We start from the raw sequence: 72089 nt of genomic DNA, 5'->3' as shown, positions 1-72089 counted from the left end.
TCTCGACAGAGAAGAATACTTTTTAGGTGGGGGGAACATTTCTGTGACCGGTTGAGTTCAAAGCGATGTATTCCACTTTCGTTTCCGCCACTGGCCTTCGACGTCAGTTCGGCTCGGGTTGTGAATACCGTAAATAAGGAGAGCTGCTGCGTGACTGCATTTAAACCCGCCTCTTGGACATTCACACTCAGTTGATTTTATTTCATGTTCTTCATCCAAATAAATCCGCAAGATGTCAAGATTAATAACATTTAGTTCGGCAATTAGAAACGGTTTTTTCAGCAAAATGCAGCAACGTCTTCCTTGTAAAAGATCGATCATGCAAAGAATAACAACTCACCGTCACTTTATAAACAATTTGTTTCATGCTTGCGTGTACTTCTCCTCGTAAAACACCCTGCTGGTAAGTAAATGCTTCAATCTGATCTGACTTAAAGTGGTTTTCCCCCTTTTTTATAGATTCTTTTATTCTAAGAAGAAAGAAAGAAGCGAGGCGACGGATAATGTCGCCATTTTGAATCAAATGCGGGTTTTGTTTGGAACTGAGATTTTTAGCACCATGGAAACGAGACGTCACCGCTTAAGGACTCTATTCCTCATTCATCGTTTAAGTTTATGACTGAGGACTCAGATGTTGGATGGCGTTAACAAAAGAAGTAACAGCGATAACTATTGCATCCGAAAGTCCGTCTTTTTTTCTCATTTAATCGTTTTCGTCTTTCTCCTTGGCTTAATAATTGTCATTTTCTCGGCATTACGAATTTTTTTTTTTCACTTTCCAGTTCCAATACGGTAAAATCTAAAACCTTATGTGAATGTTTTTTCTTTCTGTTTTTTTTTTTTTAACATCCTTCGGCTGTTATTTCGCTTCCTGTCAATAAATTATTGTGACAAACCTCATCCGCTATCAGCTTAGCTAATTGCAGATCTCTCCTGTGGGTCTGTATTTGTAAAACGCTAATTCGATAGTGTTAGAAAGAGTTAAGATCTGTATTTGTTTAAATTTTCGAAGTAAAAATTCCTTTTTCAAAGTATAAGTTATGAGCACTAACAAAAAGAATGAAAATATATTGTATCCAGAGGCAGATATTATAAAATATTCATTCCAAAATTTGCACTTTTAACAATTAAAACGTGGTCAGTCTCATGCTAGTTATTTATGCAAATTCGGCTGTGTTTTTATGTAGGAAATCAACTGGGATGAAAACTCATCAGTTTGTTTTAATCTCCATTATATATATCTGTCGTGGCAATATATATATCATTATAATATATCTGTCGTGGCAATGCCATCGACGCGAAGACACCAGCAATTAAAAAAATAGTGTGCCTAAAAACAATAGTGTGACTGTATGAATGGTCATCCATCATTTCATGTTAAGAAAAAAAAAAAGAGTAAATTTTAAAACCGTTATGTCGGGGAAATGTGTCTGGAGTGTGAAAAAATGGCGGCTCTACCAGAATGAAGCGATTAAAACGTCCGCTTTAAGCAATTTTTAACTCAACTGCCACGTGCTGATGCCCGATGGTTTCCATGACATTTTTGTAGTAAAGAAATACGTTTTCATCTCATGTCTTTCTATTGTCTCAATTCATAAAGTAAATACGGACTCAGCTATTCCATGTTTTTCCATAAACCTAAAGGAATAATGTGCTAAAAAACTCACGCCGAACTTGGTCACGCAGTATGCCTTGTTTTCTTAGGATATAGACTGGGCCTAACGTTTCCCTGGAACCACTAGACAAAGACCAATACCTTAATCACATCGAAACGTTTTACGAAACGTGAAAGGCATAAAAAGAACGAACTCATACTTAAAAGTTTGAAGGGATCTCATTCAAAATGTTCTGGAAGATGTTCTTCCTGGCACTTATGATTGGTGAGCACAAAAAAAAACAAAATCAACGATAACCTCTTTGTTAACTTTTAGAAAAATCCTTTTAATAAGCAAGGAGACATGATGTACCACGCATTTTATTTCTATATCTCATTCGATTTTGGACGAAGATCTTCATTGCCTCTTTATCTTATTCAACTTTTTTTCAATTTAATTATCATGGAAGAATGGTGTGGATGTTTTTGAAAATGTAGGACTTAATAGTACAGTTACAATCACATCTGTTTTAGTATGCTTTAGCCATGAATATACATACAGACATGGAGGTTGGTTTACGTATCAAAGTATAGTTGTGTGATAATTGCCGCTGAAAATATTCGTTCTGAAGCTAGGAATACTAAAAGATAACGTTAACGATACTTGGAGAAGGCTGTCGCAATTGACATATGTTTTGAGGAAATATATTATACTTTTCTTTCTTTGCTATTTTTAATAACTGTCGCACCGTCCTAATTGAGCAAGTGACTGACATGAACGATGGAAATCGTTACAGTCACCAAAACAAGTATTTTACTCTCTAGTAACGATCTGGCTGGATATTTACTCTGAAAAATAGAAAAAAATTGGCCTAATTATCATTGAAATTTGGTTAAAGTAAAGTATTTTCTTTGAAATTTAAGTTTTTAGTCGATTTTTTTTTTCAGGTCATAGTAACCAGTGCAGCAGAGACTACACAGAAATGAAACTTTCTCGGATACAAGACACGTGTCAGCAAATTGTTTACGAAACTAAAGAGCGTTTGTTAACAATCAAATGCCATTGGTTTTTTCAGAGATTTTGTGATATGTCGAGCAGAGACTTCGCTTACTGTCTCAAGCAATCCTATGGATGGCAGTAAGAATGCGTTCTTCAAGGTGGAGGCTGTAGAAAATGGCACGTCCTGTAAGATACCGTCATCAAATGGCATCATGCAAGGAAATGGTATGTAAAAAGTCCACTTTGTTTCCAATTTGAAATCATTTTTAAATTATTATTTTATCTTTTGTCTATTCATAAACTCATGCGTTGACCCGATCACTTGATCGCTGATTCGTTCTTTCGATTTCAATTGCTCATTCGTATATTTCGTTTTCTCCTTGCTTCTCATATAACTCATTATTTCCATTGTTCTTTCATTTACTCAAACTTTTAAAGCTTATTTTTAGAGTAAAATAAGTGTTACTTGTGTGTCCTTTCAACACAGATGAGCAGCAAAATGGGAAGGGCTTATGTAAAGAGGTATTATGTTTATATTATTGTAAATACATTACTTTTAAATAGAGGCTTCGAAGTTAGTCCTCGCCTCTCATTTTTAATCATGAATATTCTTTGGACAAAGCCTTTTGAATCCTCACAATCTAGAGTATGTTGCCTTGTTAATAACGTTCGATAAGGTTTTTGATGGCTCAATGACATGCTGACCGTAACAGATATGATAATTGATAAAAGAACTATTAGCAGATCAATGTAGTTCATCACTGCTTTTTGAAAACTAAACGATGTTACCGTTTCTTTAGGACTTTCTCAATTCTTTGAGGTCCATTACTGACCATTTTTCAAGCGAGATACGCAGCAGAAGTGAACATAAGAAAAAAAAGATCGAAGAAGTGTTTTTTGAATTGACAACTTTAGAGACATCCGTGTAGAAAAGGCGCACCTCAGCCTCAATCTTACAAGAAGAGCATTTAATATGAGCAGCAAACACGTAGGTAAGGCATTTTTCTAACTATGAATAATGTGTCTAACAGCCTTGCAGTAACACTGAAGGGCGACGTATATGTAATGCGATATTTTAGTTCTTACTGTTCTATATATTACGATTATAACGTGACTATTTCGTATTCCTTGAGAAGCTTTGGCTAAGCTTTTTCACTCATTAATAGTACGTACATTTTTTTTGAGGTAATCTTTTATTATTATTAGAAGTAGTAGTTATATTTTAATCATTATTATCGTTAACATTGATATTATTATCATGCTTTAAACATTTTCCCTAGATGTTCTGGTCAGAAAAAAACTTCTATCAAAATGAAAGTCACTACTTTTATCTGGAGGAACTTATAGGAGTAAATTCCCTAAGCATTCCATCGAGGAACTTGGACAATGGTTTGAAAATTTATTTTGTGTTCTGATATGGGTTTTCTAGTTAGTTAATTTAAGTGTTCCATAAGAATTTTTTAAGCTAATAAAACACGATTTTCCCAGAACTCATTAAATTGTTATATTTTCATCTTTTTCCCAGGTTCAGTAGTAGTTGAAATGATTTACAGAGATATCCATCAGTTTTTTTATCACTAACCATACAGAGAACAGTACCCCAAACGATTCCAGGTCTCCCAGTGATTTAAATTATACATAAATGTTCCATGAAGGTTAATTTAAATATATAAAACTAAAAATTGAAGAGGTTTTTTTAGTTAAGTCCTTTTAATCTAGTTTTTTTTTTTTTTTTTTAAGTGAACTTGTAGTAAGGATGCATTTTAAGTTTACTAATCCTGAGATCTATTTCTCGAAATAGGGAAGTGAACTCTATTATTATGGCTGCCACGATAACTCCTCAACCCACGATACCACAGGAAAATATAACTTTGAAGTTAAAAAACATTAAGGTAGCATGACTTACGATTTTCTTTTCGTGACAAATTGCATCATACTTTTTCTTTTTTAAAGTGATACTGAGTCACACTATCAACTTACTAAAATGAAACTCGCCTATTTCAGTCTGGCTGCGTTGTTTATAAAGTCCATAAGGATTATAAAGTTCATACAGTCTAATTTCGTCAAAATGCTTGTTCTTAGTATACAGTTTTTCTTCCATTGTTGTCGTTATAGTTTTTGTCTTGTTTTATTTTGCTTTTTTGTTTTGTTTTCATTATTTTAGAATGCAAATTACAAGAAAAAGTGTATACTCTGGAACATTTTCGATAAAAGGTACATAAGCTTCGAATATCTCTTCAGTCTTTAATTCAACACTTATCATGGGGCAAGCATTGGTCTAACAAACTGAGTATAATGTATTACTTATGCTCAGCGGTGTCGCCTCGCTTTGATAGACACCCCAATGTCTAAATTAAATCAAGACCAGAGGAAGTTTCCATAAACTAAATTTCGTTTCCCTTTTATTCACATTTCGCGCATGAAGCTTTCCATTCATACAGAATATAATTTTAAGAACAGGTGAATGCATGCAACTACTTAGCAATCATCATCTAACGGCCAAAACTGTTCGCTTTTTACATGTGGGGTTCCGCCTGCATTACTTTATCTATCTTAACCCACAGCTCCATTGGCTGGTCAGGACAAGGGTGCTATGTCAAATCTACTAATGCACACCAAACAGAGTGCACCTGCAGTCATTTGACTCATTTTGCTGTTCTCCTGAACACATCATCTGGTCAAGAGAGTGCCGGTATATCAGAGGTAGGTTTTACCATAACGTCTACGGCTGCTTTGTACAAAATAGGACATACTCGAATATCCAAGCAAATGCATATTACAATATTATATCAGATGGTGAAGAAGCTAAAAACTTGACGAATCCGATGTATTCAGATTTTTTAATATTTTCTAAAATAATTGTTATTATCGTTCTTGAGTTGTTTTGTTTCTTTTTTTTCGTTAAAGAAAGACGAAAAGGCCTTGAAAATTCTCACATACATCGGGCTGACTCTCTCTGTTATTGGGATCTCATTTACCATAATCAGCTATGTTACTCTCACGTGAGCTCAGTGGTTAGACATAATACAGTATTAGTCAAAATAGTGGAGACATGATCGAATACGGTTTCCAAGTATACTGGGTTCTGTCAAAGTGCAGTTACCGGTGATACCCGTGCTATACTAACCGCGTTACTCCTTGTTCGCTTCTTTCTTTGAGTTCTTTGGTGAAGAAAAGATCCGGCATCATTTTTGTACTACTCTACAGAAAAATTGCGGAAAAAAAAAAACAAAATGTATCATTAACGGGATACTTTAATTTTTACATATAAAAGATAAAAAAGGGAGTAAAACTTGCAAAATAAATGGATATAACCACCATCATAGGAGCACACTTATGATACACTGCTACTTCTGTTCAACTTCTCCTGTGCATGGTGTCGCAATTTTCTTAGTTGACTGTTACTGTTTTATAAGATCTTTCTTTTAATTTTATTTATTGATGCAAGAGACATAAGGGAACCTTTATCTCAGATTCGATTGAGTCTCGTCGCTTCTCTTGGTGTAGGACAAGTCATATTTCTTGCTGGGATTGGAGCAACTGAGAACGAGGCAAGAATTTTGAAAAAATCAAAGTGTTTACAGCCAAATAAAGGAAAGGACCAACCAGCACAGAGACAAATGAAGCGATACACTAAATAAGAAAAAAATAAACAATAGAAAATTGCCTGAACGAAAATATATAGTAGTTACGTAGGACACGAAGCTGACGGGATTGATGGGTCTTTGAACAGTTTCAAGTCATTTTTTTTTTTTTTTGGAATATTAGTTTTCTTTCCTCTCTAGTTAAAAAAAAAAAAAAAAAGAGAATTTTATGGTGAGCTTTCCATCATCTGCCAATAAATTGAACGATCTTTAGATGCTATTCGATTTAACAATTCCCAAATAGAGTCAAGGTGGAACGCATGCAAATCAATCATTGCGTGTTATTATTCAGGCGAATTACACACAAACTGTCCTCTTTCGCTTTCCATTTTCCCAGGGAGGATGCGTTACAGTGGCAGCCCTTGTGCAGTATTTCTTGATGGCCGTCTTCTGCTGGATGCTAATCGAGGGAGTTTACCTCTACTTGTTTTTTTGTGAAAGTTTACAACGTTGGTAACAAGTTAAACATTTGCCATGGAATCTCTTGGGGTAAAGTACTCTTTGACCATTAGAATATTTCATGGATAAACAGTTTTAACTGCCGTTCACTCAGTTACCCATAACTCCTAAGTCCAACTAATTTTGCGAAACAACTTCTCCGAACAACTTTTCTCTGGTCCTAGTTCACCCCTACTCTTGTGTGTCACTGTTCCTTAATGATTCACGGGAAGAATTCTTCTCCGAGTTCAAGAGCATGGGACCAGGAACATCCGATATCAATTATATTGCAAGTTATATTCCTGAATAGCTCTGAATAGCAGTGCAAAAGGTAATTATCCGGTGTAAAACAAAATTATACTTTGGGCAGTTAAGAACAAGTTTCGAATTTCAATTTTGTAGGATTTCCTGCGCTCATTGTTGCCATATCTCTGAGCATTGCAGCCGGAAAAGATGGGATCAGAGAGCAGATCATGTGAAGAGAGAAATTCGTTAACAGAAGTGTGAACATGGCGCTCGAGAATTTTAGAAAAAATGGGAAGAATTGAGATCGGACGATAGTTTGAACAATCAAAGAGTGAACCGTTTTTAAAAAGAGGAGAAACTTTAGCCATTTTCCAGATATCTGGAAATGTGTTCAGCGAAATGCTGAGATTGAAAATGGCAGCGAGAGAAGGAGTAATGGATGGAGCCGTCATCTTTAAACAATAGCAACTAAGACCATCAAGACCAACAGCCTTTCCAATAGAGAGATGAGACAGACTGTCAAGTACAAAAGAAGACCTAACAGGTGGAATAACAAAAGACTTGTCAATAGGTAGTTTAGACCGGATTAATTCATGGATAAAATTCCAATCAGGAGGAGAATCGAGAGGGTGTAACTGAACAGTTGAGGCAATATTTGCAAAGTGAGAATTGAACAAGTTGGCAATATCAATGCTCTTGTGGTAAGTTATGCCATTGACAATCAGGTGATTAGGGAGCTATATCACGAATTATACTCCATAGATGTCTAGGATTATCAAGATTAGACTTAGTAGATTCCTGAAAAAAAAGCACGCTTTGAATGCCGAATAAGATGTACAACGCGATTAAGGACTGAACGATATTCACACCAGTGTATCTCAGTATTGTGTCTGACAGCTGGAGCATGAAGACAATTACGCTGTTTAATATTGTCATAAATACAATTAGAGAACCAATCAGGCTGAAACTGCCTTTTAACACGGCGTGTTTTAATTGGCAGATGGGTGTTAAGAACACTATTGAAAAGATAATACCAGTGTTCTAATGCCTCATTAATATCAGAAAACAAGTCTAATGTATTCCATGGAATACTGTCCAAGTCAGACAAAAGATTATCAACACTGAGGTTTTTTGAAGAGCGATAAGAAATAGTGATGTAAACTCCACGTTTAATTCCCTTTTTCTTCAGAGTTCTACAGCGTCGTAAATCAGCCTCTCTACCTATGTCGCTCCACGTCGCTTCGAAATTCTATTAAGTCTTTTTCAAAAACCCTTCGCGAACTTTGCGAACTAACTTAGATACTAATTCATAAAAAAGAAACGAAAAAGGTCACGTGCACGTGAACTTGCTGGAACTCGCATTGCTGGAATTCACTTCCTACGTTCTTAAAATATTTTAGTGGGCAGATAAAAATAAGACACGACAAGTGAAATGAGACGAAGATTTGGAAATAACAGGTATAGACCTCTAAGCTGTATACACTGGGAAGTGGTCACTTAAAGAGAGTGGTAGAGAACCAGACTTCAGGATGTTTTCTCTGCTATTGGAGTAAATGTGGTCAAGCAAGTAACCCCAAATCAGCCTCGTCATTGTATCAATCATTTGATCATAGAGAAAGCTCAAAATAAGATCAGTAAATCTTTTGCTAGCAGCAGTATTATCTAATGAATTGAAATTAAAGTCACCCAAAGATAACAGATTGAAATTTAGTGCAGTCAATTCGAGTCAGTAATGAATCCAACAGGTCCAGATAGCTTGATTCAGATGATGGAGGTCTGTAAACAAAGGTGAACAAGCATAGTTTGCCATTCCTAAAATCTAGTCCTAGGCAAATACATTGAACGCCTTTAACTTCAAGATCTGATCTTCTTGTGACGGGTAAATGCGATGTAACATATATCAGTAAACCATCTCCTGTTTTGTTTGCTCGATCTTGGCGATGAGTGTCGTAATTATTTACTTGTAACAATGCGTCAGGTCAAAAGTCATCAAGATGGATTTCGGTTAGGCCAAATATCAGGTTGGATCTGTTATTTGTCCGCAATGATGCAGATTTCAAGATCAATTTGATTTCATCAAGCTTATTTACAAGTGAACAAATGTTATAGTGGCAAACGTTTAGCGCCTTACGAGAAAGGCCAAGCGAAGAGTAAACAGAAGCCATGCTCGAAGTGATTTCAGGTCCAGGATTTTTTGCAATGTCCATGAAGATAGTTATATCAGTTGGAGGATTGTGCCCAGGTATGTATATGCTAGTTAGACCACGGCGTATCCAACGAACGACTGTAAATCTTGATCGATAGAAGCCATGCTTAGATAGCTTAAATTTTCCCGCCGACAATCGGAATGGAAAAGCTTTGAGATGATCTTTAGAGACATCTCTTCGCATCAGTTTGAATCCAGAGATAAAGCAATTGACCCTGCCAAGTTGCTGATGTTTACCATCATGAGAGGAAACGCCCCAAAAAGCGATCAAGTAAAAAACGATAAGAGCTCGATTCAGCGTGACCGCCATCTTGAATTTCTGAATAATTGTTTTTAACAAAAGCACCCTTGTCTTTCCTACAATGCATAGGTATCATCAAAGCACAGTATTTACAGAATACTCCATCTAATGAAGGGCTGTAGACCATCCACAAGTACTCAGTGAGGTATCATGACTGATACCCTCTTCGGCATTGATGAAGAAATCGCGTTGGAAACTTGTAGTTAATCGGTGGCAACAAATTACTTTTAATCAAGTGATACTTCTGACCAATTGGCAGCTTATTTGCGGAAGAAGCAAATTTCTCAGACGTCGAAAACTTCCCGAAGTCATTTATTTCTTGTTGCATCATTGGTTCTAAAGGGTGCCGCGTTAGATTGTCATAAGTATTCTCAGGTACTGGAGCTTGCGAAGTCTCCAAAATTTTATAAACAGTGCAGAATTCTTAAGAAAGTAGACATCGGCTTTTCATAGAATATTGTCATGACATCAGGAAATGACGATAAGAGATCAAGAGAAAAATGAAACGCATTTTCCCTCTTTTGTGTCAGCTGGGCTGTCATAGCAGACTGCACTGTCATTGTCAGCGTCTGATGGCTCTTGACAGGGTACTTTACTGACCCATGTATAGAGAGACTGGCAAGATTTACCTGCAGCGTTCCTCTTTCTATTTTCCTGTTCTCTCCTACCCATAACGTATGACACAAAAAACGAATTTTGCATCTTCGGGCGTTCATGCGCTCGTACAAATAGAGAATACTACCCGACGCGTTAGCAGACTTGTTTGACAAGAGTCGTGAGATCGCTCCCTTGTCATTGGCTCGCTCGTCTTATCTCCCGTGCAAAGGGTGCGCACGTTAATTTAATTATTCATTTAGATAAGCTGTGCCATTTGCATGCTCATTGAAACTTTCTGAATGGCTCAGGCTACTAGAGTGCAGCTGGTTTTAGTTTCCCAGTGAATACATTACTGCTTTTTCCATTCTTTGATTGTGTTTAAGTATCACTATTAAGTTTTAAACTTCAGTTTAACCGACTGCACTCCTTAACTTGGATATTGAGTATCAAAATGCGGACCTTTGGGGCCTGTGGAAGGGGGGGGGTGTGCGAACGCACCCCGTGCACCCCCCCCCTGTTTACGGGTCTGCCTCGTAGTCTTTAATAGCAGCTCGTCTTTATCGTTAATTATCTTTCTTTTCCTATGCTATTTGTCTAGGTATAAGTTCTTAGATCTTGTTAATTTCAGTCCCGTTTTATTCTGCTTGTTTCTTCGTAGCTCGCTGCTCGCTAGCTCGTCATTGTTAAACTATGCTTGGAATGTGTACAGGCTTTTTAGACTGTATGACTCTTGTTATTTTGGTAACCACCAATATTTTAGTAATTAGTTTGTATTACGTATTGTACTTCAGTTTACGTTCGATCACAGTCAATTAAATAACCAACGATCAGTGACAACTCGTGATTTCTGACTTTACTCGATCAGTAAAGCATTCCCGCTCCCTCGTTCATTGCTACAAGTTGTTTAGCTTGTGACAAGTTTGGCTCCTCAACAGTCGCGGTGAGCGTGTCGTTACAGTAAGTAACGAGAAAGATAAACTCTTGGTAAAATAGTTTATTAGTGATCTAAAGAGAAATCTGCCACCTCAAAGTAACGAATTATAGAAAGATGCAGCACACTTTCTTTCCGCTGACCCCATGAACAAATTAAACTATCACGCAAGCTCGTTTAGCCTCTATGCATTTCTTCTATAAATTCTAGCGTAAACAGTTTGCATACAGTCTGTCAAACAACAGATAAATGATGAACAGGATCGACGATAGAAAACTCCGAACATAAGCTTTGAATAGTCGGCTCGATCAGTGTTTTAATGGATTTTGGGAAAGATTTCCGTATAACCCCATTCCAATCCGAGACAAAGCCGTAGTCCCAAAGGAATTATGTCGTTTTTCCTCGGCTTTCCTTTATCCAAGAATTTAATGGATAATTCAAGTATCGGGCTATACAGAATTCTTACCTAATTTTGTCGCAAAAAAACACCAACACGTCGTATAGGCGCACAGGGAACACAAATTGCAAATTTTAGACGTTTTAAGAAGCAGCCGTTTTGATCGAGCCGCGACATAAAGCGACGGTGCAGATTTCGAACTTACGGAGACCGCAGAATGAAGAAAACGGGAAAACAGAAAAAAGTTTGGACTCTTACGAACAGCTAAGAATATGATATTTGAGGTCAAAGTTGTTACATTTACTGTGCTATCTGCATCGGAGTCGTGTCAATTTATTTCATGTCAATGTCGTGATGGTCACATGTACACAAGAGAATGGCGTGATTTTATGTATTTCTTCACGATTTTCAAAAAATTGCTAAAAATCCCCAATTCATTTCCCCGAAGTCACATGCTCAAAAGGCACATGCTCAAAATTATCGTTGTTTTTCGCCTACCGTTTTACGCAACACAGGAGAGCAATAAGCTTTTGACTTCTCTTGAATACTGGGATTAATCTACGCTTTATGACATCACGGTGTTTAGACTATAAAAAGTTGTACAGCAATTTGGAACTATGACAGCTTTTTCTCACGCAGTTGTTTAGATGCGCGAGTCGAGTAAATCATGACCTTTTTTTTAGACCTGTTCGATGTCGCTAAATCGATCCCGGGACTCAAAACGAAACGTTTTCACTTTTTCGGAAACAAATAATCTTTTCAAGGAAAAAACTATTCAACAGTTGTATGCTTTCTAAAGGCTACCTGTATGCAAAAGAACAGCGAATTTTAGTTTTTTAACTTTGCCATGCAATGCTTAATTTCTGCACGGATCTGCTCTTAAAGCCTTAGAGAAATTTAAACATTCTTTTGCAGACTTGGTATTGGAGGATGCACGGTATTGATTCATGACACAAAGCTTTTGCTTATATATTCACGATTTTCAACTCAACTAAGGTAAGTTTGGAACTAAATTTATATTCAGTTTCTGTTTTTGTTAAGTACGGTGACGAGAAAAAAACAATTATATCACCGAGATCAGTGTTGATTTCTCAACAGGGCTTTATGATTTCCCTCGTGCACTGCGCGAGAAACATAGATGTGCATTTTTTTTTTTACTGTTTCGTTGCATGCCTTTAGCGTCGCTAGGTTACCTTAATTTTAATTTTTCCCCTCGATAGACAGGCCTTCATTTATTTTCAATTCATTTAATGGTCAGAGCCCGTCTCTGGCAATAACAATGATTATTACTCAGGAGTTTTAAAATTCCCAATCCTCGGTGTTGAACTTAAAAGAAAACAGTTCCCCGATGATCAATTTCCATCATCCAACTTCACTCAGCTCTTTACTTTTAAAATCTTTTAGGGAAAAAAAAAAAAAAAAAAAAAAAAAAAAAAAAAAAAAAAAAAAAAAAAAAAAAACTGAAGTTTGTTTGTAACCTTATGGTTTGGTTTTTGTTTTTGTTTTGGTTTTGTTTTGTTTTTCATCCTACAGATAAGAAGTCGATTCAAATGAAAGCTCCATTCCATTTTCCCATCCGCAAACGATGGAACCAATATCAAAAGAAGCTCTGAAGACAACAAAAATGCAACCGGAAATACTCGATAGAGAAGACTAAAGCTAAACATAGTGTTGCGATAGAAAGGAGAAATGACGGTTAAGGGGAAACTTTTTGTTTATAACTGGTTCGATGTCGATGCTAAAATATGACACTGGTTAGTTGTAACTGGGTAGGGTTTGTTGTAGGCTGGAAAGGAGTATTTAATGGCAAATTAATATAAGGCGAAAAAGTTGCACCTTAGGAAAGGAAATACGACTTGCTTATTTCCCGATAGGCTGATGTCGACCGTGTGTAATTGGTAGCCAACTGCAGCGTTAATTATTTCCTTTACATAATCAAGGAGCAACGTATGCCTACATTATATGGACGAAAACCCTGAATGCGACACTGTGGAGTCTCGATGAGAATAACCACTTTATAAAACTATTGGCGGATCGTATTCTGCTAAAAAATAATTTCAAAAAACAAGGGGCCAAGGTGCTTCGTTTCCACAATCAAATATGCGAGAATTCCTCATTCATTGTATGAATTTATGATTGAAGGCTTCGTAGATGTTGGATGATGTTGGCAAAAGAAGTTGCAAAGATGACTGTTGCGTCCGATGGTCTGTCTTTATTTCTGTTTTTTTTTTTTTTCCTTTTCGTCTTTCTCCTGGTCGAAATAGCTATCATTTTCTCTGCATTAAGAAATTATTTTCTAAATATCATACCAATAAAATGTGAAATCCTTATTTGGGTGTTTTTTCTTACATTCATCCGCTGTTTTTTCACTTTTTTGTCGGTAAAATAATAAAGCATCGTGACAAACAGCATCCGCTTTCAGCTCAGCTAATTGCAAATCTCTCTAAGTGGTCTATATTTGTAAAACCCCAATTCAATAGTTTTAGAGAGAGTTAAGAGCTGTATTTATTTTAAATTTTCGATAAAAAAAATATGTTTTTTTGAAGTATCTGCTATAAATGTTAACAAAACGAATGAAAATATATCGTAGCCTGATGTAGATATTATAAAATATTCATTCGAAAATTTGCACTTCTTACAAGTAAAACGTGCTCAAGCTCATGTTAGTTATTTATGCAAACTACAAAGTTCGGCTTAGTTTTTAATAAAGAAAATCAACTGAGATGACAACCCATCGTTCTGTTTTAATCTCCATTCATTATACATCTTTCGGTGGCGATGTCATTAACACAAAAAACACCAGCAATTAGAAAAATAGTGTGCCTAACTTACAGGTGAATTTAAAATTTTGAAACATACCAGAAAAGCAATCGCTTGACTGAATGACTTGTCATCCGGTTATTTCATGTTAATAAAAGAGTTAATTTGAAAATCATTAGGTCGGTGTTAAGGGGAAGTTGCAAGGGAAAATGTGCCCGGGGTGAGAAAATTGTCGGCTCTTCTATAATGAAGAGAAAAAAAACGTCCGCTGTAAGCAATTGTTTAACTCAAATACCACCTGCTGCTTTCTATGGTTTCCATGGCACTTTCGTTTATAACAAAAATTAGTCATGTCACGCCTTGGCATTGCCTCATTTTAAAATTTAATACGGGTAACAATGAGTAATGCAAAAAAACTTCTTGCCCAGCTTGGTCACCGCTTTCCTCCTTGTTCTCTAAAGATCTAGTCTATAAAAGGATCTAGCTTCCACCCAAAGCTATTGTACAAAGACCAGTACCTTCACCAGATCGACACATTTGAAAAGACGGCGACACAAAATGGCGAAATTCATACTTAAAAGTCCGACGGGATCTCAAGCAAAAATGTTGCAGAGGATGTTCTTACTTGCACTAGTTATGATTTGTGAGTAATCAAAAGCAATTTGTTAACTTTCTGAGTTTTTAACGTTTGGAAAACTCGATATATCAAGTCAAACATTGCCGGGATGATATTCTAAGCATTTTATTTCTATATTTCGCTAGTTTTTTCGGACAAAATTCTTCTTATTCCATTTTTTTTTCTTTTTTAATAAGCGACTTTGCTAATACTGTGTCTAAATGAATGCTGGGATTGGCCGAGCCAGTTCCAGGTCATTCAAGAGGCATGTTGTTTCGCGCGGCTTGATCTTTGATATGTGTAATGTGAAAATGACCGTAGACATTCCGAAAGGTACAACATTTGGGCGGAAATCTTCTACTTCCAAGTAATAAGTCCTTAATAAGTTGTTACGTCTTCTGTTCCATCCCGATCAAGGTACAATGTAGATCTTTTGGAGCTCAAACGAAAGCTACATATTCCACGAATGATCGGAATTTAAGACCAAAAGCGTATCAATTAGCGTGGGAGTAACGAAAAATTTAATTCTTAAAAGCGCAAAGATTACTACGGCCGGAAAAAGTAAATAGAGCTTGCTGACTTCTAGTGAGGCTTTGCGACATTGTAACTATAATCATTTGGACTGGTAAATTTCATTTCAAGTACCTATATGTTCAATCGAAGATTTTGTCTTCAAGCAATATTACGCGATGTAATGGCCATGGAGTTATGTAAACAATGACGATGAATATATCGCCCAGGTCTCGTAAATGCAAGAAATTCGTTCAGTTTTTGCTTCAGAACAGTCTGTTTTAACACCTTTTTGATTAAAGAGATATTTCTTGGTTATTTTTTCTCGCATTTTATTAAAAGTATTTTGGTCAAGAGGATGTATTATACAGTTTGTATTCTCATGAATTACCCTTGCTTTGGTAACACGAGATTGGCTGGTAATCCCAACAAGTCGGCATTCTGACATCTTAAATGTTTATTGCTGGGGAAAACCATTGGATTAAAGCTAACAATGGACTTCCGAAAAAAGCAGGCGGGATTGTATGTCGCAACCGAAATGGAAACTTTTTTGAAATGGTAAATTGGCCACCGTAACGATTACAAAAGCTGACGTTTCGAGTGTTAGCCCTTCATCGGAGCGAAGGGCTAACGCTCGAAACGTCGGCTTTTGTAATTGTTACGGTGGCCAATTTACCATTTCAACTTTGTTGATATATCTAAATGATTTCGTTACCCCCACCGACGCAGCCCCAAACAGTTTCTTTCGAAACTATCAGCCTTGAAATGGAAACTGCAGACGTCAGTGAGCGAAACTTTGCCGCGAAATGTAAATAACAGATTTCTTCATTGTACGTAACTTAGAGGACATCTTTGGTTAGCATGTTCGCCTCAGCCCATCATAGAGCGAGAGAATGCTACAAACATAAGACTTTTAAAAACAGTTTTGAAGCTTTTTGAGACTACAACAGAAAGGATCAAGGCTGCGTGAAACGGAATGGAGCGGAAGGTGTAAGAATTTATTACAGACTTCAGCACGATCCCACACATTGGAAGTACAAGGCTTTAGTTACATTTTTGTACCTTTCGGGATGTCTCCGGTCATTATCACATTCCCGCATAAATAGATGATCACCTCGACCCATCAAATAAGGCAAAAAGGTTTGTAAGCAGACAAATCCAAAGGAATTTTCGAAGGTTTTGGACTCTGCATCTCATACAACAACAGTAAAGAGAGAGGCCGCGCGAGGCAACATGTCTCTTGAGCGACCTGGTACTGGCTCGGCCAATCCCACCGTTCATTCTGACCAGAGTATTAGCAAAGTCGTTAAATATCGAGAAAGAAAGCTCTATATTTTATTGTTGACCATGAAAAACTTAATGATGCATCATTTTTCATGGTTGCATGGCCAATTTAACCATATCGCTACACACAGTATCGAAACCAAATCTTACCAAACTGTTAATTTTATTTAACAAAGCCTAAAATAAAAGCACAATGAGTTAGTTTGCAATTTATGTAAATCTTATTTTTGATCTTTTACGAGTAAATGCAACCTATTTATCGTCTCATTCGTCCATCCATCCAGCTAGTATGAATTAGTGCTTGTCTTTTTCTTTACTTGTTTTCTCGGTGAGAGGAGGAAAGGGTACATTATCTTATTTGTCTTTGTTTGCCAGCTGCAACACGCAGGAATTAAGGATCCATTTCAACAAAGTATTTCTCTCAATCGCTGAAGGTCTGCTTTATTCGATGCCCACACCAATACGCATGTACACAGTTTTATTACTTATAGTTTAACTTTCGGATATTTGGATAGGGATTGAAATAAGGTATCAGTCATTACTTCTCACCTTTGGTAGGGTGGAGAATGTTTTGTCTTGTTTTGTTTTGTTTCGTTTTTTAGAGGGGGGTCACTTGGTTGTCAGGAGGGAACGGAAGGGAGAATTAGCAGTCGAGGGGGGGAAGTAACAAAATAACACAGAGCCTTATGGGGGATCAAGTAAGTCTTATCGCGACACAGCTAAAACCTCCACATCCTTTCCGGCTCCCACTCTGAACCCTTACAAGCGATAAATATTGATTTGTTCCTGACGGATCTTTATTCGAATTTGGGTGAAGTCAAGCATTTTCCTAAGAAAATCTGTTTTTATATACGCACTTTTAACAGGTCATGGTGAACAGTGCCGCCATTACGAAGATATGAAACTTAAAGGGGTAAACGACACCTGTCAGCGAATTAAATACGGAACTGAGCAGACTTGGCTGAGCATCGAATGCCCTTTCTTACTTCGAAAGTGCTGTATATGGATGTGGTGCAGAGACTTCGCTTATTGTCTCGATAAATCCTTTACTTGGCAGAAACAATGCTCTGAAGAGTTTAGAAAAGTCAGTTGGAATTATCTACTTTCGACCAATTTCGTGGCGGACGCTGAAAAAAATGGCTCATCATATAAATTTGAAGTCAAAAGTTGTTACAAGGGGAGGAGTTTCAGACGTTACCCCATTTTAAAGATAACTTTATTTGACAGCGCAACAAAAGAAACAGGTTTGCATAATATTCCTTTCGTTCTCACTATGAAATTTTCATATCGAGTTTATTGATTAACCAACTTCTACAAATATCCACAGTAATTTTTACTTATCATTTTACCGAACAATCCGTGTGTCCGTTCTATTCTCTCTTCGTTCCTTCGTTCGTTTGTTCCTTTAAGCACTCATTATTTATTCCTCTTATTCACCAAATTTGTGTTGTCCTTACTCAAAAATTCTTTCATTTATTAATCAGTGACCTTTTTTGGGATTCTAGAAAGTGATAATTATTGACTGAGTGGGAGGGCCGGACGGTAAAATATTTAGTTCTAACTTGTTCTGCGCTGCGCTTGGTCCGTAAAGTGCTCTGCAAAAGTAATGTACAAGTTAATCACCATATATATTGGCGATATATCGCAGTTTTGGCGATATATCGCAATTTTGGCGATATATAGGCAATATTTGAGCGATATTTCAGTTGGAACGATAGATCGTGATATATCGCGGGGCTGTTGTTTTAATATCTGTGGTATATCGTTCAGCTCCCCGTGAATTATCGTTTTCCTTGAGCGATATATCGTTTGAGCTCAGCGATATATCGAGACGCGAGATATTGCTGCCGCTTAACGATATATCGTTTACACGGAGCGATGTTTCGTTAGCGTTCGGCGAGGTATCGCTACCGCGAGGCGTTAGATCGGAGAGGCAACATTAGGCCGCTCAGCGAATTCTCCATCGCATAGCAATCGCATAGCAAAAAGGTTAAACAAACTTCGTTGTTCGATCGAAATACGTTTGTTTGATTACATGTTGTTGATAATTCCCTTGTTGCACTCACATAACAAGAAATTCAAGCAAAGTCCGTTGATCGATCAATGGCTGCTCGTGTTTGAAAAACGTTGGAAACTACGCATAAAACTTATTATTAGTATTATTATTATTGTTATTATTATTATTATTATTATTATTATTATTATTATTATTATTATTATTATCATTATTATTATTTAGCCTATGTGAGGTTAGAGTCATTAAGTCTAAATGTATCTGTTTGGTTGCCCACGTGTGTAAGTGTTATTGACTATTCACCTGTTGCACTCGCGCAACAAAGTCAAACAAAGTCCGTCGATCGATCGATAACCGATCGTGTATGAAAAAACTTGAGAACAATGTGTAAAACCACTCTATACTGCCTAGTCGAGCTCCTGGATAGAGAAGCGAGACTTGAACGATGTATCGCTGGACGATATATCACAATGGCTCAACGATAAATCGCTGAACTGTACTGTGCGTCATGACTTCGAGCCAAATATTTTCCCGTCCGCCCCTCCTACTCAGTCAATAAGTACATAGTACGCATTTTTTTCCACATAGGTACCCATAAAAAAAGGGCAAGAGTTACGCAAAGAGGTATTTTTTTTATTATTATTTTTAATACATCACTTTTGTGGCTACGAAGTTAGCTCTCGCTTCATGATTTCCACGCATAGATTATGTAAGTTTTGATCATGGAAGGATTTCCTCAAGCTGAAGTTGCGAAACATGTGTATCTCTACACCTAAAACAAAGTATGTTACTGTATTGATGACATCGGAACATGGCATTAATCGCTTCTTTCTGCGACTTAAAAAGTTGTATCGTTTATATAGGAAATCTTCGACTCTTTTAACGCCACACGTCAGCAATTTTCAAATGCGATACTCCACAAAAGTGAACAAAAGAGGGAAAAGGAAACGGAAATGCTTCTCGCATTCACTGCTTTGGAGACATCCGTGTTGGAAAAAGCACAGCATCACCTCAATAATACAACAAGTGAATTTAGTATGAGCAGCATACATATGGGTAAGGCACTTTCTAAAAATAATGAGTTCAACATCATCATCTTTTAGTCCAATCCACAACTAAACGGCCAACAAAATCCAAGAAAAGGGCCTTTGAACGACCAATTAGTAGCGTTTAATTTAAGATGGAAAATTAATGTCGGCCCTTTAGGTGTGGATTTTGTCGGCTCTTTAGGTGTGGATTGGACTCAGAGGCCCTGCCAAGGGATCTTTTTATGATTAATATCATCTAAGGGCCCCTCCAGGGATTTTGTTGCTGATTTGCCCTTTCGGGCTCCAAAGGCCTTGTTTTGGGATTTAGTTACGGTATACAGTTGTAGTAAAAAGTGGGCCTTCCCTTTTTTAATGCTCGCCGCATTGCTTCTTTGTAATTAATTACGCCACTTATATTAACACATTTAATATTCAATGAAATATATGAAGTTCATATATTTTGAACTGCGGTATTAGATACATATGATACACGATCCAATCCTAAGATCGTGTATCATATGTATATTTAATATTCTTATCTCTTAGTTTTAGGGCTTTTTCCTTCTTTTTAATTAGTTTTTTTGTTTATTAGCACCAGTTCATTAGTCGTTATCAGTAATTACGTAATCAGCACTTCGATCCTATTTAGAGGGTCTCCATGGCGTGCTGGCTTTTACGGTTATTGGTTAAAATATTGGCTCTTTTACGGCTATCGGTTATTTTTTTACAGTTACGGTTAACAAAAAAGTTAAAATCAATTTCTTTGGTTCCAAAAGATTAAATATTAATAAATCTGTGTTTTTTTTCATCTTTAAAGCAAAATAAAGTGTTATGGTCATCTCAGGCTTAAATGAGTTATTCTTTTGAAAAAATTTAATATTTGATAAATCATACCACTTCTAATATTATTTTACGCATAGAATTGTGAACTACGAAAAAGGATTCAATAAAAGGCCATACCCAACTTAACTTACGTCATGCATTCTTACATTTACTTGTAGGAGTGGTGACGTGTTTGTCCTTATATGGTGTTATATGCCTGTTAAATTGTCTCAAAATATAGCCATGCTTGACGCCTCAAAATCCTTCAATGTACAGTCTAGCTTGTCTCGGGTACCTTTTTTTGCCTAGACGTCAAACCGTGTCCACACCTTGAATTGCCTTCCGGACCTTGTTACTACTGGATTACTGATGATAAGATCTTCTGAGTCACTATCCGTATCAACATCGCTAACTTCAGAATCGCTCTCGTACTCTTCCACCTGGTTGAAATCAGCAGCAGACGCGAGCTTCACTTGTGGAATGTTAGAATCGCTTATGAAACTTAATGACAGATCGGAGACTAGAGGGTTGACCTCAGAGGAGGCAGGGAGAGTTCTGTCGTCTTGGTAATCGGGAAATCGTACCTTTGGAGTAACATCCGGCTTTGGCTTAGCGTACGCTGCCGGGGGCAATGCTCCTGCCTGGTCTTTCGTCGTTTCAGTCCTCATAGTTCTTTGCCTCACTGGACGGTAATTCTCCAACCATTCATTCATTACTTCTTCATCCTTTTCCGATAGCCCCACAGAAAGAAGTGGAGTCATAAACTGCACGTCCTTGAATGACATTCCCGTTTGGGGCACTGTGTAGTAGGAAGATGGATGAGTATAGTATTTAGCCCCCCATTTAGTTATTCGCTTTAAAGATTCCTTCGATGTCGTACCAAACTCCATCGCATATTGAAGGGTGCTAAATGTCTCATGTTTAAAATGCGATACCGCATGTAGGTTCTCTTCTTGAGTTGTTAGTAAAGTTTGCCAGTCAGTGCTATCTTTGTACTCTGGGCTGACATTTGTGATATTTCTTATGAGGTTGTTTACACCATTCAACAAGAGCTCGACAGAATCTTCCGTCTTTTTATACACAATTCCCTGAGGACCATTCGTTGCTGAACCTTCTTTGAGGTCATTAGTTTCTTTTACATTTCTTACCGTAGATTTGATGTAGTCGTTCACCTTCTCAACATTCTTACTTACCTCCTCGGGCGTAATTGTCTGATAAGTACTACCTTTACAACTTATGCCAAAGCTGTCAAATAAAATGCCCAGGTGACTTAAAAAGTTTGTTGTCCCCGAAAAACCAGTAATCAGCTTGACTTTCCCTGCTGCCGCATCCGTTGTGAAAAGCGTATCTGCAACACTACATATTCCGTACACTTGGACAAAGCTGCAACTTTTCTCAGCTCCGTCCTGTTCTCCTTCACGTCTACCTCCGGCAAGAGTATCAACTTTTTTGGTCAACGAATTGTAACGCTTGACTTGACGAGCCTCAATGTCTGTGAAAACTAGTGTGTCACTAAATTTTGCTACTTTCTTGATCTTCTTGCAACTGTTTGTCATGTTCTCAAGAATAGTCATGACCTCGCCGGTTTCCATGCTAAAACAATAGAGGCCACCGTTACATTGCCCGCTTTTTGCCGCTGTGAAGTAAACATGTGGAGCGTTAGAGACTGTCATGGATTCCATGCGATTAGCACCCTCTGGATATCTTACGAGTTTCCTCGATTTTCTTTTTATGGTGACTCCATCTCTTTCTAGCTAAATCTGATAGATAGCTCGGTGACCATCAGCGCACAATAGTATGTCATCACTAACCATACATAAAGCTGCAGGCTTTGAAAGCAGCACATTTGTTTGCAAAAAAACTTTCGTCACCTTGGCTTCTAGCTGGTCTAGGTGCTGAGAAAGGCGCTTGCGTAAGGTAGGAACGGTTCCATCCAGGGAGAGGTTGTAGTTTCCCAGTATTCTCTCCAGATCAGCACGTGAACGTAGAGAGTTGGGGTCTAGTCTAACGTTCCCTTCAATGTCTTTAAATCTTACGCACGCGTTACCACGCTCTGCCATAAAGGCTACACCTCTACTGAAGCATAGATCTCTCGCATCTCTCAGCCCATTTTGAAGCTTTGTTACATCGGCTGGTTGGTAAAGTCTTATCTTGAGTAATCGAGAGCAACAGGAAACAAAATCGTAATCAAGTGCCAAAACACTACCAAGAGGTCCAGGAGAGATAGCAACAGGATGACAACAAAGACCTTGTTGATTTGAGGTCCAAAATCTATACTTCTCCGGAACAAGTGTGTGTATCACAAGTGCCACCTTTCTTAACACTTTTACCACCTCAGGTCTGGTTAGTCGTACTATTGGCTCGACTGCCATCCTATCTTTATTTCTGACGCATTCTAAGGTCAGAAATTTTCTCTAAGGTTTGCGGACATCACAATCTGTTGAGTCTCTCAACGTGCGGATTAATACGAGATTAGACATTTGAAAAAAAATGTCAGTGATGACACTTTGATAAACCAGACACGCGTTTATCGACGTGCTATGGGGAGAGAGCAGTGAGCTGAAAAAGTAAAACAAACGTTGAAAAAATGCGTCCCGTTGAAGCATTGTTAAAAACGATTACGGTTATACTTATTCTTCTTATTCAGTTAAATCACGACCACTTTTTTTGTCTTTCGTATGATATATGAAAGATGGGTTAACGCCTGTTTAACTGTTTTGACTGCCGCTATGATGAGAGCGAGAAATCGACGTCAGCGAAGAATACTTCGAACGCCATATGGCTGGTCAGTTCCGCGACCAGTCGAGTCGTTTGCTGTTTACTGACAAGCGATGATAGTGACCGCTGTAATAGCTACTGGTTAGCCCGAGTTTTCCGAAATCTACCTGCCCCACCCAAGCACTACGGCGTCTTTGATGTCTTGGCCGGTTTTCAAAGTTTTTGCGAACTGGAAAAGTTAGGGTCGCATTAGGCAATGTGCCCCGATGACAGATTTTTACACCAAAGTGACCACATTCACACCAAACTTTGCCAAGTGCGACCCATGCCTTAGTGATCAACAGCAAGCGTTTTCCAAACAGTGACATCTCTGCTAGTTGCTTTACTCAGGTATTTCAAGTTCGCGATCTCCTGAAAATAACAGATATTAATCCTCAGTAAGAAAACCAGTCTTTCGCTATCGAGACAATTAGCTCCCAAACTTGTGGGGAGCTAATTTAGTTTCTGCAATCCGCAAGATAAAAGACCCGAACAAATTTCTTGCCACGCGGCAAGTCACGTACAAAATTCATAACTGTAAGAGTACTTACTGTTCAGCTCGCTTTCACTATCTGAGTCAAGCAACAGGGGTAGTTCCAGATCTAGCTGCTTCTGGGTCGATAAGAATAATTTTCTATCTTGCCGCTGATTTTGGCGAGGCGGTAAAGTTTAAGGTCAAATTTCCCAAGACCGAACTTCCTGGCTTGCTCGTTAAGACCAAGAAAGTCAATAACGTTTTTCTTGAAGGCTGAAAGTGTCCGATGCTCTTCTTGGACTTTGAGTCTTGCCTTGTATCTTTCGCTTGGCTTTTCCTCACCCGTTCGATAAAAACTAAAAACAGCTTTCAATACCGACATCATTCAACCCACATGCACACTGGGTGAAGAAATTGGAGATCTTAAAACAAAAAGCTGTCAACTTGTCTTACAAAACGCAGGCGAAGTGAGGTCAAGGGAGACTACCAGGGGTCCTTGAAACGAGCTTGGCCTATAAACGTATGAGCCACATGCACGACATGTACGGAGTCAAAGTCAGCAAAATAAGAAATGAAACAGGTCATAAGTAAGTTTAGCACCTTCCTTAAAATTAAGAAATTTAGTGAATAATTTTTTTTTACGGTTACCTCTTTTGACCCATTTACGGCTAACGGTTTAAATTTTTCAATTTTTACGGTTATCGACTAAATTTTTGGCCATTTTACGCCTATCGGTTGACCCATTGAGACCCTCTATTTAATGCTCATTTTCTATCTCAAAAGTTGTAAATAACTGAAGAAGGTCTCTGACCGAAACGTTTTTTATTCAATCTTTTTTATATTTTTTACGTCAGAAGTTGTCCATCCTCGCAATTTTTTAAACTTTCTATATTTAACAATTATTCTACGAGTGCGCGTTGGATATGAGATGATAGATAGCCAACGAAGTGCGTAGCGCCGAGTTGGCTATAATCATCTCATATCCGACAAGCGCGAGTGGAATAATTGTTTTATTAAAAACGTTAAATTAAATTATTAAATTTTATTAAATTCTTAGCTCCCTTTTAATTTTAAGTTGACACGTATGCTTACCATATTTGTAGATTATGGTATATTGGCTGATATACCATAATGGCTAAGCCAATAAAAAGTCTTGAATTGCATTATCCAATGATCTAGCTTTTAATAAATATATATATATATATATATATATATATATATATATATATATATATATATATATATAGATATAGATATAGATATAATCCCCTGATGAGTGGGCGACCACGAAACAGGCTTGTAGAGATGAACTTGTAGTTTACTTGTCTTTTTCCTCCCACAACATATACATATATATATATATATATATATATATATATATATATATATATATATATATAATACCTCAAGGTTTAGGTTACTTGAACTTTTACTGCAACTCTGAGTTTCATGCCTCTTGCGAAGCAATCGTCAGGCAACTGCCAGAAATAACGGTTACAATCCACCAAAATTTAAAAGACAAAACAATGTGTACATGCGCGCGCAACATACTTCACGCGCTATCGTAACGTTACGTTCTTTAACAGGAATTTCCTGACATGTCGGCAACCTGATGTCAGCTCATTTCTTTTGTTTAAACTTGCCATCTGCGGTTTACAAATGATAAAATATTTTTCCCACCAAACACAGATTGCATCTTTTAGCTACATTGGAATACGAACTAGCTTGTTTCACCTTGCGCCACTTAATATTAAACTTAGTGTCCTTATCTTTAAGACCCCATATATATTTGCTAAGTTCAGTAGCATGCCTGTAACGTTCGTTTCGGAATGAACACAAGTGGTTCCTGTAACGCATTTTAAAAGCCGTGTCACAGAGACCAATGAACATTTTCCTTTGCGGTTTCTGTGGTGATCTCTGCCTGGTAAATTATGCTTTCCATGTTACAGTATATTAGGGAAGTATTACCCTTTTACTAAGGAAGGCAACATCCCCCTGCACGTGCATAAAAAATCTAACCACCCACCATCCATTCTGCACAACATCCCTGAATCAATCAATAGGAGGCTCTCCGAGATATCTTCCGACAGGGAATGCTTCGATAGCGCTAAACCTATTTATCAAGAAGCTCTCAAAAAAAGTGGGTACAGCTACACCCTGTCATTCAACGCTGCATCAAACCAGGCACCACGTCCACGAAGAAACAGGCAGCGGAATATTACTTGGTTTAACCCACCATACAGCAAGAACGTGGAAACTAACGTCGGAAAATGCTTCCTTGCACTTATTGATAAGCATTTCACAAAAACTAATCCTCTTCACAAAATTTTCAACCGGAACACCCTTAAACTGAGCTACAGCTACATGGGCAGCATTAGAACTGTCATATCTAAACACAACAAATCTGAAATCCGGAAACTCGCACGCGCTAATGATCGAGCTAGGAAAAGCTGCAACTGTCGAATACCTGACATATGCCCCATGGATGGGAACTGTAACATGGAAAGCATAATTTACCAGGCAGAGGTCACCACAGAAACCGCAAAGGAAACGTACATTGGTCTCTGTGACACGGCTTTTAAGATGCGTTACAGGAACCACTTGTGTTCATTCCGAAACGAACGTTACAGGCATGCTACTGAACTTAGCAAATATATATGGAGTCTTAAAGATAAGGACACTAAGTTTAATATTAAGTGGCGCAAGGTGAAACAAGCTAGTTCGTATTCCAATGTAGCTAAAAGATGCAATTTGTGTTTGTGGGAAAAATATTTTATCATTTGTAAACCGCAGATGGCAAGTTTAAACAAAAGAAATGAGCTGACATCAGGTTGCCGACATGTCAGGAAATTCCTGTTAAAGAACGTAACGTTACGATAGCGCGTGCAGTATGTTGCGCGCGCATGTACACATTGTTTTGTCTTTTAAATTTTGGTGGATTGTAACCGTTATTTCTGGCAGTTGCCTGACGATTGCTTCGCAAGAGGCATGAAGCTCAGAGTTGCAGTAAAAGTTCAAGTAACCTAAACCTTGAGGTATTATTATCCATGGCTCTAGCCCTGCTATTGAGCACTTTTTAGTAGATGACGATCTCATTCCGCTATTGAGCATTCCGCTATTGAGCATATATACACATATATATATATGTGTATATATATATATATATATATATATATATATATATATATACATATATATATATATATATATATATATATATATATATATATATATATATATATATATATGTGTATATCAGAAGTCGTTAGTAGAACTCTCAGGCCAAAAAAGGGCCAGGAGGATCGAAGAAGATTCGCAGTCCAAACCTCGCAGCAAACATGAACGTAGAAAGTTTAAAAAAGTGCGAGGATGGGCAACTTCTGACGTAAAAAAAGATAAAAAACGTTTCGGTCAGAGACCCTCTTCAGTTATTTACACATTTTGAATAAAAAAGAGCTTTAAATAAGATGGAGGTGTTAGTGATCACGTATTTACAAGTCGTCACTTGTATTTACGTAAGTCCTAACTAACTGAAGAAGGGCTGGTAGTTTCTAAAGAAACTGTTTGGGGCTGCGTCGGTGGGGGTAACGAAATAATTTGAATATATCAACAAAGTTGAAATAGTAAATTGGCCACCGTTACGATTATAAAAACTGACGTTTCGAGCGTTAGCCCTTCGTCGGAGCGAGTAGAGGAATTGTTGGTTGTGTGTGCTTTTAAAGGCAGAAAAAGGAGCTACGTGATTGGCGGGAACACGACAACGAGAAAAGCACGAATAAATTAGAGGAATGAAAAGCGTTCGTTGATACCTGTGCGATTTAGACTGCCGGTTTGAAAGATGAGCTCTTATTCAAGAGATTTCCGGCTCTCAGTGCTACATAAGTGTAAGGAAAGACCGCAGATTGCCATTTGTTGCTTGGAACGATTAGGTAAATTGAAAGGTCTAGCGTTTGGTTTCGATGTGTTCTTGTCATTCCTCTCCACGTCGCGAAGGTGTTCTCGGAATCGGTCACCTAGTCTTCTGCCTGTTTCGCCGATGAAAGTCTTTTTGCAGTAAGTGCAAGTTATGCAATTGACTACATTGGCGGAAGGTGCACGTGAAGTGATCGGTGATCTCAATGGATCGTTTGGGTCACGATATTTTCTCAGTGTTGTGAATGAAAGGACACGTTTTGTATCGTGCACGAGTGCATTTAAAGGTGCCTGGTTGGTCATTAGTTTGAAAAGAACGTCTGACCAAAAAATTGCCTGTGTTTTTGTCGCGTTTAAATGAAATGAGCGGAGGCTGCGAAAAGATAGTGCTTGTCTCTGGATCGTTTTGAAGTAATTTAAAGTTTTATAGGAATGATGGATTTGACTGAGTGGTTGTGAGGGTGAAACGTGAGAGTGAATGGAATGCGGAGGGAATCTTCCTTTTGTGACGTTTGTAGTGCTGAATGTCGATCAATAAGTTGGGCGCGGTGGTTACCCGCTTGAATGACAGAGTCAGGGTAACCACGTTTATCGAAAAAACTGGCACATTGACTCTGATTTGTGGTGGAAATCAGTGTCTTTACTACATAGACGACGAACCCTTAGAAACTGAGAAAAAGGAATGGAGAAGGTATCCCACCGAAACGTTTTTATTAAGATTTTAGAACCTTTTTTCGAATTTTTTTAAACTATATGTATATATATATATATATATATATATATATATATATATATATATAGGAAGTCTGCAAGTCGATTTTCGCGTGGAACAGTGCTCAATACGTTGAAGCAGAGCAGAATAAATATTATGAGAGGAAAAAAGGACGTAACTACATTTCCCGACAAGCCTGTTTCGTGAATCGCTTCACTCTTCAGGGGTTTAAACCCCTGAAGAGTGAAGCGATTCACGAAACAGGCTTGTCGGGAAATGTAGTTACGTCCTTTTTTCCTCTCATAATATTTATATATATATATAAATATTATGAGAGGAAAAAAGGACGTAACTACATTTCCCGACAAGCCTGTTTCGTGAATCGCTTCACTCTTCAGGGGTTTAAACCCCTGAAGAGTGAAGCGATTCACGAAACAGGCTTGTCGGGAAATGTAGTTACGTCCTTTTTTCCTCTCATAATATTTATATATATATATATATATATATATATATATATATATATATATATAAAGTGTGACTTGATTTTCGTAGAACAGTGCTCAATACATAGAAGTAGAGCGAAGTATATATTGTGGGAGGAAAAAGACAAGTAAACTACAAGTTCATCCCTACAAGCCTGTTTCGTGGTCGCCCACTCATCAGGGGATCAAATCCCCTGATGAGTGGGCGACCACGAAACAGGCTTGTAGGGATGAACTTGTAGTTTACTTGTCTTTTTCCTCCCACAATATATATATATATATATATATATATATTTTTTTTTTTTCTTTTTGCATTTTTCCTATAGATCTTCTAGTCACAAAAATTTTCAGCAAAAACCATAGCCACCACTTTCATCTTGAAACTAAAGGAGGATATTTCCTAACCATTCCGTCAGCAAACTTGGACTATGGTTTGAAAATCTATTTTGATATTCTTTACTTGGATATATCTTGTTTTCTAATCAATTAATTTCTTAATTTGTTCATAAGATTTTTTAGTGGATGCAGCACAATTTTTTTAAAAATTTACGATATTTTTCCAATTTTTTTCTTCCTAGGTTCAGTGGTTCTTGGAATTATTTACAGAGACCTCCATCAATTATTTCTCATTAACCAAACAGAGAATAGTACCCTTAACGCCTCCAGGTCTTCCAATGATTTGAACTATGAATACATTTGCAATATTTACGTCTTTGCGATTTGAGCTAGGCATACATTTGCCATCTTTGCATGCATAAATTATTGATAACTTTTCTAAACGCTAACAATTGAAGTGGGTTTACCCTCACAGTTCCTGGTCTCCCAGCGATTTAAAGTATACATACAATCGCCATCTTTGCATTTTGTAGCAATTAACTATTGATGGATTTTCTTAACGCTAAGAGTTGGAGGAGTTTGAATCTAAATAATTTCCATCAATTTATTTTTTGTTTACTCGTAAGTGGGTGTTTTAAGTTTATCAACTGTGACTTTCATTGCTCCTAAATAGGGAAGTCAACTCCATTATTATGGCTGCCACAATAGTTCCTCCGCTCTCAAGACTAAAGGAAAATATAACTTTGATGTTCAAAAACATTAAGGTAGGATGACTTATGACTTTCGTCTTTTCTAGGTGAGATTAAGTCACTCTATCAGCTGTCTGAAATGAAATTCGTCTATTTCAGCCAGGCTGCTTTGTTTACCAATCCATATTTTGTTAGATTTCTACATAGGGGGAAAAATGCGTCATTTAATATTTTTCATGATTTTTGCTTTGTTTTCTTTAAGAATACAGATAACAAGAGAAAATGTATGTTTTGGAACACGTTCGATGAGAGGTAAATATAGTTCGAAGTTTCCTCAGGGTTTTGTGCTTTTCGTTTGTTTGTTTGTTTTTTTCTCTTACTATTGATTTCCTTATTTTCCTTCATGGAGCTAGCATTAGTCCAATTACGCAGAAATAACGTATGCTCTATGCTAATGGGTGTCGCCTCAGTTTGATACAGACTCTCTTACATCTAAATTAAGCCAAGCCAAGAAGTTCTAGTAAACTAAATTCCGTTGCTATTTTCTACATTTTTTTGTTTATTTATTTATCCATTTTTTTGCATAAAGCTATTCTTGCATGTAGAACATAGTTTCGAGAGCATGCAAATGCGATCATCGCATAACAGCCTAAGTTCCTCGCTTGCATAATATACGTATCTTATTACATTTGGGGCTCCGCTTGCTTGCTTGTGTCCCAAAGTCTCTCGCTTGATTGATGGTTTATCTATCTCACACGAAAGCTCCATTGGCTGGTCAGGACAAGGGTGCTATGTCAAATCTAGTGATGCACACCAAACAGAGTGCACCTGCAATCATTTGACTCATTTTTCTGTTCTTCTGGACACATCATCTGGTCAAGAGACTGCCACTATATCAGAGGTAGGTGTAACCATAACGCTTACTGCTGCCCTGTACAATGACACGTACTCGAATATCCAAACAACTACGTATTAAAATATATTAGATGGTGAAGTACACTAAAAACTTGGTAAAGTCGATTATCGAGATTATATATATATATATATATATATATATATATGAAAATTTTCTTTTCAGACATTTAGTCCATTTAAGTATGATTATTTGGGGTGTACAGGATCAGGGTTTCCCTTGTATACAGAATTTGTTTAATTGAAATTAGCCTGCAGCCGTAATTGGATCCTCCTTTGTCATCCGCTAAGTTGACTTCGGTCGTGTATCTTTAATAGATCCTTAGTTGGGTTTCATATGGGGTTATAGGCTTCCCCTACCCTGTCACCTTGAAAATTAAGTTTCCCGGGAGACCACGTCTCCGATCACGTAAATCACATCTTCGATTGCCGTGTTGCCAGCATGGTTGTCCTGATAGTGTAGTGGTCATCACACCTGACTAGTAACAGGGGGACGTGGATTCAAATCCCGCTAAGGGAAATTTTTATTTTCAAACATTTATTCCATTTATATATATATATACAATTTTAAACCAGTTCAAGACGTTAGGAGGAATTCATCGTTTTATTGCAACAGTCCTGTTTCGTATGGCCAAAGGTTGGCCAAACTCATCTGGCAACATCAACGAATGACCATTAAATCATTAAATCTAAATGCTGGCGGTTTTGGTTAAAATTAAATGCTGGCGCGTGCGGCTTAACACGCAGATGAACAAGGCATTGATGAGGTACAGGCCCCTAGTGGTTCTGAAAAGATCGATAGGCTTTTAATCACAAAAAAGGCTTATTGGAGTGCTCATTTATTCTCTTTGGTACCCCATGGTTTGAATAAAAGAAAGGAATTTCATTCGAAAAATAGAATTTGCTATAATTAATTTTCCATCTTATATTAAGCGCTACTAATTGCTCGTTCAAAGGCCCTTTTCTTCGATTTTGTCGGCCCTTTAGGTATGGATTGGGCTCAGAGGCCCTGCCAAGGGATCTTATGATATCAGTATCATTTAAGGGCCCCTCGAGGGATTTTGCTGCTAATTTGCCCTTCCGGGCTCCAAAGGCCTTGTTTTGGGATTTTGTCACGGTTTACAGTTGTAGTTAAAAGTGGGCCTCCCTTTTTTTGCTTGACGCATTGCTTCTTTGCAATTCGTTACGCCACTCATTTTAATATATTTCTTATTCTTATCTCTTAGTTTTTAGGGTTTGTTTCTTGTATTTTGTCCATTGCTTTCTTTGTAATTAGGTTTTTTGTTATCTTCTTATTAGCACCAGTTCATTAGTCTTTATCTGTAATTACGTAATCATTAGCACTTCGAACTTATTCAAAGTTCTCTTTTTTTTTTATTTCAAAAGTTGTAAATAACTGAAGAATGTCTCGGACCGAAATGTTTTTTACTTAATTTTTTTTTTAAATTTTTGAGGTCATAAGTTGTCCATCCTCGCAATTTTTAAACTTTATATGTATATATATATATATATATATATATATATATATATATATATATATATATATATATAACAGAATAAAAAGGTAAACCAAATGATGAGCTCCCAGTAGAAGGATCCGCGGAGAATACAGTGCTTCAATGAAAGTTAAGTAAGTGTAAAACGATGAAACATGAAGCAAACTTCTAACTGTTCCAGCTTTAATGTGGCGACGTTTCGGCCTTTGGCTTTCTTCAGGTGGAACGTATTTACATAGAAATTAAAAACTAAAAATCCTAGTAGGATTACAGAATGACCTGAATTTATACTAAACGTAAGAAATAAAAATAGTATTGCGTAATGCATTCCAGACCTAAATAATAGGACGTAATAATGAGTAAAAGGCAAGAGTGTGCAATAGGCGAAATAACCACGAATGGTTGCGAAGAACTCAATTACATTGTGTAAATGATGCTGATGCCCTAATTAAGTATTATAGCGGATGCGATTTTTGGATCTGAATTCGCGTCTTTTGTTAAGTCCGTGGGGACTGAGTGTACATAGTTGTGCGGTCCAGTAGGCCTCTCTCGTAAGTAATAATCTATCAATATAAGCTGCGTCCCCTTGCCTGATAATTTTCTCAATAACAATAAAATTAATATCAGAAATTCCGTGTTTGGTACAATTGAAGTGGATTGCAAGCTCGCACGTTTTTTTGTTTGTTCGCATAGATGACTTGAGATTACGAAAACGCACTTTGAATTCAGTGGAAGCAGAACCCACGTCTTGTAAATTGCATTTCTTGCACGAGGCCAAGTAAACAACATTTCTGGAAGAGCAAGACAGGTTTTGGCAAATCTTATAGGTTCGGCCTGTGGAAAAACTCTTAAATTTGGAATCCTGAATTAAAAAATTCTTGAAAAGGTCGCATCTAGAGGAGCATTTAAAACAACCTCCCGTTTCCTTCTCTGCCTGACTAACTTTCCCACCTGACTAACTTTTTCCCACAGTCTAGAAGGCGCCAAAATGTCTTTCAGGTTTTTGGTACGGCGATATGCTGGAAAAATTGATTTTGATGGAAAAATTTGCAATAACTCAGGTGACGATCTTAAGAGATGAGCATGCTCTTGGATAACCCTCTGAATATCAGGGAGGATAGGATTGTAGTCGAGGACTAACGGGAATACTTTTTTGTTGGACTTGACATTTTTCTTCAGGAGTACTGATCTTTCAATTCTCAACGCTCTGTCAAATTGATTGTCTACCAAATCTGCATTATAACCCTGGGATTTAAGATACCCTTTATATTCAATACATCTCTTGTAAAGGGACTCGTCTGTGGAGCAGTTACGTCTAATGCGTAAAGCAATTCCGTAGGGAATTGCCCTTTTACAGTGTACCGGGTGCGAACTGGAAAAGGGTAAATAAAGATGGCTATCTGTAGGCTTAGCATAAATATCAGTAATTATGAGCCCGTCTTGAAGGTGCAGTGTGAGATCCAGGTCATTGAGGGTGTGTTCAGAGTACACCAGCTCAAATTTGATAGTGGGATAGAGGGAATTGATGTACTCGGTAAACTCTAATAACTTAGGTAAACCATGTGTCCAGACATCGAAACATCATCCTTATATCTCCACCATAACAATGGTTTCACACCACCTCCAAATTTAGCTTTCTCATCAATTAATCCCATAGCCAAGTCGGCATAACTGCATGCGTTTTTGGGGCCCATAGCCGTACCATGTTTTTGCACAAAATTTTTCCCGGAAAATTGACAATTATTGGCTTGGAGACAAATTTCGATTGCCTCAACAATGCATTCGGTGGATGGAAATATGATATAGAATCAAGAGCTTTTCTAACAGCTGAAATGCCTAAGTTATTATCAATATTGGGAAACATAGCCACGACATCCCAGGAGACCAGCAGACACCCAGGTGGTAAAGGACCTTTCTCAGAATTAAATGTTTGGATCTTGTTGATAAGATCAGTGGTATCTTTAACAAACGAGGGTAGATTTTGGGCGAGAGGCTTAAGATAGAATTTAGTAAAAGTAGAAAGTATTTCGATTGCCGTTCCGCAGCAAGATGTAATTAGGCGGAGAGGGTTGCCCTCTTTGTGAGTCTTCACATTGCCAAAAGCCACCCCTGGTTTTGGTTCCAAATTGGCAACCCAAGTGGCAATCTCCTGACTAATCTGTCCTTCACTAAACCATTTCTGTCCCCAAATTTTGACTTTATCAAAATGGTCAATGGTGGGGTCCTGGTTAAGCTTAGTATAATGGATATCATTGTTAAGCTGCCTTAACATCTTATCATGGTACTCATTTTGGGAAATAATAACAAGTCTAGATCCCTTATCTTGAATTCTAAATACATTGTCACTAACTTTAAGTTTACGTTGTTTAAGAAAAGTTAAACCTCGGAGAAACTCGACTTTGGAGGCGTCCAATCACTTGTGGATGGAATTGTTGGGAAACGGTTATCAGCTGGGTGATCGTTATCGTCTGGGTTTCTGTCGTGATGGAATACAGCAAGTCGAATTCGTCTGTCAAATTTATCGAAGTCATCAATGGTTTTCCGCCAGTTGACATCCTTTGGTGTCGGGTAAAATGCTAGACCTTTCATCAAAAGGGAACATTCCGCATCCGAGAGATCACAAGATGTTAAATTGATAGGGTGTAGATCTGAAATTTTCTCAACGTTTCCTTGCGGTGAACTGGCTTGATGATTAGAGTGTGATGCAGTTCTAAGTGGCCCATTTCTGGTAAAACGCCGTCTTTTAGTTCTCGATTCTTCGTGTCGAGGGATGTGGCAAGTTGCTTGTTGCACTGGATTTTAAGGTGTGGCCACTGTAAATTTGCGACGGGCAATACGCAACAAGTCAAATTCTAATCGCTTCATTTGTCTGCAAGAAGCAGACATTGTATTCTGCGAGAAGTGTGCAAACAAAGGCAATTGAACTCCGAACGCGAAAAACTTCTCGAAAACTACGATGAATGTACAGCAAAAACTGTCTGGAGAGGAACTCAAATAATTCGAATTCGACTTGCTGTATTCCATCACGACAGAAACCCAGACGATAACGATCACCCAGCTGATAACCGTTTCCCAACAATTCCATCCACAAGGGATTGGATGCCTCCAAAGTCGAGTTTCCCCGAGGTTGAACTTTTCTTAAACAACGTTAAGAAGGACATTTTCGAACCTAAGAACTTGAGAAAAGCCAAGGACAACCTGATGAGGGAGGAGAGATCAGCCCTAGGTAAACTTAAAGCTAGTGACAATGTATTTAGAATTCAAGATAAGGGATCTAGACTTGTTATTATTTCCCAAAATGAGTACCAAGATAAGATGTTAAGGCAGCTTAACAATGATATCCATTATACTAAGCTTAGCCAGGACCCCACCATTGACCATTTTGATAAAGTCAAAATTTGGGGACAGAAATGGTTTAGTGAAGGACAGATTAGTCAGGAGATTGCCACTTGGGTTGCCAATTTGGAACCAAAACCAGGGGTGGCTTTTGGCAATGTGAAGACTCACAAAGAGGGCAACCCTCTCCGCCTAATTACATCTTGCTGCGGAACAGCAATCGAAATACTTTCTACTTTTACTAAATTCTATCTTAGGCCTCTCGCCCAAAATCTACCCTCGTTTGTTAAAGATACCACTGATCTTATCAACAAGATCCAAACATTTAGTTCTGAGAAAGGTCCTTTACCACCTGGGTGTCTGCTGGTCTCCTGGGATGTCGTGGCTATGTTTCCCAATATTGATAATAACTTAGGCATTTCAGCTGTTAGAAATGCTCTTGATTCTAGATCGATCAAATTTCCATCCACCGAATGCATTGTTGAGGCAATCGAAATTTGTCTCCAAGCCAATAATTGTTAATTTTCCGGGAAAAATTTTGTGCAAAAACATGGTACGGCTATGGGCCCCAAAAATGCATGCAGTTATGCCGACTTGGCTATGGGATTAATTGATGAGAAAGCTAAATTTGGAGGTGGTGTGAAACCATTGTTATGGTGGAGATATAAGGATGATGTTTTCGATGTTTGGACACTTGGTTTGCCTAAGTTATTAGAGTTTACCGAGTACATCAATTCCCTCTATCCCACTATCAAATTTGAGCTGGTGTACTCTGAGCACACCCTCAATGTCTTGGATCTCACACTGCACCTTCAAGACGGGCTCGTAATTACTGATATTTATGCTAAGCCTACAGATAGCCATCTTTATTTACCCTTTTCCAGTTCGCACCCGGCACACTGTAAAAGGGCAATTCCCTACGGAGTTGTTTTACGCATTAGACGTAACTGCTCTACGGACGAGTCCCTTTACAAGAGATGTATTGAATATAAAGGGTATCTTAAATCCCAGGGTTATAATGCAGATTTGGTAGACAATCAATTTGAGAGAGCGTTGAGAATTGAAAGATCAGTACTCCTGAAGAAAAATGTCAAGTCCAACAAAAAAGTATTCCCGTTAGTCCTCGACTACAATCCTATCCTCCCTGATATTCAGAGGGTTATCCAATAGCATGCTCATCTCTTAAGATCGTCACCTGAGTTATTGCAAATGCTTTCATCAAAACCAATTTTTCCAGCATATCGCCGTACCAAAAACCTCAAAGACATTTTGGCGCCTTCTAGATTGTGTATGGGTGGGAAAGTTAGTCAGACAGAGAAGGAAACGGGAGGTTGTTTTAAATGCTCCTCTAGATGCGACCTTTTCAAGAATTTTTTAATTTAAGATTCCAAATTTAAGAGTTTTTCCACAGGCCGAACCTATAAGATTTGCCAAAACCTGTCTTGCTCTTCCAGAAGTGTTGTTTACTTGGCCTTGTGCAAGAAATGCAATTTACAATACGTGGGTTCTACTTCCACTGAATTCAAAGTGCGTTTTCGTAATCTCAAGTCATCTATGCAAACAAGCAAAAAAACGTGCGAGCTCGCAATCCACTTCAATTGTACCAAACATGAAATTTCTGAAATTAACTTTATTGTTATTGAGAAAATTATCAGCCAAGGGGACGCAGCTTATATTGATAGATTATTACTTACGAGAGAGACCCACTGGACCGCACAACTATGTACACTCAGTCCCCACGGACTTAACAAAAGACGCGAGTTCAGATCAAAAAACCTTTATCATTATTATTATTACTATTATTATTATTATTATTTTATTATTATTATTATTATTTTATTATTATAATTATTATTTTATTATTATTATTATTATTTTATTATTATTATTATTATTATTATTATTAATTCATTATTATTATTATTGTTATTATTATTTATTTTCTTTTTTTCCGATGACAGAGACATGAGAGGACCTTTATCCCAGATTCGTGTGAGTTTAGTCGCTTCTCTTGGTGCAGGACAAATCATCTTTCTTGCTGGGATTGGAGCAACTAAGAATAAGGTATAAATGCTCAGAAGTTTGCTATTCTCGTAGTCAAAATAGGAGGAGGCCAATATATACACAAAAAAACGAAGCGATAAGTTAAAGAAGAAAAAAGAAATAATTACTTGAAGGAAAATAAATATTTTCTAAGAAGAGCTTGAAACTAATGTAGCGATTAAAAGGCTTTTTTAACAGATTTAACTAATTTCACTTACATCGAATATTAGTTTTCTTTCTAGTCTAAAGCACTCCACCGCTAAATTAATTGACCTTTCTATGCTTTTCGATTGGTCAATTTACCAATTAAAAGGGTCAGGATGACACGCGTTATTGATATTGACCATACAATTCAATCATGGCTTGCAATCATCTTCTCAGGGAGGTTGCGTTACAGTGGCAGCCCTTGTGCAGTATCTATTGATGGCCGCCTTCTGCTGGATGTTTATCGAGGGAATTTACCTCTACTTGTTTGTTGTGAAAGTTTACAACGTTGGTAACAATTTAAAAATTTGCCATGGAGTCTCTTGGGGTAAGGTACTCTGTGTCCATTAGATCATTTAATGAACAGTTTTAACTGCCATTCCCTTAGTGACCCAGAACCCTTAAGTCCAACTTATTTTAGAGACAACTTCTCCGAAAAACTTCTCTTTGGTCCTTGTTCAACCCTATTTTTGTATGACAATGTTTCTTAAGGATTCCCGAGAATAGTTACTCTCCGCGTTTAAGAGCATCGGCCCAGGAACACATCAATTATATTACAAATTCCATTCCTGTATAGCTCTGACTAGTGATGTTACAGGTAACTGTCAGAGGTCAAAAAGGAAATTCTGCTCTTGGCAGACATGAACAAGTTTCGAATTTCAATTTTATAGGCCTTCCTGCGCTCATTGTTGCCATATCTCTGAGTATTGCAGCGGGAAAAGATGGGATCGAAAGTTTTGTGAGTGAAAAATAGTAAGTTGAGTTTCATTTTACTGATTTCATGCCATCTCACTCAGCTTTCCAAGAACTGATTTGACACAGGTATTCCTTCGAATTCAAAAAAAAAATAACATCCTGTTACAGTTGAACAAAGTAGATATAGAAATTCAACATTTTATCCATTTTTGTTTTCTTTCTTGTTTGTTTTGTTATTATGTTTTGAGATCGAAGACCTAAAAATTCTGAGTCTTCTGATCAGCTTTTAATTGGATTGTTTAGGGCAGTAATTATTAATTAATTCAGTCAATAATCTAGAGAAAAGGCATAATCGGCTTATTAAATGTGCGCCAAATCCATATCAACATGCCCAAAGGCACTTTCGTTTAAGAGTCCTGTAATCATTGACAAGCAAAGCATTTATTTATGACTTAATCTTTCTCTTTTTTTCCTTAAAGCTGCTGGATGTCTCCGGCCAATGGTCTGATCTGGATATTCATAGTGTTTGTTGTGCTTGTTGAATTTGTAAGTGAAAATAACTATGATTGCTGTTGTCGAAACTGAAAAAACTTGTAAGGGGCTCATATTGGTCTATTTGCTTATTTTAAGTTCAACATTCTGATCCTCGGCCGGGTTATCAAGGAAATGACGACTATGCAACAAGAGAAAGACAAACACAGCACACAAATAAGGTAGTGTTTGGTCCATTTAAGGAAAACCGGTTTCCGAATTACTGGGTCTAAGAATCAGGTCCAGCTCCAGCAACTATAATCTGGAATCCAACCGTCTTGGAAGCGGAATCTGGAGTTCGTAGGAATAACAAAGAGAAATCAACTTGATACGATTGATATACCTATTCGTGCCTCATTAGATTTCGTCACAATCATAACCCAACAATTCTAACTTTTTTGCAGACTTGGTGTAAAGGCATGCGTAGTAATGATTCCTCTGCTAGGAATCTCGTGGTTATTTGGGTTACTATCACCATTGCATAAAGCTTTCGCTTACATCTTCACGATCTTCAACTCTACACAGGTAAGGTGTAAACAAACGTAATTGAAGTTCAAAAGTCGTTTTGTTTTCTCAAATGTTGATGGATTCATAAAGAGAGAGGTGTTACTTCGCTAGCTCAATGCTTCAAAAGCTGTGCAGCTCTCGTAAAAATCTAGCATGATCGTAATAGCTTGACAGATTCTGGACATCTCTTCGATTCAACAGGGTTTTTTCATCTTTCTTCTTCACTGCGTGAGGAACAGCGAGGTCAGTGATTGTTCACTTTAGAAAATTGCTCGTCAAAGTCCGATAATATATCAGTTTTAGCAAGTACAGCAGATACCGTGATGTTTTATTTTATTTTAAGCGTGCTATCAAATAGATTAGACCCTATTGAACAGGGCTCGTTCTTGGATCGAACTGTCCAGACAGATGGACTCGACGTGACAAATGGTAGCAAACTATGACCAAATTTTGTCAATGTATTTCCATATTCTGTCGGGCGTGGAGCTTCAAAAGTGCGCTAGAGCTCTACTTTCAAACCAATTCCCATCCCCTTGGAAGGGGCGTGGGGGAGGAGGGGGACGAAGAAAGGACATGGATTTCCAATTGACGAGACACATCATCGATTTGCCGTAAAAAGAGTTTAAAGTTGATATTGCAATTGATAATACTTCCTTGGGAGGAAGAGGAAGTAGTTACAATGCATCTATTACACTTTATAATTGTACCTGTTCTCATTAGTCTCAGATAACTGAATGACCTCAAATTCCGCTATGGCTTAAGAAAATTTGTTGCTATTGAACGTCCATTCATATCATATAACAAAACAAAATCAAAGGCAAAAAGACTTAGAGTGACAAACTCCGTAAATGTAACAGTATGGTTCATTTAACCTGCAATTTACAGATAAGAGCTCGTTTGACAAGAAGGATTCAGACGATATTCCCAGCAATGGACGATGGGACAAGCACGAAACGAATTTCCGTAGCTCCCTCGGACGTAAATGAGGAGGCCACAGCCATTGCCGCCCTGAGAAAAGTAAATGTTCAGTCACTGAAGGACGGCGAAAAGACAAAAACAGTCTCCAACAAAACCTCCATGTAGCTGCAGAGTTTTAATCTATCCTAGCGTTGATTGTATAGAGGCTAACCCTTTTACAGGCAAACCTGAGATGATTACGATAATTCTTGATAGCTGGAAAGGACATCATGAGAATTCGATCATGTGTCCCCTTAATGAATAAATAAATGAGTTCTTATTACGTGGAAACGAGGCAAAAGCTGATAGTTTGAGGTGCTCTCACATCACTTACATTGTACATTACAGTGATAGTTGAAAGTGTAATATCGTAGTACGGCATAGTCAAGCAAAATATCGTAAGTTGTGAATCTTACTATAGTTAATAACAACTATTAGTATATACTAAAAAAGTGGATAGCGTTGAAGGCGCGCTCTGATTGGCCTGTCAAACTCCGAATATCCTTTGCTATTTACCTCCGAGCAACTCGGGGAAAAATGGCGTGCCGGTTTCCATCCGTGATAAGCGAGTAAATCTCTCAAATAACGACAAAGCAGTCGCTGAAAACACAGAGAACGCGACTAAATTTGGTTTGGCCGTGTTTAAAGGTAATGGTAACCGGGAGTTTATCGATAAAAAGCAATGAAAAAGGTTTTGTTTAAAAATGCAAATTAATCTTGCGTAACCTCACTTGTACACTTGAAAATCAAAGTTGAATGGTATTTTTACAGAGTGGTTTCAAATACAGAACGAGTTTGCAACACCATTTAAAGAAACGTCGGCACCAGAGCTAAACAAATGTCTTCGGAAATTTTAGCTGTCAGCGAAAAAACGTTACGACAGTTTTTACAACAAAAAATCACTTACCGCGATCCGAGTCGCGTTGGATCGTTACGCGCGGGAGAATTTTGGAATCGTTGCTGGAATGTATGAATTAAAATACATTTTTGGTGGTGTATATTATCTCACTGTTTTAGTATATACTTAAACAACTATTCACCTCAGTGTCGGTGGTTAGCGGTGGATATTTACCTCCACTTCGGTGGATAGTTGTTAATTATTAAAAACTGGATCATTGGATAATGCAATTCAAGACTTTTATTGGCTTAGCCATTATCGTATATGAGCCAATATACCATAATCTACAAATTAAAAGGGAGCTAAGAAATTTAGTGATATTTAATATTGAGTTTAATGTTTTTGATAAAACAACTATTCCACTCGCGCTTGTTGGATATGAGATGATTATAGCCAACGAGGCGCGTAGCGCCGAGTTGGCTATCTATTATCTCGTATCCAACAAGCGCGAGTGGAATAATTGTTAAGTGATACAGTATTATATCTAAATGGACCACTGACAGAAAAGCCGCGGGTAGAACAATAGTAAGGGAATGTTTAAGCATATTTATTCGTTGTTTTTGTTGCTCTAGCCGTTCTCAATTCATTCGAGTTTCTTTCATCTCGATGTTTTAAAAATATATAAAAAAAAGCCACAATAGATTTTGGAAATAGATTTTGCATTGTTAACTTTTCAGTCTTGTTCAATTCTAGTGAGATTGTAGGCAAATGAAAGTTTTAATGACATTTCTGGCAAAATTAGTTCTCATGGTAGTTGACAGCTGAGTTTATACTCGTGATTCCAATTTTCTTTCATACGATCAAACTCAACACCAACCTTGCTTAGATAAGCGGAAACTTTTAATTGTATTTTTCATTTTATTTTGTAAGCTGCTCTATTGTAATTTCAACGTATATTTCTAACATCAAAGCTGTGAATTCTCACTAAGTTTCCTATTTTAATGACCTCGAGTTTATTCTATCCGTCCTGTAAACTTTAAATTATTTTCGTCGTAGAAACAGTTGGGAATATTTAAGAAGTTTTCGTTTAACTTCAAAGACCTTTTGCCGCTTCTTTTGTTATGCTGTTCAATTATGGTCGATTTAGATAACAATAGCACCTCCCACCAATTAGTTCATAAGCAGCTACATTGTACAGCTCTGATGATTACAAGTTCATTTTTGACTCAAGCATGATGTATGTCAGGGTGATCTACGAATAAAGTTTACTCTGGAACCAAAACGCTGTCTCATCCTTGACGTCCGTATATGCTCGCTCGATGTAGATCGCCGTGTACCAGTAAATCGTAACGAGTTTCCGTTCTCGCAGGCCGACTGGTCTCTACCGAGTTAATTTTCCCTAGTTATTGTTGTGCCGTCCACGAAGGTTCAGCTTTCCAGTTTAGGCGCGAAAAACAATCGTCACACTCTCCGAAGAAACTTTTCAAGCTAAAGTCCAACCTTAAGTAGGTTTGTAAGTACATTGTCTGTGATTTGTGGCCATAGCGCCGGTTTCTATAATAGACACTAGCGTGCTTTTCCATCGCCACCTTGTCATGAAAGCATTCAAAACAATTAGCTTAGGATTGTGTGATGCATCCTTTTACTCTCTTAGGCCCTCCACAGACTAGGGATTTTAGTTGTCGACAACTATTTGTGATCGACCACTAAAAGTTATCGACAGCTAAGTAAGTCCGATAAAGGATTCCCGATACGCGGGAGGTTGGGCACCAAGAGCTTACTGCGAATGCTCCGTATCGCCATAATGCCATAGCAACCCTTTCATCGACATCAATGGACTGCCTCATTCTCAGTGTCGTTTCTCGGTGGATATAAGGGATCAGTCTTTCAACAATAAGAAGAAACGTACCCCTGTCTACTTGCACATTGGTGATAAAATCGCCGTCATTCTAGTTTTTACGGCTCGTTGGCCAAAAGTCCCTCGAACGAACTTTGCGCCAAATTTGCCTTCAGTCGTTTTGGATAGAATATCCTGCATCAGAACTTGTTGGCGGGAACAAGCTGCCGCAATAATGACATCGTTAGTGTCGTTTCCACCTCCAAGAACGGGATGTGGAGAAGGAAGATCAAAAAGAATACTTTCTTTACCAAGTATTTTACTTCTGCAATCCTCCATGTTTTAAGCCGGCGGGGAAAGCCGCTAACACAATAGCGCAGAGATCTAAAAGTAGTCGACAACTAAAACAAAAGTTTTCACACACTAGAAAAACGCTTAAAAACGAGGCCGTCGACAACTAATAATTTGCGGTTTAGTTGTCGACAACGTGCGCCACAGACTACGTTTTTTTGTTGTCGATAAATTTTAGTGATCGATCACAAATAGTTGTCGACAACTAAATCCCTAGTCTGTGGAGGGTCTTAGGATATGTCTAGTGTGTGGTATTTGGATCTATTATGCAATTCGCATTCTTTACTTGTGTAATGAACCTTTTTTTTTCTATATATTCAATAGTTTTCTTCCCCTTTTTCTCGCACCTTGAGTATATAATGAAGGATTTGGACACGGTTACGGGAAAGTGAGGTGAAGGTTTGTGAGCTATGAACGAAGAGCGTGGAAAAAATTGAGGTAACGGACACTAGGCACGATATCATTTCTGACAAATTCATTCAGGAAAATCGTTCCACTTCACGGTAGAAAACCATTTGCGGGGTAACGGTTGTGCAAAGAATCTACCAGACTGTGAGCTAAACGAAGGAGAGACAGTAACTGATTCAAAAAGAAGTCTGAGCGAGTCAAGTTACGAGAAGTTTGAACGAGTCAAGTTTCGAGAAGTAAAAAATTGAAAACTGCAAAGTTGTAAGAAGACGAGGCAAAGTTGAAACGAAGGAAACGAGCTAAGTTGAGAACTGGTGAGACGGGAACCTGGTTGGAAGAACGGGAGTTTGGTTTGGCAGGGGACCGTTTATTGGTGGAGCGTGGTGAGTTGTGGATAAGACAAGAAAACGGACGCGGGCGTAAGGTGAAACCTAACCGAACTGAACCATAAAAAAGAAACTATACCCTTTTATATTAATAATACTCTTGTAAATATAGTTAGCGCATTATCATTCTTGTAAAGTAATTTAGGTAAGTAACTTAGCAATTTAGTTTTATCGTATTATTGTAATTAGGGTAGATAATTTAGTTTATTGTCTTTTTTTGTCTGTAATTGTTAATTACCATATTGTCTTACTCAGAGTAATAAATATTTTTAGGCCTACGTTTAGTTGTGTTGTGGCGTGTCTTCTCGGGCTTGTTTATGTTTCGTGTTTTGTGTGTGTTGGAGGGCGCCCACCTTTGTGGCGCAGATTCGTCACACACCTTTGAATTGTTAAGTTGAGATGGTTAGGCATTTTGAATTAACTTCTGCTACTGATGATGATGATGATGACGATGATGCAGTTTACTTACTAAAGCTTTTTTTCATGCTGCAAAAAGTTAGCATTTCTGTTGTGGCGCATAATGGCATCCCATGTTCTCTGAATGTTTGATCGATTATCAGAGATAATCAACTTATCGGACTAATTTAAAGAAGATCAGTACTAAACAAAATAAATGCAGCCGAAGTATCTTTTTTGCAAACAAACCGGAACCCTCTTCCCCTTACTACCAAATCCTTGAAATTTTAAAATTCTAAAATGTTGTGAGATTTAAAATCTGCTTACTTGCATTTAAACTATATAACAATCCAACAACTATTCCTGCAATTTTCCATAATTTATTAATACCTATAACAGCTGTACCCTCCTATAACAACAGAAAATCCGCCAAACTTAATTTCCCCCGACCACAAGTCAGAACAAACATAGGAAGATTTACTTTTAAGTACTCTCCTTCTGTTATATGGGAAACTGTCCCTTTGGCATTGAAAAAAAATAAAAACATTTAACAGGTTTAAGAAACTTTATATGACCCACCTGATCTGTCATCAATCAAATAATATCTGATATCTATTTAGTGATCAAATATATAGTATGTAACAATCCGTATGTAAATAACTATAGTGATAACAATTATATTATATTAATAATAATAATAGTAATAATAATAATAATAATAATAATAATAATTGTCCGCTTATATGTAGGTCTTTGTTGCTGCTGCTGCTATTATTGCTGATGTTGCGTTGTTCTTTTCCAGTCTCCTTTGTCTCTGTCTCTGCTTTTGTCCATCGTTGTTGCTGTTGTTTGTTTGTCTGTATGTGTGTCTGTTATTGTTGTTGCTGTTGCCTGTTTGTCTGTATGTGTGTCTGTTATTGTTGTTGTTGTCTGTTTGTCTGTGTGTGTCTGTTATTGTTGTTGTTGTTGTTGTTTGTTTGTCTGTATATGTGTCTGTTATTGTTGTTGTTGTTGTTTGTTTGTCTGTATGTGTGTCTGTTATTGTTGTTGTTGTTGTTTGTTTGTATGTGTCTGTTATTGTTGTTGTTTGTTTGTCTGTGTGTGTCTGTTATTGTTGTTGTTGTTTGTTTGTCTGTATGTGTGTCTGTTATTGTTGCTGCTGTTGTTTGTTTGTCTGTATGTGTGTCTGTTATTGTTGTTGCTGTTGTTCGTTTTGTGTCTGTTCTCCTCTTATTAAGCTTTTCCTGTATAGATTCTTGCATGGTTCAATATATCTCTAACATACCTCAAATCTATACTGGTAATTCTTTCTTACACATTAATCCCAGCTCAGTACTATTTCTTTATTTATCTAAAATTAGGTGGTGGCCAACTAGAAAGCCTTTGCTACTTTGTCCACCACACACATTTTTATAATCTGCAATTTATTTATTTTATTCTGTAATCATTTGTTGCAACTTTACTTTTCTATCTGTGTTAATTTTATGTAAATAGTGTAAAATAAATGAACCAATGAACCAATGATTAATTAATGAATCTGCGGTGTGGTATTTTCTTCTGTTTTCAGAAAGGTGGAGACAACTAAGATCTTATATTACCCTTGAGATAAATAGATAAATTGATTTTAGCATCTTCTTTTAGTGAGTGGGTTTTTTTTTCTCTTCTTTACGTGAAACGTTCTCAGTTGGCTTTCCTCTAAAGGGAAATGTGGCCAAAAATCGAACATTTTCAAAATATGGTGGAAATAGCCGAAAAATCGATTCGGCTCATATTCTTAAGTTAGGTAGGCCTTATGGTGAAACAAAGCAGTGGTTACTTCCCTTTTGCTGAATATCGATTTATTTTCGACAAAATCGATAAAAGCTGAATTTCGCCCAAGTGCGGCTTTTGAAGCTCAAAATTTCAGACGATTCTTGGAGCGTCGCGCCACGAATTGAAAACACCTGGACCGATAAATAGTACCAAATCTTGAAAAACAATATCAATTCATAATTTTACAGCAATTTGAGCAATTCTTTACCCTTTATTTACACAACGTAATTGAATTTATCCGACTTTCTTCTAACAAGGTTAAAAATAGGTCGAAAGTAACCTGTTATTTAACCATGTGCTATTCAAAATAATCGACTGAAAATCTGGCTTTTATAAAGCAAAGTGTGGTTCTTTTCGATCTTCAAAGGAGTTTTTGAGGAAACGATTCAGTGCGATTTAATCCAATTTTAAATTTGGATAAAATGAGCTGATCTCACGATGCCGTCAGTTATTCGAAAATGTACACATTCACACGCAAACTCGATTGTTTCGCATTTTACATCCAACCTACAGCTTGTAAAGATGAAATAAACAACTTTTTTTTGCTTTAAAAATCGAGTTTCCAGATGGGATTTGAACCCACGACCCTCCGTGAACTAGTCGGATGCTCTAACCACTGAGCTACAGGAGACTCTATGGTGAGCAAGGGTCAATTAGTGGGTATTGACTGGAACCGCTTCACGCGGCTACACAGCCAAACATCAGCTTATTTGATATAATATCATCTTACCGTCCGTATTGCTGTACCACAAAAGGGGATTACAGTCCTAAAATTTTTGCATCGCTCCCACAACGGGGTTCCCACACGCGCTTCGCGCGCGTGGGGCAGAGCCACATACCCATGGAATATATACCACTTTCATAAATGGCTGCCGGATTAATATTCTTTTGTCTAAATTTAAATTAGCCCTTCTGGCCTCGCTTGATATAATTTGTTCTTTTGAATCTTGTACTGGAAAGTGGTCAACCTCTTTTCCTTTGGTTGTCGCGTGACTGACCGAGCGTACGTACATACGTACGTACGTGCCCTCTGTCGTGTCTGCTATCACGAAAGTACCATATGATCAAATTTGAAAATATGGCGTCCAAGCAGCTGACCCTAAAACTAAAAATGTTCAGGTCGGGTTTTTCGTCCATTTGCGATCGAGTTAGAACTCAGAATGTAAAGTAACAATACTATAGAATGCTCTGCTTTGAGAAGAATGGATATCATGTCAAGGTCTTAAAGGTGTCAGAATAATACCTCGAGTCAACGATACTACTACGATTCTCAGGACTATGCGAATTATGGACGTAAAGTGAAAACCGAACTTTCGAATTTCAAGCAGGGCCTAGCGACAATTTGACGACTCGATGGCTCAGTAAATATTATGTTCGAGTAACCATGTGTTCAAAAAGTATTGTTTAATAGAAGATTTTGCGTCAAATCGATGTTTCTTGAGAACTTTCAACGTAATGCTGCGCAATTTCTGGCCTTGAAGGCAAGTCAACGATCTAAGCATGATGAATTTTACCACGTGGGCTTTGTACACGCAAGAGATTCGTAGTTTTACGCTTATAACAGCAAATCAAAAACTGAAAATATTTTCGTTCATTTTGTTTTGAATAAATATGTCGTCCCGAAATATTTCTTGGCCATTTTAGTCTTGCTTCCTATTGATAGATTCAATGGAACTTGAGATCCCTCCACTCACAGACAAATTCGCATATTCCAGTTCGAAAGAGGCACACATGCGAAAATATTTATCGATTTTATCTTCCATCTTGATATTTCAGTTTGAAATATTTACACACATGCGAAAATAATTATCTTTCATCTTGATTTTTTAGTTAAAACGTAATATGCAACTATCGCTTTTTTCGTCGGAAATAAGTTCTTTGATTAGTCTTCTTTCATTGGAGCTTGTTTTTTGGAAAAGATGATTTTTAAAAATTTACTTGTGTTTACTTTGTGTTTACTTTCTTGGTTTCTCCAAAATTTTGACTTTTCACAGGCACGTGTTACGCGTAAGTGTCAATGGGTTTAATCTATACGGAATGAATTAATGGCTAAAAATTTGTAATATATGTGAATAAATTTTAGTGCAAAATTTTCACTCATTTGGAGCTCCGCTTTTAGGCTTGGCTAAATCTGTATATTAGCGATATAACTTGGCAGGATATTCAACACATCCTGATAATGATTGTTTACAAAGCGTATCTCAGGGTTTCCCACTTTCCGTTTGGTTGAAACTGGAGGCTGTAATTACTTCACGCAAGAGATCGTTGTTTAAATATAAGTCTTAAACTAAACCGCGAACCAAATGTTGGTGAAATTTTGCTAGTTGAAAAACATATTTCTCGTGTGCGGAATAACACTAATTAATTCAAAATCAGGGTCCACAGAAATCGACAACTCCGCAAAAATACAACTTTGGACCGTGAAGCACGTGGCTACAGGAACTAAGGTAGAGTGTTACATAAAGGAAATAGGAGCAAACACTTATTTAACTCCGATCCTTATTGAGCTTATATTTTTATTTTGTAAATTATTGTTTAGGTTGATAAAGCTCATTTTAGGAGAAAAAGAACGAAAGATAAACCTAGTTCGGTGATTAAAACCTCTACTTGCTACAATACTACTGTATTTTACTGTTGATAAGTTTTCAACTTTTCTGTACTCTTACTAAATTTTCTTCTGTTGACGGTATGTCATATTCAAAATGAGTTACAGTCAAACCTAGCAAATGAAATTCAGAGGGGTGCTTTTATCGTTAGTCGCTGAAACCACACTTGGTACTTACTTTGTGTAAGGAACCCGTCGAGATGACAATTGCCTCGAAGAGAGGTAAGGATTTTAAATAATTTATAAGTATTTCTTAAGACGCTGAAAAATTGAATCGTATTTCTTTCCTCTTCCTTACTACTTTAATCTCTATTGATTGTTTGATTCATTACAGAAATTACCTTAAAACTGGCATTTTCGTTTACTAATAAAACGAATTGCAGAGAAAAGATGTGAAATCTGCAACAGCACTGTGTGTCGTTCTCCTCATAAGGAAATCTGCTGCTCGTTCAAAACTATAGTAATAGCACACTGTGATTTCGACTGACGATTCAGAAAACGGGAAACAGTAATTAGACCTCTTCTTGTCTGTAAAGTAGCAAAAATGTTTCCGTATGATTGAGGTGGGAAGTATTTCCATTTTATATTTCAAAACTGCTTCATGCGCTCCTAGTCAAATGAAAATTATGGAATCCACTTTAAAAGCACAGAGCCAAGGTGCTTCGTTTCCATCGCATGAGTTTATGGTGAAGGCTTCGCAGATGTTAGATAACTCTATTAAAAGAAGTATCGCATCAGACAGTCCATCTTATTTCTCGCTCTCTCGTTTTCGTCTTTCTCCTTGACTAAATGATTGTCATTTTCAATGAAGTGTAAAATTCTTATTTGGGTGTTTTTGTTGTTTTTGTTGTTGTTGTTTTGTTGTTGCTTGTTTTGTTGTTTTTTGTTGTTGTTGTTGTTGTTGTTTCTTTTTTGTAATATTCTTCGGCTATCATTTCTTTTCTTTTTCTTTTTTTTTTTTTTATTTCGGTAAAATAACAAAGCATTGTAACAAACATTACCTGTTATCAGATGAACTAAATTTAAATCTGTCAAGGTCTATATTCGTAAAACGCCAATTCAATAATTTTAGAACGATTTAAGATCTGTGTTTGTTTTATAAATTTTCGTGGTGAATTTTTTTTTTGATGTATCAGGTATGATCGCGAATAAAAAATAATGAAAATATATCGTGGCCAGAGGCAGGCATTATAAATATTCATTCGAAAATTTGCACTTTTCAAAAGCAAAACGTGCTCAACCTCGTGTCAGTTATGCAAACTTAGAAATTCGGCTCATTTTTTTTAATAATGGAACCAACTAAGATGGCAACCCATGGTTTTGTTTTAGTCCCTATTCGTTATTCATCTGTCGGTGGCGACGTCGTTAACGCAAAAACACCAGCAATTAGCAAAATAACGCGCCTAACTTACAGGTTATTTAAAATTTTGAAACATACCGGCGTGACCTGCATCAGTTACTTCAAGTTAAGAAAAGAGTTATATAATGAAGGGGTTAAAACGTTCGCTTTATGCAATTCTTTTTTGTTAACTCAACTGCCACCTGCTGCTGCCCAATGGTTTCCATGACAATTTCGCATGCAAGGAGTAAGTATTCTTATCGTTTCTTAGTATTGTCTCGATTTATGAAGTAAATACGGACCCAGCTAGTCTTTTTATTATCATCAACCTCAAGGGACGATATGTTAAAAAATCACGCCGAACATGGTCACCGCTGTCTTCATTGTTCTCGCAAGATTTAGCCTGGATCTATCAACCAGAAGCCACTAAACAAAGACTAACACATTAATCACATCGAAACGTTAAACGACACCGTGATCTTAAAGACACGCAAAGGCCGATTACACATTTAAAAGGTTCCAAGGGATCTTTAACCGAAATGTTCCGGAAAATGTTCAGCCTTACACTAATGATTGGTGAGTAAGAAAGATCAATTGGGTAACCTTCTGAGTGGATGTCAGTTTTATGATGTCATTCGTTTCGTTTATTCATTTCCCTTTTTTTTTTTCTTTTCTTTTTTTTTGTTATTTAATGGGGAAGAAGAGGGGAATTATCCGATATCTTGTTTGTCAGGCTATATTTGCCAACTTGTCCTTGTTCATCTCCAACACCACCCCCTCCCTATCCTTGTAGAAATGATACCAGGATAATACTGATCACTTGACATGCATCTCTCCCATTGTCATATATTGTATAAGTTGTAGTCATCGCCAAAGGTTATACATTGGGGACAAAAAAAAAGAAAACGACCAATCCACCGATTCCGAGAACACTTTCGTAAATTACAAAGGTGGTGCAAGAGGGCATCCAAAGTCGCAAGACAATTTGAACTCTCTAATCATTCTAAGTAGCATTTGGCAGTCTATCTCATTTTCCCACGTCTAAGGAGTAAAGAAAAGACGCCAAATTTTAGTATCAATGAACGCTCTTCATTTAAAGGGATACTCTCTCGCCTGTGATGAATGTTTGAGAAAAGACGGATAACAACTTAAATAAAACAAATCTTTTGAAAAAAAACGGGAAATCTTTGGCAGTTCTCGTTTAAATTTGAAACTTTTCTCAACGCACGGTTCGATCGTAGGGGCTTTGCTTCCCAACGGAGGTGATGTAGAAGGGAGAACTCATTGAACTTCCGTTGGGATTTCTTTAACAAGAGCAACGGGATTTCTTTAAAATCATAAAAAAACGCGCCCCAAAATACAATAATGCCGCAACGATGTGTGGCCGGTGGACTTTCCACTACAGTTAGCGATGGAGTAAGCCTTCATAAATGGCCCGAAGATCCTGATTTCGCTAAGTTATGGACGAGAGCCGTGAAAAACACGCGATCCGATTTTGTGAACCCAACAAACTCTAGCCGTTTGTGCAGCATTCACTACTTCACTGCAGTTTCTTGTGAGGAACAGTCGGTTCTGGCGAAATCTATGGGTTTAAAGGTGAAAGCCCTTTCTAAAATACAATGCTGTTCCCTTCATTTTTTAAAATTGATCCGCCTGTAAAAAATAAACAAAGGCTCGAGGACGAAAAAAACTCTCATCCTTACAAGTCCGTGACACGAGTGCGGGATTATCAAAACAAAATCGACAACAACTACGTGGGGCATACAGAAAACGGGAAGCTGCAAGGGTATCTATTACCTGTAAAAGAAATATAAACCTGTATTCATTGAATGAAAAATGAAGCAAAAAGCTCTTTCAAACTTATAACTCAACTCATATACCCGCTGCACGTTCCAGATCCTCGATGCACATACAGAAAGTGAACAGCTGTCCCTTTCCAAAGAGAGTACCGAAGATACAGAAAGTGAACAGCTGTCCCTTTCCAAAGAGAGTACCGAAGAATTAGGTTTGGCATCGGCAGAGTTCTCACTCCACGCAAGCTCAAGATGTGAACACCCAAACTCCCAAAATAGGGAAAGATATCTCTGTGCAATTTTGGAGCAGTCGTACCGCTAAAGGCGAATTTAGTCACTTGAAAATACATAAAAATATAAATCTGTGACTGTAGTCTGGCCACCCCGAAGAAAGTAAACAAATCGTACGCTAAAATAACTTGGCAGGTTGTTAGACGTCCGTTCCAGTAAAGGCCTACAGCGCACTTTGCTCAAGGAGTTCATTACGTCGACCCCGGTTCAGAGTGACGAGAAAATTTCGGATCAAGTGGAATAAGGTGAAGAAGAAGTAAAAGATTGAGGAATTACGCAAGTTTAAGGTTTACATAACACGTGCAGCGAATGTGAGAGAATAGCTTTATTGTGTTAAAAACAAATGCTGGTCTAATCAAGTTGATGTCCTACATTTTTAGGGCCAAAAACTGCTGCATTTCTCAACTCTAACGATCACTTCACTTTGTGAAGTGACAAACGAAGAGATTTCGCCAAATGGCGAAAATTGTAACTTAGAGAAATCACTTACCAGTCTGTTTCGTAATCGGTCGAATGGATCGCATCATCTGATTCATTCGAGGAGTCAGGACTAGCCTCACTGTCGTAAGGCTCAAACATATATAACTTGGATATATCAACAAAGTTGAAGTGGTAAATTGGCCACCGTAACGATTACAAAAGCTGACGTTTCGAGCGTTAGCCCTTCGTAGGAGCGAATAGAGGAGTTGTGGGTTGTATGTGCTTTTAAAGGCAGAGAATGGAGCTACGTTATTGGTGGGAACATGGCAACGAGAAAAACCAGAATGTGGAAAGCAATGACAAGGAAACATCGAAACCACTCGCTAGACATTTTAATTTGGATATATCAACAAAGTTGAAATGGTAAATTGGCCACCGTAACGATTACAAAAGCTGACGTTTCGAGCGTTAGCCCTTCGTCGGAGCGGCCATGTTCTCACCAATAACGTAGCTCCATTCTCTGCCTTTAAAAGCACACAACGAGAAAAACAAGAATAAATTAGTGGAAGGAAAAGCGTTCGTTGATCCCTGTGGGATTTAGACTGCCGGTTTGAAAGATGAGCTTTTGTTCAAGATTTTTACGGCTTTCCCTGCTACCTAAGTGTAAGGAAAGATCGCAGATTGCCATATCTTGCTTAGAATGATTAGGTAAATTAAAATGTCTAGCGGCTGATAGTTTCGAAAGAAACTGTTTGGGGCTGCGTCGGTGGGAGTAACGAAATAATTTGGATATATTAAAAAAGTTGAAATGGTAAATTGGCCACCGTAACGATTACAAAGGCTGACGTTTCGAGCGTTAGCCCTTCGCTCCGACGAAGGGCTAACGCTCGAAACGTCAGCTTTTGTAATCGTTATGGTGGCCAACTTACCATTTCAACTTTGTTGATATACCCAAATTAAAATGTCTAGCGAGTGGTTTCGATGTGTCCTTGTCATTCCTTTCCACATTCTTGTTTTTCTCGTTGCCATGTTCCCACCAATAACGTAGCTCCATTCTCTGCCTTTAAAAGCACACACAACCCACAATTCCTTTATTCGCTCCCACGAAGGGCTAACGCTCGAAACGTCAGCTTTTGTAATCATTACGGTGGCCAATTTACCACTTCAACTTTGTTGATATATCCAAGTTATTTCGTTACCCCCACCGACGCTGCCCCAAACAGTTTCTTTCGAAACTATTAGCCTTTATTCAAACATATATATGTTTAAGTTCCTTGAGCGTCTGCACTCTCGATCACTGACGATGAATCCGAAAAGGAACAACTCGAATCACCAGAGTCGGACTCCATTGCGATCGCTCGTATGTTTTTCAGTTCTCCTTTTTACGTCATTGGTCACGTGTTTAACTAGGAGCCATTTCAACTTCGGGTCTTTGAATTGAGTGAATTTCGCGCTTTTACACCGGGATTTTAATCGAGTGAAAGGTTTTAGGGAACTTTTTTCTTCTGCCAGTAGTTATTTTGGCAAAAGATCTACATTTTAATCAAAAGTTAAAATTTGGTGGAGATTATCCCTTTATATCCCCAACCCTGCAGGAGACAGGACCTCCATTTATTCGTCCCAATCTGAGAAGACTAGAATATCTAACCATTTCTTGATGTTATAGAAAGGTAGAAAATTATTCTCAATTGTTTTAAGACCTTGAGTGTTGGTCCGGCCGGGGATCGAACCCTCGACCTCCCGCTCAACAGTCCAGCGCACTACCCATTGGGCTAACTGGGTGGCTGTAAATAAAGCAACAATCTAATGAATGTTTTAGCCGAGATTTAATCAACAAAGGTAACAACAGCAACGACGGCGAGAGCAGGAACAGAAACTCAGGCACCGCACACGTTGTGCCGGATTAATATCAGCACAAACATCAAGATATAAATGGATCCGCGGTGTGAAATTTGTTTCTGTTTTCAAAAAGGTGGAGACAAGAAGATCTCACGCTTGCTATAAAGCTAAGTGATCTTAGCATGTCATTTAAGAGAGTGGGTTTCTTCTCTTCTTTACGTGAAACGCTTTGGTTGGCTCCTTAACACTATTTTAAACTTAACTGCCCTGGTTCTGCAAAACGCTATAAGGGTAGGATGAATGACAGAGTGTAAAGCGTCCTGGGGTCTGCGTATGCGTGGGCCATCTGCGGACTGGGCGTTGCGTAGCTGAATGAATAAGGAATAAGTCCCCAAACCGATCTTTTTCCCTCTTCGAAAGGATTCTAAAGGAAAAAATCAACAAAAATAACAATGTTAGATAATCGAACCTGGTTTTGATACATTCAGGAAATCTTATGTTCGTGCAATGGGATGTTTGAATTGTTATCACCTTTTAACGACAAAAAAAAAAAAAAAAAAAAAAAAAAAAATGCCAAATCTGCCAAAAACAAACAAACAAATGCTTTTCCTCTCAAAAGTGTAATGGGGAAATTACAATCAGACAAGTGCTTGTCAAGTTATTTCCAAAAAACGATCAGACAGCGTTAATAAAAATTGCAATTACTTTCTGTACTACATATTTTGCTTCCTATGAACATGGTCTGATAATAGCAGTGAAAATAATCGTCAACGCAACAGACAATTGTTTGCCAACTTATTTCCAAAAACCAATCAGACTGCGATAGTGATTGTCAACATAGGGCATGCCCTGACTGCTTTCAACTGAAAAAAAAAAACATAGAATGGTGAAATTTGAATATTAGCTATCGTTTCTGTTCAGCTTTGTATTGTTTTGTGTTTAATCTATAGCAAGTACTCGATAGGAACAAGCACAGATTCACACGTATGTTGCTTGAAGAAACTGAATACGAGGCTAACACAAATGCTAAACGAAAACAAAATTTCAATAAAACCTCCAAAAACTCCTCTTTTTACAAAGCTTTTGCCATCTGATACGGACCGAAATTATTCTATCCATTATCCACCTGTTTAGGCGCGTAGTAATGTCAATATGTTGTCGGAGAAGTTATAATGGATCTACGAGCTTAAAAGCTAAGTTATCAAGCCATAATGTGAAAACAAAGCATCGAATCTAACCATTTAGCGTCTCACTCCGCGCTCAGTGAGACTGGCCCTTCTTTATTTTAAGCTCTCTCGATTGTATTACATCTCAGCTATGTAGGGCCCCGAGTGAAGCCGTCTGAATAAGAGATATTAATCGCTAGGGCAAATTTGCGGTTGTCGATATTGTCATCGCCGGATTATCTTGGATCCCTAGATATAGGGGAAAATCCTTTCACCTGGACGAAGTTTCTCAAAAAAATGCCATTGCTTGGACTATTGATCGTTCTTGGTAAGTACTTGTATCAAACCAATTCAGTGTAGCGTAGCTAGAGGCAGTTTTAGTAACTTCCTGTTACGTTTTCGCTCTAATATTATTACAGAATGCTTTCACAATTTCTTGATGCTTGTATTGACGCACTTAATAGACGTGAAAATCTGGTGAGGAAAAAGAAATTGGAAGAAATAAAAACAATTGGAAAGACGGGAGCTTTTTTTTCTATTTTGGATGTTCCCTTTTGTCATCTCTTAACTATGAGTAAAAGCGAATTACAAACAAGATGCAAATTAAATGTAGGTAGAAAAATTTACCTATACCGGAACACAACAAATTAATCTACTCCTTTTTCTAAAATTTCTCGGCGACTTGTGTATGATTCGCTCTGTGTTTAATCTCTTTTATATGTGGTCATTGAACTCTACCATGTTATCCTATTTTTCTTCCATACAATAAACGTAGTCCTTCGCCCGAGTGAGGACAAAACGTAACGGCGATCTCCTTTCAAACAGATGTATTTTCTAGACCCCTCTGTCGACACAAGCGCTCTCCCGTGACAAAAACCTTTTCAAGGAATAAAGGCTGATAGTTTCGAAAGAAACTGTTTGGGGCTGCGTCGGTGGGAGTAACGAAATAATTTGGATATATCAACAAAGTTGAAATGGTAAATTGGCCACCGTAATGATTACAAAAGCTGACGTTTCGAGCGTTAGCCCTTCGTCGGAGCGAGTCCGTTTCACTCCGACGAAGGGCTAACGATCGAAACGTCAGCTTTTGTAATCATTACGGTGGCCAATTTACCATTTCAACTTTGTTGATATATCCAAATCTTTTCAAGGAATAGTTAGCTCAGAAAACAAAAAAGAAATGGTCTTACATATTTCAAATATACCGGTAACTATGTTATGAATCGCTAGAACTCCGCTTTAATGGTTGTAATTCATTTTCTTTCTCCTTAACAAACTCATAGCGGCGACACACTTCAGTCTATTTACTGTCGCCGTGAAGGTGCATTTCTAACACGGGCGGTATTTCGTGTGTCAAATTTTCCACTGACACGTTTCCCTTTATTAGTGGTGAAAAAAAGATATGATGGTTTACTTTTTTTAATTTGCGACGGCAGGTCTTTTTCATAAATGAGGATTAATGAAAAACTCTACAGATGTTCCGCTAGAGATTACGTAATCGGAAAAATAAAATCTCTAACATTTGATCGTTTTAAGACCACATTTCCATGGGTATCTTATTATCGTAGTGCTTGCCTCGAAATTGATTCTTTTGCCAAATCCCCCTTCCTCCCCCCACTCCACCTCCCTTGCCTCGTCATGGTTATGAATTAGGGAGTTATTATTTATGACTGGTGATTTACATTTTGTCTGGTTTCATCTCTCCCACAGCGACTAAGATCATGCTAATTTCAGCACAAGGTTTGTAATTTCTTTGTAGGAAAAAGGGAATAGGACATTTTAAGAGATCGACATTGTCTGAGGTGTTCACCTCTGCCGTCAAGGCTTGACACTGAATGTATCATCTATCGCTAAATAAATCTTAAGAAGCGAACTACTCGGGAAAATCAATGATTTTTTATTGCTGGTAATTGTCCCTTCAAAAGATGTAAGAAAAGACAAAAAAAAAAACAAAAACAAAAAAACAAAAAAAACAAAAACAAAACAAAAAAAAAAGGGGAAGGTGTGAATCTTGGTGTGAGCAGTTGGCGTCTTGTTTCGGACAGTCGTCCAGTTGGACTTCACGCTGTAAGAAAATGTGGAGATGCCGTAGGCCTCTCAGACACCTCTCTATCATCATGACAAATAGAACAGACTCGTCGTATATGGGAAGTATTACAGTGAAACAATGCTGGGCAAAGAAACCGCATTTTCTTTCCATTAAGCTAACATCAGCAATCGAAGTACGTGCATTTAATTCTTGTGTGACATTTTTTAGCGCCCAATTTTTCTTATTGTTCCTTTCACTCTTTACAGAGCTTTTGCATAAATTTTGTATTCCATTCATTTATCTATTCCCTCACGAGTAAGGCTACTAGATGACATACGTTAACCACCGTCTTATTCCTGCTCAAAACTTTTTTATTTTTAACCTTCTCAGTTTCCAAGCAAGACACTTGTCGACACCATCCTAGAAGAAGTGATACCCCTTTCTGGAGGTAAAATAAATCAAGAAAAGACGGAGCGTGCTCTTCTCTCCGTTACTGATTTGGAGGAGTTCATCGGGAATTATTCACAACACCATCTTAATCAAACCACACCTGAGATTTATATCAGTAGTGAACATGCAGGTGAGTAAATGTTAAAAGCTGATTTGGGAGTTTTCTTGATTTCTGATACCGATTTCATGCATTTTTCATGGCATTTTTGAGAAAAATCTGCTAGGGCAATACTTGCTTTAAACTATTGACTTTGGTTGAAAGCTTTGTCTCCATCAACCTTTCATCGCGTCCTGTTGGCGACATGTATAAAACCCCCATTAAGGCTGTTCATACCAGCGAATTCCTATCGCGCACCGATTGTATCTAAGGAGTCTTTCAATACCATACAATTTCGCAACAGAGTGTGTTAAAGAAAAAAAAAAAAACTTTCGAATCCGTCGCGGTAATACATGTTTTATGATTAAAAAATGATCACCTACACTTTATCCGAAGTTCAAATTGAGAACACTCCTTTGACTAGGGATCATTCCAAAGTGCTTGCTTTGACTTCTTCTAAGTAATGGTTTTCAGACCTTCTAGGCCTAAATATTTCGTGAACGGTAACTTGTGACTAATACGAAAGCATCCTTATTTATTTTGGCCTGCGCTTAAAATACTTTTTTTTTTTTTCATCAGATATTTTGGTCAGGAAGGTTTTTAACGAAAATGAGAGTGATGTCCAACTTGGGGATGATAAAGGAGAAAACTCTTTCAGCCTTCCCACTGCAGGCTTGGATAACGGTTGGAGAGTTACATATTTTTCATTTTTTTAAAAGTAGTCCAACTCGGGCTTTAATCAAACAAATAATTAGACGACACGAAGTCCTGTTGCCAATTAATAAAATCTATGACAAATTTAAGAAAAGAAACCAAACATAAGTAATATGTTTTCAGAAGAAAAACAAACAAACAGAAATAGCAACAACAACATTAAACTCGGCGAAAAGCGCGGCAACAGCGAGCGCACATAACACGTCCTGTCTACTTTCATAGTATCCCTTTAACCTTCCTATTACATTGCCCAATTACAAGCATGAAGCATACACTGTCCTATAAGTGCATAAATCAGGCTAGTGATAACCAATCAGGTTCGAAGATTTTGTTATATTTTGATTATCAGGGCTATGGTCAGAAGGGGGCTGGGTTTCATGTACGAAGGAAAATTCAAACTGAATGACTGAGATTTTAATCTGGTTGTTTGTTTATATTTATTTGTTTATTTGTCCGTAGATCGATATATTTTATTCCTATTCAAACGTAAGGCATACCATTTGAATTAGCCATTTGGCTTGTAAGGTCTTAAAGTCGTGATTGCTTGTCCTTCTTTTTATTATTAGACCAGTAGTATCAAAATTGCCTCCACTATTACGTCTTAGGATCAGTGGCACTTGCGGTCATTTACAAAGATCTCCATGAAATATTCCAACCGAACCAAGCCAATTCTGCCTCTTTCAACGAACGAAGGTTTGCTAAAACCTAGTTCTATATATAGTATCTTCATGTTTTTATAGCTCTCTTTTGGTGTGTAGATAAGCTACACCAGGCAAGTTTAGAGGAATGTGCTCGATCCCAGATTGAATTTCTGTTTCGCTTTTGTTTTGATTTTCTTTTAATAAATTTTTATCAATTTTCTTTTTGTCTTTAAGAACATTTATCTTTTTTTTTTTCGTCTACTTTTATTTGTCTTGTTTTTCTGTTTATTTGTTGGTCTTTCGAGTGACTTTTGACATCTGAATGATATACATAGAAAAAAAAATTGAATGCATATTAAAAAGATAGACTAGGAATTAAGGATTTCCGCTTTGTCGTCTTTGGATCATAAAGAAACTTCGCTTTGTCGACTTTGGTCCATAAAGAAATTTCGACGGAGTTTTCAAGACTTGTGATGAAATAAGTGCACACAATAGCTTTTTTAATCTAAGCATTTTGCAAAATTATTGGGAATCATGGTTAGGAACATCAACACATTTATCTTGTCTGCAACGATATGGCCAAGGAACACCAAACTCAGGAAGAATATCACGTTGAGATTTAAAAACCTAAAGGTAAGTTGTATTTAATCAAGAGACAGTTGCAGCCATGTTTGTAACTATTTAAAAGAGTTTAAACAGCTTTAGTATGTCTGGATAATATGAGCAAACTTTGGCAATTTCTCTCTCCTAACGCATCTCTCCTATACCATCCGTGTTTCTGTATGCATTTTCGTTGTTTCTATTTCTATATATGCAATTGTTTCCTCTTTTTAGTCTTGATTTTGGTTGACTTTTGTTGTCGTTTTTGTTGTTGTTGTTAAGGTGGACTTTATTTTACCTTAAATTGTTAGTGTTAGTTTTTTTATGACTTCAAGACCTTAGTTCTTTTTAGGGCGCCTCTCAAAGAGAGGCAAATTAGACTAGAAATATTGGGAAGCAACTCTTCAGATGTATCAGAAATGGGGGTGGGGTCTGAAAAAAATGCGGCGGGAGCACTCCTACCTCCTTATTGGCCCGCAAGACGCTGAATTACTTAACACTAATTGTAATTTCACGGTTTCAGCCTGCAACTTTGGACAGAAGCTGCATGTTTTGGAATACTTTCGAGAACAGGTAAATAACTTTGAATTAACTAATGACATCGTTCACTCCAATTATCAAATTTCTTGAGGACTCTTCTTTCATACAGGTGAGGCTTTTGTGAGTGGCACATCATATAGTATGCTCACTTCTTACTCATTTTCCTCTTTCTCAGACCTCCGTATAAGACGTGGTCGATCGAACTGTCAGTTGTTTCGTTTATTAATTTTTGTTATAGTGGGGAAGGGGGAAGGGAAATTTTACGACTGTTTTTCTAAATGCTTTCTGCAGGCCCTCGAGATGGTCAGGGCAAGGGTGTCTTCTAAAATCTAGGAACGAAACTTACACCGAGTGCAGCTGCAATCATCTAACTCACTTCGCAGTTCTTATGCAGTTTGATAGTGGAACGAGCGGTAACAGTTTAACTAAGGTAGGGATATTGCGAAATATTCATACATTGATTTCAAAAGGCACCATGTATCGGCGGGGCGCTTTTCCCTCCGTCGGTGTTAAACCGGGTGTATGGTACGTAACCTTTCTCTGTTATGATTATTGAATCTCTGTTTTTCGTATTCATTTTCAAGACTGACGGAAAGGCGCTGAAAATTCTTACGTACGTGGGCTTGTCTATCTCTTTAGTTGGAAGCACTTTAACAATTATCAGTTATGCTCTTCTTACGTAAGTATATGACATAATTCCACACAAGCATTCCGAAGCCAGCCGATGTTTTAGACCGAACAAGAACTATTATGACCTTAGACGCACAAAGTGATATGACCCAAGTCGAATTATCTTTTGTTTCCCAAAGTATATAACATGGCTTTGTATAAAATGAGGATAGAACTGATATGGAGGAGTCCTCTTACAAATCATTTGTTTAATTTTGATTAGAGACATGAGGGGAACTTTATCTCAGATCCGAGTGAGTCTAGTCACCTCACTTGGTGCAGGGCAAATTATCTTTCTAACCGGAATTGGTGCTGTTGAGAACAAGGTGAGATATTACATCAAAAACGTGGAGTCTCTTTGTGTTAATCCTTATGACGGTAACCTGCTCTTAGCTTATTCAGTCCATGCCACTTTTTCTATCCTGTGCAGTCTGCCTGTGTTACAATAGCAGCTTTAGTGCAGTATCTCCTGATGGCTGCTTTCTGCTGGATGCTTGTCGAAGGAATTTATCTTTACCTATTTGTTGTAAAAGTTTACAACATCAACGACAAGATGAAGGTGTCACATGGATTTTCATGGGGTAAAAATGCATTCAAAACTTGTCATACTCTCATTGATAATTGTTTGAAAAGCAAAACATGAATAATTACCTGCACCATTGTCATCACCTTCATCACTACCATCATCACCACAGCCTTGTAGTTTGACATTGTAATCACTTCGAGTTTCAAATACACAGGTCTACCCGCCCTCGTCGTCTCCATATCGCTAAGCATTGCAGCAGGAAGCGAAGAGGGGATTACAAGCTATATCAGTGAAAAATTGTAAGCAGTGAGGACTTTTTTCTCCTGATCCATGAGTCTGTCACGAATCGTCGTTTTCTGCCTTTTCGTTTGTTTGTTTTATTTTATTTCTCTTGTGATTTTTACTTGCAAGCAAACCGGGCATAGAGGATACTGTGTACGTGCATGTACACAATAATTAATCATTAATTGATAATTTATCAAAGTTTCCGATACCTAATTTACTTCAGCTGCTGGATTTCATCTGCTAACGGGATGATATGGATATTTGTTGTTTTCGTTCTGCTGATTGAGTTGGTAAGTTAAATTCTTAAGGTTTATTCGCTTTCACGTTTTGCCTTCAGTTATCGTTAGAATCGCGACGATGTTTTCTTTCTTACCACTTACCTCTAACTTCATTCACTATGTTCGATAGTATTCCGCGAAATGTAAAGTGTATGTTTTCCTTTGGGAGACCCCATTGTTAGAGGACGCATTAAGCGGTTATCGCGCTGGACGGCAGGTTAAGAAGTCCACGGGCCCGTTTCTCGAAAGTCCCGGTAACTTAACGGACCCGAAGCCATGTTTTAAAATCAAAATTTAAAGGATAAAAAAGCAGGCTCGGGCACCCAAACCAGTCCTTTTCTGTTTCTTTAGCTAATAGTTTTGTTGTATCATTTTCAAAAATTTTTAAATCGACATCTTGAATGAAAACAGAACAGCTTTACGGGCCCGTTAAGTTACCGGGACTTTCGAGAAATGGGCCTCTGGTTCGAAACTTTAACGGTTGATTGTCTTGTGTTGTTAGGCGAGACATTTTGTGTGTACAGTGCTTTTCTTCCCCTCCACTCAGGTACATAAATGTGTACGAACGCATTTTCAGGTAAACCTGAGAAACTTAGTGGAATGACAAGGAGGGGGAAGCGTCAAACTTTTTACGTCCTTTACCTTAAGTGCAAACTTAGCTCTACCTCGAAATCATGTTGTTTTTGATTTAGTTTGATGAGTGCATATTCTTTTTTTCTTTTTCAGTTAAACGCAATGCTACTGGTGCGAGTTATCAAGGAAATGACAATCATGCATCAGGCGAAAGACAAACACAGTGAACAAATAAGGTGAGTATGTCAGCGGCGCCTGTAGAATATAAATCACGGTGAGCCATTCGCCTTTTTCTTTGCTTCCTTTTACAAGTAGTACCTACTTACGAAAATGAAAGCAACCTATCTTCTTCTTCTTTATTTTTTTTTTCCATGATTTTGTAGGCTTGGTGTCAGGGCATGCATGGTGATGATTCCTTTGCTGGGGATCACGTGGCTATTTGGTCTTCTGTTGTCCTTGCACAAAGCGTTCGCCTACATTTTCACACTTCTCAACTCCACTCAGGTAAACTAAACACAAACTTTATAAAATGAATTCCGTCCAATATGAGTTAGTTAACTGGGTGACTTCTGGTTTGATAAATCTCACCAAAGTTGAAGTCAGTAATAAGAGTTTATCTCTACTCATATGAGATACACCCTACTCATGTGAGAGCACAAGTTCACCACTGTTTATTATTAATTCTCAGCTCTCTCTGATACTCGAATGCCTTTTTAAGCGAACGTTCTATCTCATTACCACATGCTTGGAAAATAGACCCCTTACGGCTATTAAACTTTCAACAACTATAGCGTTCTTAAGTAAATAACGTTAACGAGAAAGAAAAATTAAATAAAAAACAGACAATCAGGACTCTAATGTTGTAAAATAAAAATACCGATCACTCTTTACAATGATAAGAAAAAGTAAAATTTAATCATAAAACCAATCTCACGATCTTGAATCTGCAATGATGATGGTTTTCTTCATCTCATAAAATTTATCTTATATTATTGATCTTATAATATAAGTAGTGTCACTGTCACGCATATTGTCGTGCCTAGTAGATTACCATGTGCTAAACTTAGTGTAAAGCAACTTGTAAAAATAGAGAACATTTGATTAATACCAGTAATTTGGACATTTTTCTAACCATAAAATTGCATATTCAGGGAACTGGGGGTGGGGGGCATAGATGAAAGCTTTATGAGTCTACACACAGGCAATAAAAAAAGTTATACTGCAGGCGTTAAGTTGATATTCCACTTTATGATTTAACAGGGCTTCTTAATATTTCTCCTTCACTGCGTAAGAAACTCAGAGGTATGTTATTCTATGTTGTTCTTAGCTCTCTTTGTACCTTTGTTCAGATTTCTTTCTAGCTAGGCTTCGACTTTCTAATAAGAAATGTAATTCCATGGTTATATCGATCCAATTCAAAGCACGATCAGTTTTAAAACTCTTGTAATCGTTTTGATTTCACCTTATCCTTGCAGATTAGATCTCGCTTTAAAAGAAGGATCACTGAAGTCACCCCAACTATAGATGAAGGAACGAGCATTAAGCGAGCCTCGCAAGTGAATGAAACTGATGGGAATATCGTTTTTCCGAGAAATATTCTTGTCCAGCCTCGCAATAACAATGAAAGTGGTGTTGAAGTCCCTGAGATCTGAATCGGCATCGTAGTCTTTTTCCACAGTCTAGATCTGTGTATATCTTAAATTAAGTACGTTTAGAAAGTTTGGTACGACTCAGAAGAGCTGGATAAGAACCCACTCACGAGATTACTGTAATGTGGTCTGGCCTGTTTACTGGGAACTGGGGGGAGGGGGCATCTTCAAACACGTTTCCTTCGATTGTTTGTAAACCGCTGATGCAGTCCGGCCAAAGTCCCCCGAAAAGTGTTGTGATGCGCATTTGATCATATCCACATATTAATTTGCGCAATATAAATATTAAATCATCATCATTATTATAACCTGCTGAAGCTGAGGCTCGGATAGCTTTGCATTTGATCCAAATTATAATAATATAACAGTTCAAGTAATCATCATGAGAAGTATCCTTTATGTCGAGAATGAGTACCGGATATAACCAAGGTCAGATGGTCTAGAAATCCAAAACCACTTCCAAGAGACAATTCCTGAGAGTAAGGGACCTACCTAGGGTATCTCAGAAGGAAAAAAACATTTTTTGTTTTCAAACTTAAACTTGCTCACCAATGAGTATCCATTAGAAATGGTTAGGATTTCATCATCGTGAAAGAAAATCTTCCTCAGATGTTTCATTTAGTCCATTCATTATTTTATTTATCTACTTATCGTCGTTATTCCTTCATAAGAAACCATAAGGCACTTTGATTATATCTCCATTTCTGGAAAAGAAAGTGAACTTTGTACGAAGAGGTTAGGCTTCCTCTCACTCCTCCCTGTCTAATGAAAAACATCTAATAGTCTATGAAAATTTAATTTTAAGGTGTATGTAATTATATTCAAACATCAATAAATAATTTGTTTCTAATGTCTACTGATTTTGAACTGCGACAAAGTGATTTCGATTCCTGATATTACTACATAAAATTAAATGCGCCGCACTAACGTAGCTTGGCCAGGAATGTACCAAACACATGACCTCTTGCGTGACAGTCGTTCAACGGATTGCATCACATTTTTTTTTTCATCTAGCCCCGAACTCTTTTCAAGCTGGACACGTTGCCTATAGCGGGCCAAGAAAGAAACTTTGAGAAATTGATCTACAAAGATGAACCTTTAAGATGATGTATGTTTTGATTTGTAAATATATCATACCAGATATTTTTAAAGGTCTTTAAATGGGTCGTGAGAGCTATTCAGCGGAGGAGTTCAAATGTAAAAATAAATCTTCTGGTGGTGTATATTAATGATCTGGAAATTATATATGGCAGACCTCTTCATGGGCCACTGAAGTTGATCCTTATTTTACCTCTGCGAAAGAAACGGGAGGTACTCTATTTCAACGGGTCCCTGCTCAGACTTAAACGTAACAACCAGAAATTTATATTTTCCAAGAGATAAAAGGAACATCTTCCTGCAAATAAAGTTTAAAAGCGGGATTGCATCCCGTTGTAGCGTACGAAACTGCCGAAGTCGGTTAATCTTTCATCGCTTTACGGTTGGCGGACAAAGTCTATATAGGCATATTTTGAACTATTCGATATCTCGGACGAAAAAAAAAAAAGCGTGATGGAACTTTTTGTTATAATTTTCGAAAAAGGTTCATTAAAAGGGTCCTTTAGAAAAAATTAAATGAATTACGAAACTCTGCAACTGTCGGCGGATTCTCAATACTTATGGTCAGTGGCTCTTAAGATTTCTTTCGCTGGACTTCAGGCCGGGAAGGTCTTGCTCCAGACTTTATCGGTGCATTGTTTTGTATTGTAAGGTGAGACATTTTGCGTTTACAGTGCTTCTCTCCCTCTTCACTAAGGTGTAGAAATGTGTACAGATTAATTGTCAGAGAAACTTGATGGAATGATAAGAAGGGGGAAGGGTTTAACTTGAAGTGTCATTTTCTTTTTTCCCGCTCGAACCACCTAGCTCAAGTGCATACTTTGCTTTAACTCCATATCATTTTTTTTTAATCACATTATAAGTTTTTTTTTTTTCCAGTTGAACGCATTTCTACCGGGGTGAGTTATCAAGGAAATGACAACCATGAAGCAAGCGAAAGACCACAATAGTGAAAAAATCACTTTGGTATTTCAGCCATCAGAAAACTCACATTTATGTTCGTCGTCATTTAGATGTTTTGAACCTCTCACACAAAGCGAGGTTTACAACGTCATCATGGGAATGGCCAGGAAATCATGCGCTCTCGATCCAATTCCGACACCTTTACTTGTTAAGTCTATCGATGTTCTTTTACCAATTATAATAACTAAAATAATCAATCTTTCACTTCAAAGCGGTTATTTTCCTCCAGTAGGGAAAGAAGCTCTTGTTCTGCCAATTTTGAAAAAAGCCAATCTTGATCTTGTTTATAAGGATTACCGGCCTGTGAGTAATCTTTCGTTCATCTCAAAAGTAACCGAACGAGCTGTGTTTCTACAAGTTGATAATTATATGAAGAGGAACGATCTTTATCCGTCTCTACAATCTGCCTAGTGGAGGAACCACAGCACGGAAACAGCTCTTCTAAAAGTGACAAATGGTATTCTACTTGACATGAATTCTCAGCAAACAGTCCTTCTCGTGTTATTAGACGTAAGTGCCGCTTTCGACAAGGTTGATTACAATGTACATGTACGTAGGCTTCAATTTTCGTTTGGAATTACTGGTATACCATGCACTTGAATGGTTCTCTTCTTATCTGACGACACGTCGAGAACGCATTTCCATCTGTGGTACCTTACCCGATAGTCTCGGTCTGGACTGGGGCGTTCCGCAAGGTTGCTGTCTAGGTCCTTTATTGTACATAATTTATTCTTCGACGTTTTTTAAAATTGTCAAACGACATCTCCCGGAAGCTGTTATGCAGATGATTCACAACTATACCTTTCTTTTAAGCCTGATAAAGTAACGAGCCAACAAGATGCTATTATCATCATGCAAAGTTGCATCGATGATATCCGCATATGGATGGATCATAATAAACTCCTTCTCAACGATGAAAAAACGGAGTTTATTATTCTGGGGACCCGGCAGCAACTATCAAAAATTAAAATCTCTTTGATTACTGTTGGAAGTTCCCAGGTTGAAAGATCATCTGTTGTCAAAAACCTTGGTACTTTTCTTGACGACAAACTATCTATGAATGTTGATATAAACAAAGTTTGTAATCGTATGATGCACGATCCTCGCAGTAGAGAGCGCTATTTATACAATAGGGACCTTTAGCATCGCGTTTACTGCAAACGCAAACGGCTGCTAGCGGTTTGAGGTTTCCTGTTTGCCGTCGTCACCAAAATTGAATTTAGCATGGCGTCGACGTCTTTTGGCGGGAAAAGCCTACCTTTTAAGAGCTTTTTTATCTTCTCCAAGGTATTTTGAGATAAGGCCATTCATTCTTTCTCTAGAAGCTCGCCCTGAGAGCACGACGGGTTTTTTGTCTTCCGAAAAGATAGGGGAAAGTACCCTCGGAATTTCCTTTAATCAGCGGGACATTTTGGCCTTCGCTGGGCCACTTCAGTCGCCAGCATCACCTCTTGGCAAGTGTTTGGCTATCTAAAAGGCATTTTATAGAAATGGAAGAAGGCATACATTGATACAGAACTCCATAACTGTGCTTCTTTGCAAGCACATGTTTAGGAACTTCGAGCCGCCATTTTGTTTTCAAGTTCTTTCACCACTCGGCTTTCTTGCAAAATACACTGTTTTTTTAATCGATGAAAAAAAACCACATTTGGATCTATAGATGGTAGAAAATTCTTACTAAAAGTGTCAAACGGAAGTCGGTTTCGTTAAGTGGCCAAAAAACCTTCCCGTAAGTCATTTACGGCTGAGGGGCCTTCTTCCCGTCGAAACTGGAACGGCAAATTGCAAACTTGACGGCAAAGCGGTGGTCACGTGACCTCCTCAAGTTCGCCGTTTGCCGTAAACGTGATGCTACAGTTCCCTAATAGCGACAATCAGACCTGAAAAAAATCAAGCCTGTACGGGATTCGAACCACTGACCTCTGCGATACTAGTGCAGCGCTCTACCAATTGAGCTAACAAGCCTAGCAGTTGGCTTGTCAGCTCAATTGGTAGACTTGTTAGCTCAATTGGTAGGCCTGTTAGCTCAATTGGTAGGCTTGTTAGCTCAATTGGTAGGCTTGTTAGCTCAATTGGTAGAGCGCTGCACTAGTATCGCAGAGGTCAGTGGTTCGAATCCCGTACGGGCCTGATTTTTTTCATGTCTGATTGTCGCTATTGTAGAAACAGCGCTCTCTACTGCGAGGATCGTCCATCATACGTATCTACATCCGCAGTTCAAAATATATGAACTTCATATATTCATTGTACCAAAGTTTGTAATGTATTATTTTATTATATTCATAATATCTGGCGCACTAGGAAGTACTTATCGCCAAACTCTACAGAGACTTTGATCCATGCTTAATATTCTATGACACTTGGTTAGTGCTTTTTACTTTCTTATCTCATTAGGAAAATAGTAATTTTATATATATATATATATATATATATATATATATATATATATATTTTTTTTTTTTTTCCCTACATTTTCTTTATTTTCATGTAAAGCGCATTTAATCATGTATATGGAATTTGCGCTATATGAATTTCAAATATTATCAGCGGCACCTGAGGGAGATATATGTAACTCTTTCGCCTCTTGCTTTGCTTCCTTGTACGAATAATGCCGAATAAGAACTAAAGAAAAGCAAACTATCTTGATTTTCCATGATTTTATAGGCTTGGTGTCAGGGCATGCGTGGTGATGATTCCGTTGGTAGAGATCACGTGAATATTTGGTCTTCTGTCGCCCTCGTACATAGCGTTCGTCAATATTTTCACGCTTTTCAACTCAAGCCAAGTAAACTTAACAAAATGTTTAGAGAAGGAAAAGGTAGTTAGTGGATTCACCTCTAAATGAGATCCTTCCGTTTTAAGGTCAGAAATCAGAGTTTATCTCTGCTGATATCATATGTCTATGATAAGTTCTAAGCTTTTTCCTGACACACAACTAACCTTTAAAACGAACGTTCTATCCCATTAGCACATGCTTGGAAAACTATCCTAGACGGCGACTGAGACTTTCAACAGTTTTTTTTGTTCTTAAGTAACATTGTTAGCAAGAGAAAGAAAGAGAAAAACAGATCATCAGAATTTCAATCTTTTTCCATAAAAATATGGGCCACTCTTTACAATATTATGAGAAAGTGTACTTCAGGAAAAACTTCATGAGACAAATTTAATATCTCTATTTAGTTTCAGTTATGACAATTTTTTTTTAATTCAAATGGGGTCAATTTAGGATATGGCAAGAGAACACTAGGGGCCTGACAATCATGATTGTGATCGAGATTGCGACAATTTTTTCGATCGTATGATATTCCATTATATACCTGAGGCGAGTAAAAAGTACACGTAAAGGCTATAAGTTGTATTACCCCTTCCCTCCTAGCTTACCAGGTGGTAAACTGTTTGTGATGAAACAATGCAAGATACAATTTGACTTCCCACATATAATTTAACAGGGCTTCTTAATATTTCTCCTTCAACTGCTTTCTGCAGGCCCTTACGTGGGAATTGGTCAATATAACCGCCAGTTGCATTGTTTTGTTTTGTTTTTGCTTTGTTTCTGTTGTTGTTTTGTTTTTTTGTTTGTTTCTTTTTTAGTCTGATGACTGCTTTTCTTACTGCTTTCCGCATGCCCTCTAGTTGGTCTGGGGAAGGTTGTTTCCCTAAATGCTACGAGCAAATCTTACACCGAGTGCAGCTGCAATCTTTTCACTCACTTCCAGTTCTTATGCAGTTCGACAGAAAGGGTTTAACTAAGGTAGGAATATTAATTAACAGCCATCACTGAATTTCACTAGGCAGTAAGACAATGATACTTTTTCCCACGTCTGCATTTAGCAGGGCTTACACAAGCTAACCTTTTTCTGTAATTATTAATTCAGCCACTTTTTTGTATTAATTTTCGAAAGGCGAAAAGGACGAAAAGGCGCTGGAAAATCTCACATACGTGAGCTTAGCCTTTTCTTTAGTCAGAATCACTTTAACGATCATCCGACCACACACGAAGCAAACCGAGATTATAGGACCCAACAAAAACTGCTATCAGTTCAGACGTGTAAATACCTAAAAGCAGCCAGGATTGATATAAACCAGGTCAAATGATCTTTCCTTTCACGAATTATAACGAGGCTATATATAAAATGAGGATAGAGCTAAAATAGAAAAGATTTACAAATATGTAGTTTATTTTTGTTATTGTTATTATCATTATGACGCAGTTTTTTTAACTTCAGCATGCCAGGAAAAGAAAGTTTCATGGGGCCACAGCGTAACCTATGAAACTACACATTGTTGCACTTATAACAAAAATTAAAAACCTATTGGCTAGCATAGAAAATCATTTAAAATACAACCAATACTAATATAACATCGCTAATTTACAATCTATGATTAATATAAATGAATAAAAGGTGATAGTTTCTAAAGAAACTGTTTGGGGCTACGTCGGTGGGGGTAACGAAAAATTAATAATTTGGATATATCAACAAAGTTGAAGTAGTAGATTGACTCTCGTAACGATTAAAAAAAACTGACGTTTCGAGCGTTAGCCCTTCATCGGAGCGAATAGAAGAAATGTGGGTTGTGTGTGCTTTTAAAAGCAGAAAATGGAGCTACGTTATTGGTGGGAACATGGCAACGAGAAAAACAAGAATAAATTAGTGGAATGAAAAGCGTTCGTTGATCCCTGTGGGATTTAGACAGCCGGTTTGAAAGATGAGCTTTTGTTCAAGAGTTTTACGGCTTTCCGTGCTACCTAAGTGTAAGGAAAGACCGCAGATTGCCATATGTTGCTTAGAATGATTAGGTAAATTAAAATGTCTAGCGACTGGCTTCAATGTTTCCTTGTCATTCCTTTCCACGTCTCGAAGGTGTTCTCGGAACCGGTCACCTAGTCTTCTGCCTGTTTCGCCGATGTATATCTTTTTGCAATAAGTGAAAGTTATACGATAGATTACAATGACGGAGGTGCACGTGAAGTGATCGGAGATCTGAATGGATCGTTCAGGTCCCGATATTTTATCAGTGTTGTGAATGAAAGGACACGTTTTGCATTGTGCAGGAGCGCATTT

The 72089-nt window shown here is 37.7% G+C and overlaps 2 protein-coding genes and 1 pseudogene across 3 annotated transcripts; 2 read left to right on the top strand and 1 right to left on the bottom strand.

Annotated features, from left to right (window-relative positions):
- The first annotated feature begins 17210 nt into the window (after nucleotides 1–17210).
- Nucleotides 17211–42553, top strand: LOC111345378 (uncharacterized). The gene is made up of 17 exons (XM_088747695.1): nucleotides 17211–17222; nucleotides 19402–19594; nucleotides 29053–29157; nucleotides 29305–29392; nucleotides 29736–29826; nucleotides 30014–30063; nucleotides 30514–30720; nucleotides 35192–35981; nucleotides 36507–36610; nucleotides 37457–37559; nucleotides 37920–38070; nucleotides 38414–38495; nucleotides 38918–38984; nucleotides 39069–39151; nucleotides 39374–39494; nucleotides 39678–39719; nucleotides 40362–42553. Exons 1-17 carry the CDS (start codon nucleotides 17211–17213, stop codon nucleotides 40557–40559), a joined length of 2487 nt encoding a protein of 828 aa, XP_088603821.1. The 3' UTR covers nucleotides 40560–42553.
- Nucleotides 20537–22985, bottom strand: LOC148736817 (uncharacterized; annotated as a pseudogene).
- Nucleotides 42554–57916: 15363 nt separating the features above from the next.
- On the top strand, nucleotides 57917–65819 carry LOC148736816 (adhesion G protein-coupled receptor D1-like). 2 transcript variants are annotated; one of them, XM_088750982.1, is made up of 16 exons: nucleotides 57917–58136; nucleotides 58334–58523; nucleotides 59070–59174; nucleotides 59810–59897; nucleotides 60388–60478; nucleotides 60969–61018; nucleotides 61277–61415; nucleotides 61570–61598; nucleotides 61878–61980; nucleotides 62085–62235; nucleotides 62395–62479; nucleotides 62689–62755; nucleotides 63470–63552; nucleotides 63700–63820; nucleotides 64577–64618; nucleotides 64792–65819. In XM_088750982.1, the coding sequence occupies exons 1-16, from the start codon at nucleotides 57990–57992 to the stop codon at nucleotides 64966–64968; spliced, it is 1668 nt and encodes a 555-aa protein (XP_088607108.1). In that variant the 5' UTR covers nucleotides 57917–57989; the 3' UTR covers nucleotides 64969–65819. The 2 variants fall into 2 exon arrangements, with proteins under 2 accessions (XP_088607108.1, XP_088607107.1); XM_088750981.1 differs by having other exon boundaries at nucleotides 61570–61664.
- The last annotated feature ends 6270 nt before the right edge of the window (nucleotides 65820–72089 follow it).

Source organism: Stylophora pistillata, chromosome 2 (assembly GCF_964205215.1).
Source record: "Stylophora pistillata chromosome 2, jaStyPist1.2, whole genome shotgun sequence".
In the NCBI taxonomy this organism is placed as follows: Eukaryota; Metazoa; Cnidaria; class Anthozoa; order Scleractinia; family Pocilloporidae; genus Stylophora; species Stylophora pistillata.
The sequence above is the reverse complement of the archived record's forward strand: the minus strand, read 5'-3'. Positions and strand labels throughout refer to the sequence as shown.

What these genes read in the sequence shown, in the direction of transcription:
- LOC111345378 (XM_088747695.1), top strand. An exon ending in TTGTTGTGCTTGTTGAATTT is followed by an intron (nt 38,985 to 39,068) that starts GTAAGTGAAAAT and finishes GCTTATTTTAAG; the next exon opens with TTCAACATTCTGATCCTCGG. An exon ending in ACTGCGTGAGGAACAGCGAG is followed by an intron (nt 39,720 to 40,361) that starts GTCAGTGATTGT and finishes TGCAATTTACAG; the next exon opens with ATAAGAGCTCGTTTGACAAG.
- LOC148736816 (XM_088750981.1), top strand. Translation starts at nt 57,990, where the DNA reads ATGTGGAGATGCCGTAGGCCTCTCAGACACCTCTCTATCATCATGACA. An exon ending in GCGGTAACAGTTTAACTAAG is followed by an intron (nt 61,416 to 61,569) that starts GTAGGGATATTG and finishes TTCATTTTCAAG; the next exon opens with ACTGACGGAAAGGCGCTGAA. An exon ending in ATCAGTTATGCTCTTCTTAC is followed by an intron (nt 61,665 to 61,877) that starts GTAAGTATATGA and finishes AATTTTGATTAG; the next exon opens with AGACATGAGGGGAACTTTAT.